General features: G+C 34.8%; 1 protein-coding gene, 1 long non-coding RNA gene, 1 other non-coding gene and 1 pseudogene across 3 annotated transcripts; 3 read left to right on the top strand and 1 right to left on the bottom strand.

Annotated features, from left to right (window-relative positions):
* The first annotated feature begins 6,061 nt into the window (after positions 1-6,061).
* Positions 6,062-6,168, top strand: LOC128289529 (small nucleolar RNA R71). Its single transcript, XR_008279174.1, has one exon. It is a non-coding gene; the product is annotated as a small nucleolar RNA R71 (small nucleolar RNA).
* A 28,696-nt stretch (positions 6,169-34,864) lies between these two features.
* LOC108466748 (probable mannitol dehydrogenase) lies at positions 34,865-42,206 on the top strand (annotated as a pseudogene).
* Positions 42,207-62,533: 20,327 nt separating this feature from the next.
* LOC128285481 (uncharacterized) lies at positions 62,534-65,314 on the top strand. Its single transcript, XR_008275939.1, has 2 exons — positions 62,534-62,648; positions 64,787-65,314. It is a non-coding gene; the product is annotated as an uncharacterized LOC128285481 (long non-coding RNA).
* A 284-nt stretch (positions 65,315-65,598) lies between these two features.
* On the bottom strand, positions 65,599-70,723 carry LOC108466792 (probable rhamnogalacturonate lyase B). Its single transcript, XM_017767158.2, has 16 exons — positions 70,575-70,723; positions 70,349-70,476; positions 69,736-69,799; positions 69,526-69,647; positions 69,411-69,449; positions 68,961-69,200; positions 68,739-68,880; positions 68,487-68,657; positions 68,235-68,396; positions 67,848-67,954; positions 67,666-67,756; positions 67,306-67,447; positions 67,068-67,224; positions 66,830-66,946; positions 66,125-66,251; positions 65,599-66,025 (listed from the first exon to the last, which is right to left on the bottom strand). The coding sequence occupies exons 2-16, from the start codon at positions 70,459-70,461 to the stop codon at positions 65,783-65,785; spliced, it is 2,037 nt and encodes a 678-aa protein (XP_017622647.2). The 5' UTR covers positions 70,462-70,476; positions 70,575-70,723; the 3' UTR covers positions 65,599-65,782.
* Between the last annotated feature and the right edge of the window lie 1,366 nt (positions 70,724-72,089).

Here is a 72,089-nt window from a genome sequence, read left to right as displayed (position 1 = left end):
CTAGACAAAAAATGGGGATCAAATTAATTTAGGGGATTTCAACAATAATGGGTTAAGGGTTAAATTAAGGGTAATACAAGAAATGGGTTGTTAGGCTCAAAGGGGTTTATTAGGGTTTAATCGTGGAGGTAGGCTTTTCATGGCATGAGTGGGTTAATCTTAAGTGCCTTAATCATTTTAACATATCAAATGAAATGGTGTGGTCTCGACATGCATAATCAAGCAAGTTCTAGAATAATAGTTCAATACTGACGCACTCAAAGAAGTTAAAAAAGTGAGCATGAAAGAATTAATAGATACTCAAAAGGCTCAAAAATCTCACAAAAATTATGGCTTTTTGATGTTTAAAACTTGTGAATTCCAACTCAAAGTAATACCTAAACTTTGGGAAACAACCTAAGATTTTAAATTCTTAAAAATCAACTTATCATGCTTGATTCTCTAATGTCTTGAGGTTTAAACAATAAATGCATAAATGCCTATGTTTTAATTAATGATATATCAAAAAAAATCATAAATCAATCAAAATTTATCTTAAATATGATATGAGAGCTTTTCGAGAGAACAAGGTAGTCATTTAGGGATTTTTCTGATAATGAAATAAATACCCCCCACACTTAACGTGTACATTGCCCTCAATGTACAAAGGTAGATATTAGAATATAAAAATAAGATAGGGAGAGAAGTGAAACTTCCTGAATTAAGAATGGATGATATTCTTGGATTGGCGAGACCGAGTATTGGAAATAAAGCTGGAGGGTAAGCGTTATTCTAAATGATAAAATGAGAGTTAAGGGAATAATTTGATAGTAGTGATAAAGATAAGCCGTGTTTAAAAAAAAACAAATGAATCTTAAAAACTTAATAAAAGAAAAATAAAATAAAATAAGATAAATAATTGAATTTTTCAAGTGGCACGGCCAGTGCACACGCCCGTGTGATTGTGTCCTGTCCGTGTTCGTCTCGAATTGTGATGTCATCACATGGCGTTCTGGCACACCCGTGTGTTTAGGCCGTGTGGCTACATAATCGTGTCGCACAGCCGTGTCTGGCACGGTTCGCTTCTTCCATGGTCCTGTACCTCTGTGCACTCTCGTGTTATTTTGATCGTGTCGTCCACGGGTGCTAGATACGGGAGTGTCGAACGCCCGTGCTGTTTTAACAGGTTCACCCATGGTTCTTCCACACGGGCGTGTCACACCCCCGTGTTGTTTTGGCAGGTTCGACCGCAACCATGTCACACGGCCGTGGCATTTTATCGTAGCCCGTGTTTAGGAAAAATTGTTGTCCTATTTTCACACGGCCCTAAGCACGCCCGTACTCTTAGCGGTAGGGCCATGTCCCTGCGGAAAACCTGTATTCAATTACTTTGTTAGTAAGTTAGATGTTGAAGACGAAATTTTAAAGAAGTTAATACAGTTAGTACTCGGGTTGCCTCCCGAGAAGTGCTTGTTTATAGTCTAAGCTCGACTGTTACCTTGTTGATTTATTTAGGGCAGTTTGTAGAGTCGTAGCTCCTCTTCATCGTCTTTAAAATTCTCCCCATTATAAAGTTTGAGACAATGTCCATTTACTTTGAAAGTACCGTGTGATGGGTGACTTACCTCTATTGTGCCATATGGAAGAACATATTGAATTACGAAAAGTCCTGACCATCGCAGTTTAAGTTTTTTGGGAAACAATTTGAGTCTTGAGTTGTATAGGAGGACAAGATCTCTGACTTCAAATTGTTTTTGTTGCTTTAGACGAGTGTCATAGCGCCGCTTTGTTGCTTTCTTGTATAGGCATGAGTTTTCGTATGCATTGGCTTGCCACTCAACAAGCTCGTTCAGTTGCATCAACCTATTTTTTCTTACAAGTTCGAGATCAAGGTTTAGAAATTTAATTTCCCAAAAGGCTTTATGCTCTAGTTCGAATGAAAAATGACAACTTTTTCCATAAACAAGTCTGTAAGGGGATGTTCCTATGGGGGTCTTAAAAGTAGTTCTGTAAGCCCATAAAGCATCATCTACTTTCATTGCCCGATCTTTTCTGTTTGATTCTACTGTTTTTTCAAGGATCTTTTTGATTTCTCGATTTGCCACTTCAACTTGTCCATTAGTTTGATGATGGTATGGGGTGGCTATTCTATGATGAACTCCGTATTTTTTTTAGAGTTCTTTCAAATTAGGTATTACAAAAATGAGTGCCCCTGTCACTGATAATTGCTCTAGTGTTCCGAATCTCGAAAAGAGTCTCTTAAGGAAACGTACTACCACTCTAGCATCATTAGTAGGCAGAGCTTGGGCTTCCACCCATTTAGACATATAATCAACTGCTATTAAGATGTATTTATTCCCATATGAACTGGGGAATGGGCCCATGAAATCGATACCCCAAATGTCAAATATTTCACATGAAAGCATATAGTTTTGAGGCATTTCATCACGTTTGGATATGTTAGCTGTCGTTGGCATTTGTCACATGAAGTAATGTACCTGTTAGCGTCTTTGAATAACAAGGGCCAGTAAAAACCTGATTCAAGTATTTTATGGGCGGTTTTAGTTCCACTATAGTGTCCTCCAGTTGGCCTTGAGTGGCAATGTTCCAGAATTTTTGATGTTTCAGATCTTGTAACGCATCTTCTAATGACTTGATCTGCACATCTGCGAAAAAGAAAGGGGTCGTCCCAAAAGTAGTTTTTCACATCATTAAAGAATAGCTTCTTTTGCTAGTGTGTTAACCCTTTTGGGATAATGTTAGCGGCTAAAAAGTTTGCGATATCTGCAAACCAAGATACCTCGGAGTCAGATATAGCAAAAAAATTATTCTTTAGGAAACAAATCATTTATTTCAACTTCATCTAGTTCCTTGGTATTGGAGTTCTCAAGCCCGGATAGGTGATCAGCTGCGAGATTTTTAGCTCCTTTCTTATCCTGAATTTCCAAGTTGAATTCCTGCAATAGGAGAATCCATCGGATGAGTCGAGGTTTTGCATCAGTTTTAGTTAAAAGGTAGCGAAGGGCGGAATGGTTAGTGTACACAATAACTTTAGATAATATGAGATATGATCGAAATTTATCAAATGCAAAAACCACAGCTAGCAACTCTTTTTCTGTAGTAGTATAATTCTCTTGTGCGGCTGTTAGAGTTTTGCTAGCATAATAGATAGGTTGAAAATGCCTGTCTCTCAACTGTCCCAGTACTGCACCTACTGCAAAGTCACTCGCATCACACATTAATTCAAATGGTAAATTCCAATCAGGTGCAATTATAATTGGAGCATTAATTAATTTATCCTTTAAAGTATTAAATACTTCTAAGCACTCTTGATTGAAATTAAAAGGTATATCTTTTTCTAGCAATTTAGTCAAAGGCTTAGCTATTTTAGAAAAATCCTTAATAAATCTACTATAAAAACCAGCATGTACTAAAAAACTTCTAATTGCCTTAACCGAGCTAGGAGGGGGTAATTTTTCGATTGTTTATATTTTAGATTTGTCCACCTCAATCCCTTTACTAGAAATTTTATGCTCTAATACAATACCCTCTTAAACCATGAAGTGACATTTCTCCCAGTTAAGCACAAGGTTCGTTTCTCACATCTTATTAAAAATCACTTTAAATTTTTAAGGCAGAGATGGAAAGAGTTACCGAATACCGAGAAATCATCCATAAATACTTCCATGAATCTTCCACGAGTTTTTTCGAAGATAGCCATCATACAACGCTGAAAAGTGGCAGGAGCATTACATAATCCAAAAGGCATTTTACGATAAGCGAACGTACCATATGGGCATGTGAATGCCGTCTTTTCTTGATCTTAAGGAGTTATTGGGATTTGGAAGTAACCAAAGAGTCCGTCTAGAAAGCAGTAGTACATGTGCCCGGATAATCTTTCCAACATTTGGTCAATGAATGGCAAGGGGAAGTGATCTTTTCTTGTGGCATCATTCAGTTTCCTGTAGTCAATGCAAACTCTCTATCCATGACTGTCATTGTTGGGATTAATTTATTCTTCTCGTTGGTCACAATCGTTATGCCTCATTTCTTGGGGACAACCTACACTGGACTTACCCAAGAACTGTCAGAAATAGGGTAAATAATTCCAGCATCTAGAAGTTTAATTACCTCGGCTTTTACAACTTTCTTCATGTTGAGGTTCAGTCGTCTTTGAGCTTGCACATACGGTTTGTATTCATCTTCCATCAAAATTTTGTGGGTGCAAAAAGAAGGGTTGATTCCTTTAGTGTCAAAAATTTTCCAAGCTATGGCCTTTTTATGTTCTTTTAATACTTGGATTAATTCCTCTTTCTCCTTGGGTTGCAAGTTAGAAACAATGATAACTGACAATGTAGAATTATTTCCAAGGAATGCATATTCCAAGTGGTTTGGTAATTGTTTAAGTTCCAGTTTAGGAGGCTCTTCAATAGAGGGTTTTTGCTTAAGTTCATCATTTATCTTAATGCCCCTGTATTCTACTCGTCTTGAAGAATGCTCATTAGGTTCATCATCTGTCTCATCTTCTTGAGCTAGATGCAGTTCCGTCGTGTCCTTTTGTACAATTTCCTGAAAAGAGTCTTAAGTAGTATGATCAATAGAATCAATAAAATAACAAGAGTCATCCTGTTCCCTAGAAAACTTCATAGCATCATAAATTTTAAAGATAATCTCTTCGTCACAACTCTAAGTACCAATTTACTGTCACCCACATCGATTTCAGCCCTAGCAGTGGCTAAAAATTGATGCCATAAAATTAAGGGCACTTTCACATCTTCATCCATGTCAAGCACAACAAAGTCAACAGGAAATATGAATTTATCTACTTTCACCAGTACGTCTTCTATAATGCCCCTAGGATATTTAACAGATCTATCGGCTAATTGAATACTCATCCTAGTAGGTTTAGGTTCCCCAAGACCAAGTTGTTTGTACATTTTATATGGCATGAAATTAATGCAAGTGCCTAAATCAGCTAGTGCTTTCTCAACATTCAGACTACCAATTAAGCAAGGGATAGTAAAACTTCTTGAATCTTTCAGTTTGGTTGGCAGCTTGTTTTAGAGTATGGTTGAGCACTCCTCGTTAAGTTCTACTGTAGTTAAGTCCTCGAATTTCCTTTTATTTGTTAGAAGCTCCTTCAAATATTTTGCGTATGTAGGCATCTGCGAGATGGCTTCAACAAAAGGTAAGTTGATATGTATTACTTAAAAAGTTCAAGAAACTTACCGAATTGTGCATCAATGTGGTCTTTTTTCAATTTTGCTGGGTATAGAACTAGAGGTTTATATTCATTCGGTACTAGTTTGTCACTATTTTCGGGTTTTTCTTCCCCCCTTCTGCTTACCACGGCTTTTTGTGTTAGCTTTTTTCAGATTCCGCTAACACTTTCCCACTCCTCAGTGTAACTGCTTTCACATGTTCTTTTGATTTGGTGTTACTAGGTAAACTTCCTAGTGGTCTTTCTGAAATCAGTTTGGATAGCCAGCCTATCTGAGTTTCGAGCCTTTGGATCGGCGCTTGTTGATTTTTAAGTGCTGTCTCTTCAAGGTTCAGTTTCTTTTCCTGTTGATAGGGTGGCTGTTGGTAGCTCGGAGGTGGTCGCTGATTTCCTTGGCCTCCCCATGAGAAATTTGGGTGGTTCCTCCAACCTGCATTATAAGTGTTACTATATGGATTATTTTGAGGTCGAGGATTATTACCCATGTAATTTAATTGCTCGTTATCCATGTTGTGGCCATAAGGTTGGTATTCCGAATGGCTTGTTCCACCTCCACTTGCTTCACACTGCATTACTGGGTGAACCTATGAAGAACTAAGAAAACCATCGATTTTCTTATTCAAGAGTTCTACCTGATTAGAGAGCATGGTGATCGAATCGACGTTATAAACACCGGCTGTTTTTGTTGGCTTTGTCCTTATGACTTGCCACTGATAGTTATTCAATGACATCTCCTCTATGAACTCATAAGCATCTTCAGGTGTTTTATTATTAATGGTTCCGCCAGCAACTGCGTCAACCATTTGCCGAGTTAAATGATTCAGACTATTATGGAATGTTTGAACCTGAAGCCAAAGTGGTAACCCATGGTGAGGACACCTTCTCAAAAGGTCCTTGTATCTCTCCTATGCATCATAGAGTGTTTCTAAGTCCATCTGCACAAACGAAAAGATATCATTACGTAATTTGGCCATTTTAACCGGCGGGAAATATTTTAATAGAAATTTTTCGGTCATTTGTTCCCAAGTAGTGATTGACCCTCATGGCAATGAGTTCAACCACTGTTTAGCTTTGTTCCTCAACGAAAAAGGGAATAACCGAAGACGAATAGCATCATCAGAAACACCATTAATTTTAAATGTATCGCATAGTTCTAAGAAGTTGGCTAAATGAGCGTTAGGATCCTCATCCTGCAAACCATCAAACTGAACAAATTACTGTATCATTTGAATAGTGTTAGGTTTTAGTTCAAAAGTATTTGCAGCTACAACAGGTCTAACTATGCTCGATTTAGTTCCTGTTAAAGAAGGTTTAGCATAATCATACATAGTGCGTGGAGTAGGATTTTGATTAGCTGCAATTGTAGGAGGTAGCTGATTGTCTTGGTTTTCAGCCATCTCTTTGGTTGGGGGTTGAGTATCATCTTCTTTCTCGTTCTCTGTGTATCTTAGGCTTCGTCTTATTTCTCTTTGGTTTTTGCGAACTGTGTGATCGATTTCTTCGTCAAAAAGTAGTGGTCCTAACGGGTTACTTCTAGTCATGAACTATAAAAACCTGCCAGAAGAAAGAAAAGAAAATTAGTAAATTAGACTAAAATTAAAAATAAAATTAGATTGCAAGAAAAATAAATGGCTAAAGTAATAAAAATTGAATGTTCCTAATATTTTAGTTTCCCGGCAATGGCGCCAAAAACTTAATCGCGTGATTTCGTGATAGGTTTTAAATATTTATAATTAATCGTTCTTAAAACTAACTATTATCGTGATGTAGGCAAGTATACCTATCGAACAGTAGTATAGTTTTAGCAAGACCGGATTGTCGAACTCAATGGAACTAAAAGTACTAGTAATGAATGTCTTTTTATTATCTAGCCTAAGAATAAAGAGGTTTTTGTTTTAACTAACTAATTATCTAAACTAAGAATTCACAGAGAATGGAATTGGGGAATTGCTTTTGGGAAAATCGATTTAATTAAGACAATACCTAAGGAAAAATCCACCTAGACTGTACTTGTTATTATGGCTTCGAATCGGACGATTTATTCATTTAACTTGTTCGGTAGAGATCCCTAAATTATGTTATTATCCCTATTCAAGACTAATAACGTCTAATCCCTAGATTGAATAATTGAGACTTTTCTCTAATTAACACCCTAGGGTTGCATTAACTCGATCTGTGGATCCCCTTATTAGGTTTCACCTAATCCAAGAAAATCTTGTCACCCTATGTCTAGGCGCAAAACAACTCCGCTTAATTATGACAAATGTACTCTTAGACAGGTCTATTCCTCCTCCGAATAAGAGCTTATCTTGAATCAATATCCTGGATATCAAAACAAGAATTAAGAACACATAATTAAGAACAAGTTAAATATTTATCATACAATTCAGAAAATAATAACAAGATTCGTCTTAGGTTTCATTCCCCTTAGATATTTAGGGAATTTAGTTCATAACTAAAAAGGAAAACATCTCAGAAGAATAAAGAATACAAAACATAAAGAAAACCCAAAACTCCTGAAGGGAAATTGAGGAGAGATCTTCAGTCTTGATGGTGACTCCGGCTTCTAAGATGGATCAATCGGCTTCCTTGGAGTAATTCCTTACTCCCTATTCTGTGTCTACCTTTTCTTCCTCCTTTAGGGTGTATTTATAGGCTTTGGAATGCCTAAGAGCCCTCAAAATTAGCCTTTTCCGAATTGGACTCAACTTGGGCTCGGTAGGGACACGCCCGTGTGCGATTACTTCAGGCCGTGCTCGAGCCTGCCAAATTGACACGACCGTATGGTCTGCCCGTGTGAGGAGGTCCAGGCCGTGTTGGTTTCGTACTTTGACCCATTTTCTTTGGTTTTGGCCCGTTTCTTGTTCCTTTTGCTCTCCTATGCTCTTCTAAGTATAAAACATGAAATTAAAGCATTAGGAGCATCGAATTCACCAATTCTAATAGGAAATCATCCATAAAATGCGTTAAACATGGGGTAAAAATATGTTTATGTAGCGACGTAAAAATTTTAGGCTTGGTCGCTAATTGTGGCGATTTATTAAACATTTGAAAACCGACTTTCGATTTTATCATTAAAAAAAGTAGTCGCCACCGATCCTTTTTTCTAGGTGTGATTGGACACCTAATAAATTTATTATTATTTTTAAAACAAAAATAAGGCCTGGTTTAGGTCTATGTCAAAAGCCAGAGAAAAATTAGGGTTTGGGAGTCGGTTACGCGCGAGGAAGGTATTAGCACCCTCGCGACGCCCAAAATTGGTATCTTGTAAAACACTTGTTGTCTTGATTTTCAAAGATATGAGTTCAATGTAAGATTTAATCGTGATCTGGTTGAAACACGAGAATTTTTAATTCTTTTGATTTTTGAGAAGGACATACCGTTTTAACACAAGTCGATTGATATTCACCCAACATAGCGATGAAATCAATGACTAAACGTTAAATCGGTACGTTGCCTTATTTATCGAAATTAACTTAAAGACATGAGCGAAAATATTTCTAGATAGAACAAATAAAAGTAAAAGAGAACTAACATTGATATTGCACTATGGTATGAAATACTATGCTAGATTCGGGATAGACAAATAATAAAAGGTTAAGAATATATGAAATGATAATATATAAAACATTAACAATATACGTGTGATAGTAATAGTATAGAACAATAATAATGCATATGGTATTAAACATGATATTAATAGCGTTAAACACGAAATAAAATCATGAATATATATAAACAATAAATGAAGTGACGTAAACATAATATTAAAAATACTAATATTGCTATATATATATATATATACTAAAACATATAAGTGATAATAGGAATGAAAAATATACGCATAATAATACTAAATATATACACACTAAATATATATACATAGTATAAATGAACATATACAATATATATTAGGAATACTAATAACATAGAAAATATATTTATATACTAATAATAATAATAATAATAATAATAATAATAATAATAATAATAATAATAATAATAATAATAATAATAATAATAATAATAAAGTATGTACGCCAAATAATATAATAAGTGGCAATAGTGGAAATAAGTATAATAATGAATAATACGAAAATAATACTATATAAAAAATATATATATACGTATAATAAAATATATATGTACTAAGATTAATACTAAATATAAATAAAATAATAATATATGCATAATATATAACATTTATACGATATATACGTATATATGAAATGAATATTAAAAATGTATGTACGTAAGATGTATAAAAAATATATACATATAATATTAAAATGAAATAATAAGTGATATAGTGAAAATAATAGGTATAAATATAAGGATAATATAGAAAGTATATAAACGAAATAGTACAAAATGTGTAACTAATGATATTAAAATATATACATAGTATTACAAAGTGTACACATAGCATTAAAAATATGTACATAATATGGTTGAAAATACATGCATAATATAGTATTAAAATATTTACATAGCATTTACATATTAGAAATAATAATGTTAAAAGTACCTATTAATAATATTATATAAATATAATAAATAATAATAATAATAATAATAATAATAATAATAATAATAATAATAATAATAATAATAATAATAATAGCAAAATACAAAAGAAAGTATGACATAATAATAAGGTGAGGAAAGTAAAATATAATATATTAAAGATAATAAATATAATAGTAAATATAATAATGTTAAAAAATACCATACATAAAGAGTATATATATATATATAATAAAATATACATTAATATTTATAAATAAAAATAGTAAATATAATAATAATAATAATAATAATAATAATAATAATAATAATAATAATAATAATAATAATAATAATAATAATAATAATAATAATAATAATAATACTATTAAGTATAGTATAAATAATATGTACATAACAAGAATAATAATAAGTAACAATAATAATAATAATAATACGAAATTCAAAAAGTAAACATAATATAATAATATTAAAATAAAATAATTTTAAAAAATACTATGTAGATATAAATACATATACATATGTAAATAAAATATACACTAATATAATAATAATGATAATCAAATAATACTTAAAATGAAATAAAATAACAAAGATAATACGAAAATAAACTAAAATTTAAAAAAAAGGACTAAATTTTGAATAAAAACAAAGTTTTGGGGCAATTTTAAAGAGAAATAAAGAAAAAGGATCAAAATGCCACACGCGCATAACCTAGAAGGACTAAAATAGAAAATTTTCCTTCACATCAAAACACAACATATCAGTGGGGACTAAATTGAAAAGTGCGACAACTTCCTGGGGCAAATTTTAAAATAAAAAAAACTTGATTGCAAAAGCTTAAAAAGCAGAAGGACCGAACGCTCAAATTTCCCCTTTTCCAAAAACACACGGATCCTGAGGCGGGTCGGGTCGGGTCGAACTGGGTCGTATCAAAACGACGTCGTTTTGGAAAGCTATATAAAGGCCAAAATTAACAAAAAAAAAATCATTTGGTGAGGAGAGAGAAAAAAAAGAGAGAGAAGGAAGAAAGAAGGAGGGGAGGGGATTTCCCACATTAAGGCCGGCCACCGTATTACCTGGCCGGAAAAGGTAATTTTTTTTTATGTTTTGAAATGTTTTCTTTTATTATTATTAATATATATTATGTATTTATAGGAGTAGATTCGAAAATAAAAACGAAATGAAAATAGAAAGTTCACCTTAGGGCTATGATCTCGACTTTTGGTCTTTGGGTTCTTTGATTTCTGATATTCGGTTTGATTTGATGCTATTTTCTTTCTCTGATATTTTGGAATCGTTCTCTTTTACTCAAAAATCGAATGCTTCAGTATTTTCTAAAAAACTTGCGAACCCCTTACAAAGAATTTCAATTTGGCTTTTATAGCCATGTACATGGATTTCTTTTTTTTTTTTTATTAATTCCTGTCCTTTCCATTTCAATTTTTGCAGGTGCAACTTGCTGGTAGAAGTGACCTTGGGCGGTGGCCGGTGCAACAGTGGTGGAGCAGTTGAGTGGTGTCAGAAAAGGGGCAGTTGGTTGAAGACTTAGGGCGGTGGCTAGGGTTAGATTTAGGGTTTTTTTTTGTTTGTTTCTGATTTTGGGTTATATTATTGGGCTAGGGGATTTGGGTTTCTGTTGGGTTTATTTTGGGGTTTAATGTAAATGGGTTTTGGGGCATTTCATGGGTTAGTGGGTTAGTGGCAAATTTTGGGCTTCTACAGTATAAATTACGGTTTATCAGCTTAAGTATTAAGTATAAATATATGTATATTATACATATTCATGGAATAATATTTTCCATGCATTTGGCACTATTCCCTTTTATGGGCTATTTACTAACTTAGTCCCTTCAATTTTCTTTAGTCTATAATCATACTTTTACATTATATTCAATCTAGTCATTACACTAAATTAATCCTTAATTCAAGCTAATTCACTTAACTAAAATTTAATTAATCACTCAACTAGCTTTGTAAATTTTCTAATAAATATTTACGAATCTGATTTTCTAAAATAATAAGCCAGAAATACGAATTTTAATACCCGTAAATTTTAGGTCATTACAGTTAGTCCGTTCGAAGGCGGTCAAGTTATTAGCGTCGTTGCTGGGGACGAAACTTTACTAAATTTATTTTAATTTTCACGTTTTAATAGAATAATTAGGAAAAAATTGAATTATATATATAATTTGTATTTTTAATATTATTAATTTAATTTACTAACTTTTTCCTTTTTCTTTGTTAATTTCAAGATATATACTCAAAGGAGAGTAATACTTGTTTAGTCAGTCACTGATCCATATGGACTAATATGAGAAAACTATTCAAACATGGATGAAACTGGTTATATGTGGCTTAATGATAAGATGAACTTTGATGACGAAATATACGATGAGAGAGTATATGAAGAATTGAAGATCATGGAAAATAAAAAATTGTTCATAATGGAGATGAGCCAACATGGAAACAAAGTCTCAACATATCGAGTAATGAACAAGATACTGATATAGTCGAACATCTATATGAGTTCGCTGATTATTTATATAAGGCACTTGAAGAAGATCATGGTATGCCCAAACATTCAAACAAGCCTCCCTGTGATTTGTATGAGATGCCTTCATGTGAAACCACCAGGACGTACAACTCTAAGGTATTGTCACACATGTCAGATATGATCGCGCAAATGATTAAAATGATGCAAGAAATATCCAAAGTGCTGCCTTCCAAGGAATAGGACATGTCTGACACTCAAACTTGGATCAAGAGAACCCTTGTATTATCGATGACCATGATGAGAATTATGATGAGATTCAACTGAAGCTTATAATTGAAGATCATGGGAATGAGTTGAACATAGTTGAAATGATCTTTGATCCAATTGACATAGTAGTAGAACTAACCGTAAAGGTAGAAGTGGAAGATGAACAAACCACTAACATGGAGCTTAAACCAGCCAAAGAAGTCAATGAGTTTTATCCATTGTCATATGGTAAAAGTAACAAAGCTCAAGGGACCGAAACTTCACATGACATGGAGGGGAGGAAGCTCGAGGAAATAATACCTTGAAAAATGATTTGAGGTTGGCTCAGATTTGGTACCAAATGACTTGTAATGTGGATGTCACGTTGATAAAAAATAAGGCCTTATCGTTGGAATCGACCGAAAGGGCTAGTTCATATACATCGGCAGAGGAACAAACATCGGATCAAAGTGTCGAGAACCAGCTAGAAGTTCTTCTATGGTGGCGACACAGATTGTCTCGTTTTTAAAGAACTTTTATTTCTTGCTTTAAATTGTTTTAGTCTTATTTATTTATTTTACTATTAATTTTAGTTGTATTTAGTTTTTTTCATAGCAGGTGTAAATATCATGGAGTGACAGAACCGAGAAAAAAATAAAAAAAAAATCAAAGAAATAAGAAACTGGGCTCGATGTCGTGACATTGCACCCTAATGTCGTAACATCCTAGACATAATGCACCTTGCAACATTGAAGGCCCAAGCTCATCAGAATAGTTGTAGACGTTCTGTCATCCATTATTGACACTTCATCTTTTTCTTTTTATTTTCTTTATATTATATTTCATATTTATTTTCGTACAATTTTTTTAGGTACTCTCCGTCCACTTGAAGCATACAAACCTAGAGATTATCTTAACAACAAGGATTCGACCTACTCATGGAAGTCTTCTTGTTTGCACTTTAATTATTTTACATTAGGGGCAATGTATGTTCTTAAGTGTTGGGGGAACTGCATAGGATTAATTTTTTGTGTGTTTTCATTTGTGTGTTTACTTTGATTTAATTGATTATTTATTTACCAAAAAATATTATTATTATTGTTTTTGTTGCATGGCGTTTGGATTATATTAATACTATGAATAGTAGTTGAAAATAATGAAGCATGTAATGTTTTTTTTTCAAACATGAACTTTTTATTGATATGAGATAATTTGATTATTTTTAAGGGAAATTGATTAGGTTACCGAGTTAAATTGCATAATGGATTAGAAGTACCTAAGTAAGAATGTTTGAGGATGCCATATGAGATATAAATTTTATAAATAGTCGTAGAAACATGAATGCTTGAATTGATTATTATTCATTCGATTTAATTTGGAGCATGAAGAAAATTGTGTATAGTAGGATGCTTAGGGATGACCTAAGACATTTTTTGAATAGTCAGTTCTCAAATGACTATACGTTAATGCTATGAATCCCTAGTCTCCTTATTTGAAACCTAATAACTCCTTTTTGATGAACCTACAAAAATTGAAACTCAAAAGACCATGCACAAATTAAAAACTTGAATTGTTCCCTATCCTTGGTCCTTTAATACATTACAAAATAGATGCCAGGCCATAGATATTGAGGGTTTAGGTAGATACATTATGGTGGTTTAAAAAAAAGAGTGAAAATAGAAGAAATAATGTGATACAATGATTATAGGTCGAGCAAAAATGTGTGAAAAAGAAAAAAAATCTAGAAAAAGTCAAAAGTAAAAAGCAAGTGGAAAAAGTATCGAACAAAAACACTGTGATTGAGAAACGAGTAAAAAGTCAAAGTGACAAAACAAAAAGTCATAAAAGTGAGAAAACTCAGTCATCAGTACACCAAAACTCGTTAAGCTGACCATAGTTGCTAGTATTATATTGTACCTTCCTACAAGCAGAGATAAGGTAAGTGAGAGAGGGAGACAAAAGGCGGTGAGTTTGGATGGGACATTAAAGGGGAAAAGAGGGAACAATGTCATGTGCCTAACTATTTCTAGTTTTTGAACTGTTTTGAGCCATATTTTTCTTTGAACTCATACCGTTCAAAACCTCAGAACGTTACAAGCCTAGAAGACCAATGTGACTTAAGTGTTCTCTATGCATAATATTCTGGATTGCTAACAATTATACTCCATGAATATTTTTTTGATTCACATTATTGTGTCTACTATATATCTGTTTGATTTATGTTAATGATGATATTGTTAAATATTTGGTCATGGGAATTACTTCTAATTTGTTAGTAACGTAACTTTGTAAACTAATCCTGATTTGTTTTAAAAATTTTCAAGGCATCAAACTAGCAAGATTAAGTTACTTGTGCGTTAAAAATTATTATACCTTTAATATTTGACAATCATGTTCTTAATGGTAACAAAATCCAATGGACGTCTTCTTATTCGATGTTATTTGTCTAGACTTGGTTTGCTTGAGGACAAGCAAAAAGTTAAGTGTGGGGGAGTCTAGGGGTGAGGTTCTTATTTACATCCATCTTCACTAATACTAACTTGTTTAAAGAAAGAAAAAAAGTCCATTTTTTATTTTTTATTTTTTATTTACGTTTTGTCATTTGGTTTAATTTTATTTACAACTAATTTTTATTTTTGTTTTCATACCTTCTTTTTTTTGTTTATTTTACTTATATGTTTACATTGCTTGAGGACAAGCAATGACTTAAGTGTGGAGGAGTTTGATCTGTCATAATTTGATGTAGCAGATTAAATTAGTTTTCTTATTTGAGGAGCTTGAATAGAATCACTTTTGTTATGTTTTAGTCAAGTTTTCATTATTTCATTTAGATCCAATAAAAAGTGTAATTTGAGTCTTTTATTGACCTTAGGGGCTGAATGAGACCTAAGGGTGAGCTAATATACTTTGTGAGTATGCAAGAGACCGTTAGAAGGTGTGCTAACTCGATACTGGTCGCTGTGTTGCAACACGGAGAGTTTGATGTCGTAACATATGGAGTAGAATAGAAGAATTCCAAGACTGCCTTTACTATCGTGACACAGTCTGAGAAAGTCACAACACACCCTAAACATTCTTTGAATATGAGCATATTGCCTACGATGTCACGACACAGGCACTAGGGTGTCGTGACATTGGTCCTATACGGGAAGGACTTACGAGTCATGGGCATTTTGGTCTACACAATCAAATGTTTAACACGAGAACATCAGCTGACCTGGGGTTGACGATGGCGACAACCCCAAATCTATAAATAGGCTCATTTAACACTTTTTATGGACAACTTTTGATATTATTAGTACCCTTTGTAGAATTTAGTTTTTAGTTTAGTTTTCTTTCTGTATTTCTTAAGGTTTTAGAATTTATTTTTAGTTTTTATTTGTTTTTAAGATATCTAATTTGGAGAGATCGTTAAACTTTGTGAATTCGCAATCAATTCTTAATACAATTAGGCTCTTTTGTAAACTCTATACTGCCAATTTATTTAGCATGTTTGCTCTTTATATTGATCTTATATTGTCTATGAAAGTCATGAAGAACTAATCCCTCTATGGGGGATTAGTGAGTAGAGGTATGATCTATTAAATATTTTGTAGCGTTACTCAGTGGATCAGCTATTTGGAAAAGGAAGAACGTGAAACAAACCCTAGGCCTGACAACCCGGGAAGTTATTAAGAAGGGAATTAACTTAAAATTATGGCCCATTCATGAACACCTTCAACCCAAAATAGTTTGATTTACTTTCAAAAGCGTAAAAGTCTAAACTTTAATTGTGTTTTCACCTCCGTTGTTGTTGCTAAGCTTCTTCTAACCTTGTTTCTGTGCCTATTGTAATGAAACATTTGTGCATGTGTTTTACTATTATTTGCATGATGATGATGAGTGGTAACAAAATCTATGGTGGTTGGTTGATAAAAATGTTGCTTGGTTAGTTTTTGGTGCAAGGACTAAATAGTAAAAATTGGAATTAATCGAATAAACCTCAAAATTTAGAATTTATGACTCTAGGTGAATACTTAGGTAGGTGAAACCGAGATGAGAGCCTATAGAGAACAAATTTGGTTGTCTCGATTTAGTTTGGTAAGGTAGAGAGATAAAATGAGCTAAATTGCCTAATTTGGTAATATGGTGACTGAGAGGTAAAATTAAACCAATTAGAAGTTTAAGCCTTTTAAATCCCTAATCCAAGAATTGATTAGCAACATGGAAGTCAACCAACTGCTTTTGTTCATTGAATTGTTAATTGTGTAATTCTAATTATTTTTCAATTTAGTTCTTTTTAGTTTTAGATATTTAAATAGTGTAACTACCCATTGAATATGTTTTGTCGTAATATGATACTTATAGAGTAGCTAGCTAGACTTCCTATTTACATGTGTTTTCCTTATTAATCATCTTATCACTCGAACTCTCTTGGGTTTGATCATTGGAATGCTCGAAATGTTCCATTGTAACACTTAAAATTATTATAATTTACTTGTCACACTTGTAGTACATAGCTAGATTTTTAACTGTATTCATGTTGATTCATAGCCTTGACGTATGCACGTCAAGACGCGATCAAGCATTTGTGAGGTGTTAATGTCTAAAACTTATGCTGAAGGTTGCTAACTCATCAAGGACATGTTAATGAATTCATATTGTGGCCGAATGAGTTTAAATATAGAGCTAAACCACTTACCGTCATTGCAGTTAGTGGTAAGGTTAAGTTTCAACAAATACTCGAGAGTAATGCCCCAAATTTTTAATTTTTGACTTTTTATGATTTTCAGGCTTGGAAGTGTCTGAATTTGTGGTTCGTGTTATTTTGGCTTAAATGTATGTTGGGTTAAGTAATTATGAGCTCTGGGGTGTGTTTGGGAGGTCCTAAGTTCAGGCTGTAACTTGGGCTAAATTTGGATTTTTAATTGAATTAAGCCTAACTTGAGGCCAGTAGGCTTATAAGGAATTGTTGGTAAAAATTTAACAGAATGGGCCTGCTGGTCTAGTGGTTAAGTGATAAGGGATTACGCTCAGGGTTAAGGGTTCGATTCCCTGTAGTGGCATTAGGATTATTTTTGCTGCAAGTTTCAGTAAGCGTTGGGCTTCATTAAAATTTTGAGTTGTGGGCTTTAAGGGAAAAACCTAGGGTTATCTTTTTGTTCCTTCTTTTTGGCAAAATAGTTTTTACTTGTCATATTCTCTTTTCCCCAAAAATTCTCTTTGCTGCCGAAATTTCCTACTCTCCTTCTCCTCACCATTCGTTTTTTTTCCCTTTCGTTTGGCTCGGTGCTTTGCTAGTAGATTTCATCGATTCAGTAAGTATCGCTTTATGTAAGTTAAGTATTTTCTGTAGGAGATTGTTAAGAGAGGTTTTGGTTACTGTTTAGGGGGGATTCAAGGATCTGTGGATCATTAATCGAGGTTCTAAACAGTAAGGAAACACTGTTCTTCGTCGAAGGTAAGTAGATCTCGTGTTTTAGGTTTTATCCAATCTTAGGTAAATCGATTTAAGTAACTGACTCCAGCTCGATTTTTTCAATCTTCGGCTTTGGAGTGCTTGTGGTTGGATTTGAAGCGGAAACAAACCAGGTGTGTGCTCCAATTGCACGGAAAACAAGTTTCGATGAAAGCCGAAAAACCAGTCTGTTGACTCCACACGGGCGTGTGGTCTACCCGTGTGGTAGCTTGCCTCGCTAGACACGAGCGTGTGACAGAGGAGCCAGGCCGTGCGCGCGCTACACAGTCACGAGACACGAACGTGTGAGGCTGGCAAGGTCATGTGCGAGGCACGGGCTCGACCATTTAGGCTGTGTAGACCGCACGGGCGTGTGGGTCACACAGGTGAATCACACGGGTGTGTGGGTCTTTGGCCAGGCTGTGTAATCTATACAGGCAAGGCTAATTTGAGTCGTGTGGGCCACACAGACGTGTGGGACTACATAGGCAAGGCACACGGGCGTGTGAGCCCAATTTTCCTAAAATGTTCTGTAAGGTTGCACAGGTCACCTAAGTCGATTGTGACCTACCTGCAGGGACGGTAAGTGTTGTTTGGACCCCATACTATGAATGATTACTGTGTTGTATGTAAAGCATGTTACAATAAGCATGTATATCTGCTTGATTTCTTATATCTGTTCTTCTATGATATGATCTGATTCCTGCATATAAGCATGCCACAATATTTATGATTCATTACATTGGGTTGGGTTGTTGTGAAGAGAAGGAAGTCTGAGAGGCGATTACCTATTATTGGGCAGCTACGCTGTATATATCTGTTATGTGCTATTTTACAATATCATTTGGTGTGTGGGGCTAGATGGGTCGATTTTATCCCCATACTTGGTTTGTAGGGTTGAGTGGGTCGATTTTATCCTCACATGGTGTGTTGGGTTCGACGGAGATGGTGTACAGGGTTGGTGGGTATAATTTCTGTTATCTGATATCTGATCTGATCTACATGTGATATCTGTATGTCTAAGGTCGAATATCTGTATTCAGTTATCTGTTTGTATGCATGCTGCTTGTGGGGATATACACACTGAGTTTGCGAAAACTCACCTCTTTATTTATTTTATGTCAGGTATTCCTTAGCAGTAGATGGATCGGTGTGGCGGAGGGCTCGATGGTGACCACTGTTGGACATTTATAGATTTTTGAGTAACATTCTATTTTGTCTGCTTTATTCTAAATATTTATTTTTGGGATTAAAATGTCTTGAACTTGAACTATTTTTAAGTTTATTTCAGGATTTTAACCTATTAAGCTATTGATTAATGAATTAATGGTGTTTTAGCTTCCGCGATAATGAAATGTGTTCACCTAGTAATCGGATTAGAGATTTTACGACTTCAGTAACGATAATGAACTGAACGATTTTTAACTTGCTAAGATTTTCTAAAAACACTCTCATGTGACGCCGCCAGATTCGGCCATGAAGTCTAGGCCGGGTTTGAGGTGTTACATTTAGTGGTATCAGAGCCAGGTTTGTAATACTCGGCTGTGAATTTGGGTTTTAAAAGTTGGGTTCAAAAGTATGTGGTACATCGAGCCTCCAGCACTGATCCTGTAAGTTCTCTGAAACTTTGATATGTATTGTCTGAAAGCATGCTTAAAATAACACATTGTCTGTATTTGTCTGAAATACTATGTATGTATTGTGAAACTACTACAGGTAGAACTTTACTGAAACACTTAGGTAGTGTAAACTGAAACTGTAGTGAGCTTATTACTCGCAATAACTGACTCCGAAACTCTTATACTATTCTGCATAAAATATCTACTAATAATTATCGAAACTGTAAATTGATGTGCATAGAATTCCTTAATAATGATTAATTTGATAAGTACGATGAGCACACGTGGTACTCGTGGACGGAGTACTAGAGGCTGGGGTAGAGACCGTAGAGGGATTTGAGCTGAGTCCTTCGCATCTGCTATGATCCATAATCTGGACACTAGCGAGATGCCGGTGTCACTTGTTACTGAGACCGGTGCTGAGTCTTAGGACCGTGCAGCTGGGGACGACATACTGTCTCAGGCCATGCTATGAATTTTAGAGAGGGTCGTTGGAGCTAATGTTGGATCTGGAGGTCATGGGTCGGTTACGGAATGACTCCGGTCGAATAGGGCTGAGATATTTAGGGGCATCGCTGGAGTTGCTCCGAGTGTGGCCGAGTATTGGATAGAGGCCACAGAGTACATAATGGATGATTTAGATTTTACTGATGAGCAGAAGCTTAAGGGGGCTGTTCTCTGCTTCGCGATGAGGCATACCAGTGGTGGTTGACCGTTAAGGAGGGTACTCAGCCTGATAGGTTGACTTGGGATTTGTTTAAGATCGCCTATCAGAGTAAGTATGTGGGACCTAGCTACACTGACCCTAGGCGACATGAGTTTCTGAATCTCACTTAGGGAGACCGTTCAGTGGCCGAGTATAAGGCCGAATTTCTAAGGTTGAGTCGCTATGCGAGGGGCATGGTGACGAATGAGTATTAGCACTGTGTTCAATTTGAGGATGGTTTTCGTGATTGTCTGCGAGTTTTGATAACTCCTCAGAGGGAGCGGGATTTCTCAGTCTTGGTTGAGAAAACGAAGATAACTGAGGAGGTGAAGTGCTCAGAGCGCCAAAACCGTGAGAAAGGGAAAGTTAAGAGGGATTCTGAGTCTACTGGTTTTGGGATGAGGCCTAAAAAAAAGGCCAGGACTAACAGGTCCGTCAGAGTTGGGCCTAAGGTTGCACTTGCTGAGGTGGCGATCTGTCAGCTATGTAATAGACTCCATCCAGGCAAGTGTTGGAGATCTACTGGCGCTTGTTTGAGGTGTGGATCGACTGAGCATCGAGTTAATGATTGTCCACTAAGAGGTAATCAGGTACAAGCTCTGATTGTTGAGACTACGCAGTCGCCAAGAAGAGTGAAACAACCATCTAGGGGCAGAGGACAGGCTAGGGGTGGTAACGGTATGGGTCGAGGTCAGAGAGCACCTGACAGGGATGTTGGGCCGACTGAGGCGAGGCAGCCTGTACTTGTCTATGCTGCACATCGCCGTGAGGATGGAGATGCTCCAAATGTCATCACGGGTACATTTTTAGTTCTTAATGTACCTTATGTTGCACTAACAGACATAGGCTCTACACATTCTTATGTTGCATGTTCTGTGTCTGAGACCTTGGGGATTTTGCATGAGAGCACTTCTAGTGAGATTTTTGTGGTGAGTCCGTTGGACAGTCCATTAAGGTCAGTAAGCTGTTCAAGGACGTTCCGTTGGAAGTCCAAGGGATAATATTTTTGGTCGATCTGATGGAACTTCCGTTTGGGGAGTTCGACCTGATTTTGAGTATGGACTGGCTGGTAAAGCATCGTGTAAGTCTGGATTGTACCGAATAGAGGGTGGTTCTGAAGACCGAAGAGGATAATGAGATAGTTGTGATTGGGGAATGACGGAATTATCTGAGTGATGTGATATTTGCGATGGTAGCAGAGAAGCTGGTGAGGAAATAATGTGAGGCGTTTTTGGCCTACATCAGTGCTTCTGATTCTGTGGGCTTATCGGTCAAGGACGTCCGTGTTGTGAAGGACTTTCCAGATATTTTTCCAGAGGAACTACCAGGATTGCCTTCGTGCCGTGAGGTAGAATTCAGGATTGAGTTGATTCTTGGTACAGCTCCAGTGTCTATCGCCCCTTACCGAATAGCACTGAAGGAGCTAACAAAACTTAAGGCTTAGATTCAGGAGCTGTTGGATCGTGGGTTTATTCGTTCTAGTGTGTCTCTATGGGGAGCATCGGTTCTGTTTGTGAAGAAGAAGGACGGTACAATTAGGATGTGTATCAATTATTGTCAGTTCAATAAGTTGACAATCAAGAATAAATACCCACTTCCGAGGATGGATGATTTATTCGATCAGTTTAGAGGAGCTTTACTATTTTCTAAGATTGATCTGTGCTCAGGTTACCATCAGTTAATAGAAATGAGGCCGATGAGCATAAGAAGACATTTAGGACTCGGCATGGCCGTTACGAGTTCCTAGTTATGCCCTTTGGGTTGACTAATGCACCAGCAGCATTCATGGACTTGATGAACCATATGTTCCAGCCCTACCTAGACCAGTTCGTAGTGGTGTTAATCGACGACTTTTTGGTGTATTCTAAGTCTGAAAACGAGCATGACGAGCATTTAATAGTGGTTCTACAGATTCATAGAGAGAAACAACTATATGCGAAGTTTAGTAAGTGTGAATTCTGGCTTAGAGAAGTGACATTTTTCGGACATACAGTTTCTGCAGAGGGGATTAGAGTGGATCCTCAAAAGGTTGAGGCTGTGTTGGGTTGGCAATAGCTGAAGAGTGTGTCAGAGGTTCGCAGTTTTCTGAGTTTGGCAAATTATTACTGACGCTTCGTAGAAGGGTTCTCGTTGATCACAGTGCCGTTGACTAAGTTACTGCGTAAAGGGGTTCCCTTTGTTTGGAAGGACGCTCAATAAGAGAGCTTTGAGAAGCTTAAGACAGTCTTGACTCAGGCTCCAGTTATGACACAACTTAAGTCTGGCAAGGATTTCGTGGTTTACAGTGATGCGTCACATGCAGGTTTGGGTTGCATCTTAATGCAGGATGGTAAAGTGCTCGCGTATGCATCTCGTCAGCTCAAGACTCACGAGGCTAATTATCCGACGCAAGATTTGGAGTTGCCAGTCATGGTTTTTGCTCTTAAGATTTGGAGGCATTACTTATACGGTGAGAAGTGTATCATTTACATTGATCACAAGAGCCTCAAGTATCTTCTCACTCAGAAGGAGTTAAATCTTAGGCAGCGTCAATGGGTGGAGCTACTTAAGGATTATAACTGCAGCATTGAGTATCATCCTAGTAAAACCAATGTGGTGGCAGATGCGTTAAGTCATAGGGTGATGACCGATTTGAGAGCGATGTTCGTTCGACTGAATCTTTATGACGATGTGAGTCTTTTGGCTAAGTTGCAGGTTAAGCCGACGTGGTTGGATCAAATTACGGATAAGTAGTTAGGGGATAAGTCTCTTGAGTTGTGATTTCGTCAGGTTGAGGCTGGTTCTACCATTGATTTTAGGATTGACAATGATGGGGTGTTGCATTTCTGAGATAGGATTTGTGTACTTAATGATGGGGATTTGAGGTTGTCGATTCTGAAGGAGGCGCATAGTAGCCCTTACGTTATGCATCCTGGTGGCAACAAAATGTTAGGGGTTTTCGAGAGTTGTACTGGTGGCCAGGGTTGAAACGTGAGGTGACGAAATTTGTTGCTCGTTGTTTGACTTGCCAGCAGGCTAAGGCTGAGCATCAGTTACCTTCGGGTTTGCTTCAGCTAGTAAGGATACCAATGTGGAAATGGGAGTGAGTAACAATTTAGTGGGTTGCCCTTGACACCCACTAAGAAGGACTCTGTTTGGGTCGTTGTGGATCAGTTGACCAAGTCTGCACATTTCATCCCTGCTATGACAGACTTCTCTCCACAGAAATTGGCCAAGCTGTACATTTCTGAGATAGTGAGACTGCATGGGGCACCTAACTCGGTCATTTCTGATAGAGATCCTCGTTTCACGTCTCGATTTTGGGGAAACCTTCATAAGGCTTTGGGTTCTCGTCTTGACTTTAGTATTGCTTTTCATCCTCAGATAGATGGAGAGGACATGTTGAGGGGTTGCGTAATAGATTTCCGAGGCAGTTGGAAGGAGTTCTTGCCTTTAGCTGAGTTTGCTTACAACAACAGTTATCAGTCTAGTGTACAGATGGCATCGTATGAGGCACTTTATGGTCGTAAGTGTCGCATTCCTTTATGTTGGACTGAGTTGGGTGAGCGGCGTGTTTTGGGTGCAGAGTTGGTTTCAGAGATTGATGATAAGGTCCATTTGATTCGTGACCAACTGAAAGCGGCTTCTGATAGACAGAAGTCCTATGCAAATTTGAAAAGAAAGGACATCTAGTATTCTATGGGGACATGGTTTTTCTTAAGTTCTTGTCATGGAAGAAGGTTCTGAGATTTGGTCGTAAGGGTAAGCTGAGTCCTGGATTTATTGGGCCGTACCAGATTCTGAAGCGAGTAAGGCCAATCGTATATTAGTTGGAGCTACCTTCAGAGTTGGATTGTATTCATGACATATTCCACGTATCGATGTTGAGACAGTATCGCTCTAATCCTACTCACATTATGCCTGTAGAGGAGATTGATGTTAGACCAGATCTGACATTCGAGGAAGAGCCTGTTCAGATTTTGGATCGCGACGTTAAAGTACTGCGTAGGAAGTCTTTTCCCTTAGTGAAGGTGTTGTGGCAGAATCATAGCACTGAGGAGGCTACTTGGGAGCCAGAGGATTCAATGCGTCAGCAATATCCTCACCTTTTCTGATCAGGTAAAATTCGAGGACGAATTTTCTTTAAGGGGGTAGAGTTGTAACGCCCCAAATTTTTTATTTTTGGCCTTTTGCGATTTTCAGGCTTGGAAGTGTCTGAATTTGTGGTTTGTGTTATTTTGGCTTAAATTTATGTTGGGTTAAGTAATTATGAGCTCTGGGGTGTGTTTGGGATGTCCTAAGTTCAGGCTGTAACTTGGGCTAAATTTTGGTTTTTAATTGAATTAAGCCTGAATTGAGGTCAGTGGGCTTATAAGGATTTGTTGGTAAAAAATTAACAGAATGGGCCTGCTGGTCTAGTGGTTAAGTGATAAGGGATTACGCTCAGGGTTAGGGGTTAGATTCCCTGCAGTCGCGTTAGGATTATTTTTGCTGCAAGTTTCAGTAAGCGTTGGGCTTCATTAAAGTTCTGAGTTGTGGGCTTTAAGGGATTCCTTCTTTTTGTCAAAATAGTTTTTACTTTTCGTATTCTCTTTTCCCCAAAAATTCCCTTTGCTGCCTAAATTTCCTACTCTCCTTCTCCTCACCATTCGTTTTTTTCCCTTTCGTTTGGCTTGGTGCTTTGCTAGTAGATTTCGTCGATTCTGTGAGTATCGCTTTATGTAAGTTAAGTATTTTTTGTTAGAGATTGTTAAGAGAGGTTTTGGTTGTTGTTTAGGAGGGATTCAAGGATCTGTGGATTATTAATCGGGGTACTAAACAGCAAGGAAACACCGTTCTTCGTCAAGGTAAGTAGATCTCGTGTTTCAGGTTTTATCCAATCTTAGGTAAATCAATTTAAGTGACAAACTTGGGCTCGATTTTGTCAATCTTAGGCTTTGGAGTGCTCGTGGTTGGATTTGCAGTGGAAACAAACCAAGTGTGTACTTTGATTGCACAGAAAATGAGTTTCAACGAAAGCCGAAAAACCAGTCTATCGACGCCACACGGGCGTGTGGTCTGCCTGTGTGGTAGCTTGCGTTGCGAGACACGGGCCTGTGACAAAAGAGTCAGGCCGTGCGCGCGCCACACAGTCGTGAGACACAGGCGTGTGAGGCTGGTAAGGCCGTGTGATCCACACGGGCAAGGCTAATTTGAGCCGTGTGGGCCACACAAGTGTGTGGGCCCACACGGGCAGGGCACACAGGCATGTGAGCCCAATTTTCCTAAAATGTTCTGTAAGGTTGAACGGGTCGCCTAAGTCGACTGTGACCTGTCTGTAAGGACGGTAAGCATTATCTAGACCCCATACTATGAATGAATACTGTGTTGTATGTAAAGCATGTTACAATAAGCATGTATATCTGCCTGATTTTTTATATCTGTTCTGCTATGATATGATCTGATTCCTGCATATAAGCATGCCATGATATTTATTATGCATTGTATTAGGTTAGGTTGTTGTGAAGAGAAAGAAGTCTGAGAGGCGATTAGCCTATTATCGGGCAGTTACGCTGCATATATTTGTTATGTACTATTTTACAGTATCATTTGGTGTGTAGGGCTGGATGGGTTGATTTTATCCCCATACTTGGTGTATAGGGCTGGGTGGGTCGATTTTATCCCCACATGGTGTGTTGGTTGGACGGAGATGGTGTGCAGGGTTGGTTGGCATGATTTCTGTTATCTAATATTTGATCTGATCTGCATGTGATATCTGTATGGTTAAGGCCGAATATCTGTATTCTGTTATCTGTTTGTATGCATGCCGTTTGTGGGGATGTACACACTGAGTTTGCGAAAACTCACCCCTTTATTTATTTTATGTCAGGTAATCCTCAGCAGTAGATGAATCGGTGTGGTGGAGGGCTCAATGGTAACCACTATTGGACATTTATGGATTTTTGAGTAACATTCTATTTTGTCTGCTTTATTCTAAATATTTATTTTTGGGACTAAAATGTCTTGAACTTGAACTATTTTTAAGTTTATTTCGGGATTTTAACCTATTAAGCTATTGATTAATGAATTAATGGTGTTTTAGCTTCCGCGATAATAAAATGTGTTTACCTAATAATTGGATTGGAGATTTTATGACTTCAGTAATGATAATGAACTGAACGATTTTTAACTTGCTAAAATTTTCTAAAAACACTCTCATGTGATGCCACTAGATTCAGCCATAATGTCTAGGCCTAGTTTGGGGTGTTACACTTAATAACCTCAAACTTAACTCTAATCGACCTCATATTCCCACCCAACCTCATCTCACAGGAGTTCATATAGGTAATGAGAATGAAGGTGCTAGTTGGGGCAACCATCAAGAAATGAGCTATGTCGAGGTTAATTATATGGAGAATAGGGAGGTGTAACACCTCATACTCAACCCGATCGATGGGTCTAAGCTACAGGATGCCATATCGGTTGCCAGAGAAACTATGATTCAATTTACCCTTTATATAAGCTATTAGCCATATTAATCAATATCAATATGATATTCTATCATTTCCAGATCTTTTATGAGCTTACGAAAGCTCTTTCACTAATATGAGGTCAAATCAGGACCAAATTGTAAAGTTGACTGCCTCCAGACGTACTAACGTCCAGAGAGTGAATACTGCAATAAAATATAGAAAGACAAGGTGGTTTTTGCAAGTATACGGGTTGAGTTGTAAAATAGATTTACAATGAAGTAGGTGAGTACTGCAAGGATCGTACCTAAGGGAGGCAAGTGCCAGATCAATTCTAACCTAATCACTAAAAGATCTAATTGGTACTTTTAAATTAGTTATAGTATGAAACTATAAAATAAAGGATTTTTAGGGTTTTTATAATAAAGACAAAGTAACATAAAAGAAATAGACTTCAAGAGATAGAAAAGGGAGAATAAATCAAATCTTGATTATGGGTGATTATCTCGCTTCAATAATCTCTATCAATTGTTGTTTCTAGTTCCTCGTCAATAAACTAGTCACTACCTTATCAAGATCTTCTGATCTTCCACTAACATAACGAGTCAGCAAGAACTACTCATCGTTTAACCTCACAGTCCAGATTGGCTTGGGGTGAAGGTGCTCATGAATGGGCCATACCAATTATGGGTTAATTCTCACCTTGATGACTTCCTGGGGTTGTCAAGCCCAGGGTTTGTTTCGTCTTCATCCTTTCCCAAACAGTCGACCCATGAGTAACCCTACAAAACAGTTAACAAATCATAACTCCACTCACTAATCCCCCATAGAGGGATTAGTTCCTCATGGCTTTTATAGACAATATAGAATCGATTTAAATAGAAAGCATGCTAATTAAATCGAAAAGATAGAGTAAATTAAATAGCCTAATTGTATTGGGATTAATCGTGAATTCACACAGTTTGAATGCTTCCACAATTCAGATATCTTGAAATCAACAAGAACAGCAGAAATAAATTTAAAACCTAAGAATGAAAGAAAATACTAAACAAAATTTTACACAGAGAATCTAGGCCAAAGGAATAATGCCCATAGCATGTGCCAAAGGAGCTTATTTATAGATTTTAGGTGCCCGTCGTCCTTAACCCTAAGTTAGCTTACTTCCTCGAGCTTTAAGTTTGATTGTGCAGACTAAAATGCCCCTTAGAGCGTATTTTATCTAATCCGGAGTCAATGTCATGACACACTAGGACATGTGTCGTGACATAGAAATCATTGTACTCCTCTTGGGATATCTCCAGGGGTGTGTTGCGACACCCTTAGGCTGTGCCACGACACCAAAAGTAGTTTTGAGCTTTCTCTATTCTGCTCCCTATGTTGCGACATCGAACATTTTGTGTTGTGACATAGCGAACATTATCAATTTAGTACGCCTTCTAAAGGTCTCTTGCACACTCACAAAGTGTGCTAGCTCTCCTTTAGGCCTCATTCGGCACCTAAGGTCAATAAAAAGGACTCAATTTGCATATTTTATTAAATATTAAAAAAACTAAGACAACTTAACTCAAACATAACGAAAATGCTTGTATTTAAGCTCCTTAAATGTGAAAGTTAGTTTAATTTGCTACACCAAATTACGGCAGATCTAAAGCCTTCAAAATATTGGGTTGACGTTGCAACTTTGGGGGATCCTCATTGCGATGCAACATATTGACTAGGCTCGTCGTGATGTTAAAGGTCCGACATTGTGATGTGACCATTGTTTCCAACAAGGTCCAATTTGGTACCTAATCAAACCATACCAACACCTAACCAATTTTTCAATTCAACCACCGAATTTGCAACAAATTTTAGATCTCATAATAAGATGTAAAATCCCTGATCAAATGCTCGTAAAACCCTAGTGGCATGCCATATATATCCTAACATTTTACTAGGTTCACACTAACATCATATTCGTATATATGTCATTACCAATCCCTGTACATGATATTTCATTTACGAGTCTTGTAATCAATCAATATTCATATTTGTACCCTGTACTATTTCAATATAGCAAATATTCACAAGACTTTTCAATTCAATCCATTTTAAGTCATATGTGCCAAATTCACTAAATTATACTTAATTCATATGACCTTACCCTTTCAATTCAGTCCATTTTCAAACATAATTCATACATAAATTAAAATAGGGTGGTAAAGTTTCATATGACCTTACCCTTTCAAAATATGTAAAGTGAATACTTTAGGGGCTAATCCACAATTTTAACTTTTCCCTGATCAACTACACTTTGATCTAATCCTTATTTTAAACAATCATTTTGTATCATCAATCAATACCAAAAATCTCTATACTATGCTATGAAATGCATGAAACTTTATAAACTTGATTTTTTGTTGTCCTTAAAATTTTTTATTTTATTCATTTTAGTCCCTAAACTCGGGTTAGTCATAACTTTAAATTCCTATCTTCATATTAAAATCTAATTTCATATATTCTCATTAGGGACTTTAAAATTTCTATTTTCAACATAATTTCATGCAAAATTTTACATTTATTCAATTTGGTCCCTAATGTAACAAAGTTAACAAACAATTTAAATTGACTTTACAATCTAGTCCTTTTTCTATTCAAAGCTTAAAATATATCAATTTCAAACTTAATTCTTCAAGAAATCAACAATGGAAACTTTCTAAAACTTTAATATTTTTTCAAATTGGTACATGAGCTATCTAAATCAAGCCTTCATGACCCCAAATTCATAAAAATGACAAGAAAATGACTTGATTTCAATACCTAATTAATGGCTGAAAGTTTGAAACCCTTGAAGATATCTTATTTTCGTTTCTTATGGTGGATGATCACTACCTTAAAGAAAAATAGAAAATTTTCTTTTTTCCACCATACTTGTATTTATACTTTAATTAATGTTTAATTTATCTTAACTAATTATATATAATTAATATTAATCATGCTTAATAATTATAGCATCACCGTACACTACAAATTATTTGGAAATGGTTTATTTTACCAATTTATACATTTTTTGAATTGCCATGTAGGTCCTTAAGCTTTTGGTCAATTAAAAACTTATAGTGATTGGACCCTATGATTTAGTCCCTAAACCTTAATTAACTACTAATTTGATGAAATTTCTTGACCAAAATTTGATGTAAAAATATTAGACACGTAAATATTAATATTTAATATTTAATATTTATAAACTTGGTTTACGGAAATGGAGTTTTAAAATCGTAATTTTTGATACCACTGAAAATCAAGTACCAAAAAAATGAGTCGCTACAGGATTATACCCTATAATTATTCATATTTATATATCCATACCCTGTAATCATTTACATTTACTTGTCGTACCTCGTAATTAGTCACGCTTACATTTTCATATCCTATGCAATCGTATTATCACATAACTATCATTTATCACATTTTAATTCTATCCAATTCATATATATAATATCACATTGAATTTCAAAATTCATTCCAATGCATCATCAACACAAAATTAACTCATATCAAATAACTTATTCAATTCATTATCATATTATATATCATATTCCCAACAAATCATAATACTTTCCATTTCATTCAATTCAATCCACTATCTCAACAATCAATATCAATCATAGCAAATCAATTCATACGATCATTTATAACTCATTTTGATATTCAATAATACAATATGACATGAATATGTAAAGAAAATGGAATTAAATTAATTGGCATGTGAATTCATTGAATGTAGAAAATTAAATATATTTTCTCATAAATTCTTTTACGATAAAGTTGTCATGATTTTAACGGAATCGAAATTAAGTTGAAAAAAATATTCAATTGGGAAATTAATTAATTAATTAATTATGTTTATTTTGGAAAATACAAAAAACATGTATTGGGTTGGATCGAATTATAAAGTGTTGGGTTAAAAGTCTAGGAAGCACTTCTAATTGGATACAATACGAGAGTGGCCCAAAAGCCTTTCATGTTGGATACATGGGACGAAAAACCTAGTATATTTAACTAGGGTTGCCACCTCTCTTTTAACAGCCCGTTTTCAATGATATTGGAACAGTGGTTTCAGGACCATAATTCTAACGAGTAAATTATTATTTTATTATTATGTTAATGTTTAAGGGATTATATTTTAGGTCGTATTAGAATTTCGTTAAGAAATGTTGATGTTTAAGTAGTTAATTACGTAAAATGGACTAAATTGTGTAAAAGCTTAGTTCTATTAGTCAAAAGGGTCAAATAGCTATGAAACCTTAGACTAAAGGACTTGAATGGTAAATAGACCAATTGAGGTGATAGTGGATGTTTATGGACATGGTTTTGATGAAATTATTATAGTTTTTAAAGGTTAAAATGGTAATTAGGTAAACTAAGCTTAAACTAAATAAGAAAAATTGTTTCATCTTTCCTAGTCAACACCTTAAATTGATTTTAGCCATTAAAGGAGGAGGAGAATTAGTCCAAGCTTATTTCCTTTGCATGGTATGGTTTTGAGCCCCGTTTTTAATGATTTTTATGTTTTTGAGTTCGTTTTAGCATAATCTAGCTAGCCTAGAGGTTAATTTGTGAAACTGCTAAAGGTTGAAGGTTATGCCATGGATGTTTTTGAATACGTTGTGATGTTAAATGATAGAATATGAACTCTTTGTTGAAAAATAAATAAGTTTTGTGAAGTGATTTTTGCTGAATTTTGAAATAAGGGACTAAGTGGTTAAAGGTATAAATTATAGGGTTTTATTCTGAAATGATAGTAAATATGAGTTGTTTCAAGATCCCTTGCATTTTTGGTTAACATGGAATTAGATTAAAATTGTTAGATTTTAAGTTATAAGCTTAAGGACTAAATTATGAAAAAGTTAAAATGTCAAGGAAAATTGGTGATTTTGCATAAATATGAAATGTGGATTGAGTTGAATGTTTGAGGTTAATTGAAGTGTTTAATTGAATATAATTATCTATTTAGATTAAGATAAACCATGAATGGACCTAGGTAGAGGAAAAGCAAAAGCTTCGGATTAGTTTGATCAAACTACTATGCGCCTAGTCATCGAGGTAAGTTCTATGAACGTTTATTGTGTTATTGTTACTTAAATTGAATAATTTGCTATGTTACTCTTAATGTAATGGATCGATATATATATAAACATATCAATGTTATGATGAATTGACGGTTATTGAGTCCCTGTTGAACCTTAGGAATTCTTAGGATATGGATGACACGTCATTAGGGATTTCATGTTTCGAGTACTGGTCTTGAATGTCCCACCGATGGCTAAAGTCCTACATTTTTTGTGGATACTCCACAGCTCGTGTGAGCAACATTGTGTAGCTTACATTCTGACCCATAACTCGTGTGAGTAGGCCCATTTCACAACTTGTATGAGCAATGATGTAAAAGAAAAGTTATGGTTATATGTATAGGCACACTTTGTGTGAATATTTCCACGTATCCGATGTAATTCTAGATGGTTCAACAGACAAGAAAAAAGAAAGGAAAGGTAAGTATGCAATTGGATTGAATCACAACATTATGGAACATTAAGGGTTTAAAATGTTATGTTTATACATGATGAATCACATATCCTATGGATGATTTCATATATATATGAATAAGGGTACTATCTTGTGAACTTGATGTTGTTGTTAGGCTTATGTCAAGCTTATGGTTATGGTTGATTTTATGCTTATGCTTATATTATGCAATTGATATGGTAAGCTAAGTTTGGTGTATATGAGCTTATTAAGCATCCTTTGCTTACGTAGTTGTTTTTCCTTTGTTTTATAGATTATCGAAAGCTCGACCGATTTGGAAGCTCATCGGAGATCTATCACACTATCTAGAAATGTTTTCGATAGTTTTTGAACATTTTGGCCAATAGTTTATAATGGCATGTATAACGTGGTTTGTAATGATATTTTGATGAGGGAGATGTTAGTGTTTTGGCATGTTAAACCTTTGGAAGTTATGTTGATTTGGTACCACTTGATGCCTTGTCATTTTTTGTCATTTTGGTTACCTTATTATGTATGTTTATGCGGCTTTTATGGTATATTTGATATGGTATAATAATGGTCAAGTTTCTGGCATGTTTTGGTAAGTTTTGAACTAAGATGTGATGCTTGAAATGTGGTAGCATTGGCATGTTTAGGTTGGTATTGTCTGTATGAAATTGGGGTGAATTTGAATAGCACATTGGTTAGTTGATTTAGGATCTTGAAATGGTACTTGTCATGCAGGTTTGAATGATGCTTATGGTACTTGTCATGCAGGTTTGAATGATGCTTAGGTACCTTGAATGTAGGCTTAAATAGGTTGAATGTTATGCATGAAATGGTAATGCAATGGCTTGATTTTAGGTATATTTTGAGTCCACACGGTTTGAGACACGGGCGTATGACTCACCCGTGTGAGACACATAGCCTAGTGACATGGTCATGTGTTATCTGAGGATTCCTTTGTATGCAAATCAGTGAGTTACACGACCTAACACATGGCCTGACACACGGGCATGTGGGGCAACTTAGAGAGTTACACGGCTTGGCACACGGGCGTGTGACACGGTCGTGTGACCCTACTCAGAGAGTTACATGGGTGAAGACATAAAGCTGAGACACGGCCGTGTGTCCCTAGTTCAAAGGTTACACGGCCTGAGGCACGGGCATCTGCCTCATCCGTGTGAGGAACGCGGCCTGGAAACACGGCAGTGTGACTTCTATTTTGCAAATTTTGCATCTTTTTCCTAAACTTTTCAAATTGCTTCCAACTGGTCCCAATTTGTTTCTATGATATTTTTAGGGCCTCGAGGACTCGATTTAGGAATGATATGTACGTTTTTGAATGGTTGATAATATATTTACGTTATTGATTGATATGATGGTTCGCATATGTGAACTCCTTATAACATAATACAAAAATTTATCACAAAATATGGAAGACAAAGTAAGAAACTTACACTCAGGACTTAGATTGGGTGTTTTAGACCAATCTAAGCTCTCGTTTAACACAATGGTTCACACATACCAATAGCGACCCCCAAAACTCACCAGTTCGAAAAAAAGCTTAAGTAAGGTTTGCCTTGTTGGTTGAAGGTTCAGTTAAATCTGTAGCTTCACAAATACATCACACAACAAATAGAAGTTACCAACAATCAAAACACACAAAAATTCATATGTAAACATAACAAATCCTAAGTTCACACAGACCAACATCCTTATTGGACTTTAATGAGCTTGCTGCAAACTTACCTCTAAACTTCACGGTACTATGGAGAAATAGAGTCTTACCTTAAATCTTAAGAGACAGGATCTGGACTCTTGATTTCTTAAAAACTTGACAAGAAGATAAATAAGTAATCGATGAAGAAATTTGAGAGGGTTTTGTCGCTCAAAAGAATATGAAATTTCAATGAAAAGAGCTTAATTTATAGGCACTAAGTGTTTTGATGTTCTTAGGATGCCTTAGTCGCAAAAGAAGTAGAAAAGAATCACGTGCATGAGTGGTGTTCTGAAGAGGGAAATAAGTTGACTTCCTAACTTTGGTATAATTGCCCTTTGACTACTCCTAATTTTAACTTTTTTTTCATAGTCGAGACCCTACTTTCACTCTCAACCCAAACCATCAATCGCAGCTCGCCATGCCCACTAGTGATCTAAGTTCGTTAAGCCTAAACTCCTAAACCCTATTGCGGAGTGTTATAATTCTGCTAAAAAAAATTCATCTTTGAAATTCACCTTAGTCAAACAAATGAGGATACTGAGGCTTCATTGCTTCCTCAGTTTCTCAAGTTGCATCGCTGCTTTTATGGTTTTGCAATTTTCACTAGAGGAATTCTCTTGTTACCTCAATTTCTTCCACTGTCACAATTTGTAAAAATTTTTATTAAACTGTTGTAATTACCATTAAAACATTCTTTGTAACAGCTTATGGTATTGGGAGAGAATCTACAATTAATTTATTGAGCATTAAATTGAAAGGTATAAATGATAACCTCAAATAGGAATTAGTTTAATAAGCATTAAATTCAAAGGTATAAATGTAGAATAAAAGTATTAACCACAAATAACACTAAACAATTAAGTATTCAGATTATAAATCCTATAAAATTCATAAATGATTAAACTTCATGAAAAGCTAAATATAAAGCCTGTTTTTAAGCTATAAAGTTGAAGCTTTTGAGAAAGAAAGAACAAAAACAGATTCAAATTTTGAAGAATTTAATTCCAAAAATTAGAGATTCAAACAATGACAAGATTGCCAGAAGAAGTGCACTCCAACAAGGCTTTTGAATGGGCAGCCAAAGATAGCTCTGGTGTTCTTTCTCCCTTCAATTTTTTCACAAGGTGTTTGTTATTTACTATATTTTATCATTAAATCTGGGTTTATTCTTCTAAAAGGTGTTTTTTCTAATGGTTAAATTCTATAAAATGATTTAGGTGTGGTGTATTTTTAGTGGATTTAGTCCGTTTATCCTAATTTAATAATTTTTAGAAAAAAGGTGTGATGATGTGACATATATATTTATTTGGATATTTTTTACACTCTTAAAATATATAAAATTTTTTTTATCATATCCGTCAAATGTCAATATGTTTATGTAATATTAAAGTAGTTTTTATAAAATAAATCATTTCAAATTATTTGATTGAATTAATGGAAATGAATTTCTCTAATCTTGCAAAAAATTCATTTCATTATCATCAGGTTGGCTCCTTTGGTATCACCATCGTGCATGTAGCCAATAACCAGACCGACCTAGCGTACTCTAATACTAGTTCTCACCATTGGTGGCCATCACCAGCTTGACTGGTATGGCATTCTTTGTTTTCTCGATGACATTTGTGGCGGATGTGGGCATTGATGGCCCGCTGGTCCATTGTTTGGTGGTTGGGATTTGGTTGTTCTGGTGTGGCTCTATCCATGATGGTGGGCTTCAATTTTCTGGATTTTTTTATTTTGTTCCTCATTGTGACCTTTATTTGGGTGTTGGCATGTTATTGGATTTGACCCAGTATGCATATTCATGGTTGCATGTGCCGGTGCTCTTTAATATTGGGTCTTCATCTAAATTTCATATTAACCAGTTGAAATGGAGGATCTTCGTGTAGAAGGGATCGTGCACATTTGCTCGACTTCTTTGAATAAATGATTAAAACCTCATTGTATGATAATGATCCCTCCAACATTTCAATTGTTTAAAAGGGGTGATGACACAGACACTTACTTTTTTCTTTAGGGTGTTCTCTTAGTGTTGATGTTACTTTTTTGGTTTTAGGATCTTTTTGTATTTCTTTTGATGAAATGAGTCTCGACTTTCAATGTGTCCAAAAAAACATTATCAAATAATAGTAGAAGGACTAAATATACTAAAACTACATAATACAAGGACCTTCGTTACAATTTTACCTTTTTGTATTTGTTTGCTAAACAAAAATGATATGAGATTTGCAGTGAAACAGGGGAAAAAGATGTGACTTTCAAGCTGCATTATTGTGGGATATGCCATTCAGATCTTCATATGGTTAAGAATGAATGGGGGAATTCCATTTATCCTCTTGTCCCCGGGTAACTCCAATTGTCTCCATTCATATCTTTCGTGTTTATTCTACTGTCTATAAAAATTAATTTAAAATCGTAGTTGCTATTCTTAACAATATGTCTTCAAAGTTTGGAGCTGTGTTCTCTCCCTGAAAATACAATGTCCCTTACTATTGTACCAGCACTTGTACCAACACTTGGTGTTGTTAACTCTTTTTTATCTTCGTACATTTTGTTGCTAAGTTGCATTAGATTTTATGCAGGCATGAGATTGTGTTAAAGGTTAATGTAGAAATTATTTGTTACTATTTACTGATTGAATAAGTTAGTTGTTGAGTCAGTCAAAGTCTGTTTCAAACAGACTTAGTCTTTGTTTAGTGCCAGTAGTGTTCCTTTTATTTAGGAGATTTAGTTGTTAGCTGTTTTAGTATTTATAGTACTCTTCATGGAATAAGGAGGGTACTTCACCATTTCTAATTTTCTGAATTCCTTTTGCTTAAATTTAAGTCCTTCGTTCTGTTTTTACTTTTATATTCAATAGCTTTTTCTTGACATCTGGTATCAGAGCTACTCGAGGCCTGTGTTCAAGCTTATGATGGTAAGCAATCAGAATGGAGTGAACCTTTCACAGCCGTTGGTTCTAATTTTTCAAGGCAGCAACTATGGAGTTTGGAGCACTAAGATGAAGACTTTTTTTTTGTCTCAAGACCTATGAGACTTGGTGGAAAATGGATAAGTTGAAGAGGAGGTTGCAGTTGAGACTCTCAAAGATATCAGAAAAAGAGATGTTAAAGCTTTGTTTTTCATCCAACAAGCTGTGCATGAATCAATTTTTCCTCGCATTGAAGCGGTGACGCGTTCAAAAGAAGTATTGGACACGCTGCGAATAGTATATCAAGGTACTGCAAAGGTGATGACTGTCAAACTTCAAACTCTGCGTAAGAAGTTTGATAATTTTATTATGGAAGATGATGATGTTCTGGATGATTATGTGTCAAAAGTAATTGATGTTGTGAATTAAATTCGAAAATATGGTGAGGATTTAAGTGAGCAAAGGGTAGTTGAGAAAATTCTTGGAAGTTTACCTAGGAAATATGATCATGTAGTTGCAGCTATACAAAAGTCAAAAGATTTGAGTGTGTTAACTGTTGATGAGTTGTAAGGCTCTCTTTATTCTCATGATGATAGGATGAAAAGGTATGGTAATGTGTCTGTTGAGAATGCCTTTTATAGTAGGGCGCAATACTCTCGTGGTGGAAAGGGCACCAGCGAAACAAACTTCAATGACTGGTGTGGAGGAAATTCATCTCGTGGGAGAAGAAGAGGTAGGGCTGGTGGCCGATTCAATGGACAGAACCAATGTTATAGAGATGGCGATAAAGGAGAAAATAGTGATCCAAAACAATGCTACTATTGCAAAAGGTACGGGCATATTGATAGGTTTTGCAAGCTTAAAGAGAAGCAGGCTAACTTGGCTCATGAAGATAGTGAAGAAGATGAGACAGAGAGCCTGTTTGTTGCATGCTTCAGTGCTAAGGAGTGTTCTCCTGATGTTTGGTACATAGATAGTGGCTATAGCAATCATATGACAAGCGAATTAAGTCTTTTTAGCAACTTAGATAAGTCAGTAACTAGTCGAATTACGCTTGGTGATGAAACTGTTCGTATAGCAAAGGGAAAAGGTACTGTGCAGTTGAATTCCCTATGTCTTAATTGCATTTATAATGTTTTGTATGTTCCAAATTTAAATTCTAATTTGCTAAGTGTTGGGAAATTTATGGTGGATGGGTATTCACTTGTCTTTGTAGAATTTAATTGCTGCATTTTTAAGGATAAGTCAAAAAAGCACCTGTTAGCTAGTGTTCCAATGGCAAAAAATAAGATTTTTCCTTATAATTTCGCAACTGATGATAGGCTTGCATTGAAGGCAGAATCATTTGATGAAAATTGGTTGTGGCATCACAGATATGGGCACCTAAATTTTTGTAGTTTAAAACTCATGTCTGAAAAGAATCTAGTTGATGGTTTACCTCTAATAAAAAATGTTGATGATGTGTGTGAGAGCTGTATATTTGGGAAACAACATCGAGATTCATTTCCAAAGGGCAAGGCAAGGAGAGCTTCCCAACTTGCTGAACTTATTCATGCTGATCTTTGCGGACCAATGAGAACACTTTCTCTCAATAACAACAAGTACTTTTTAGTCTTTGTTGATGACTACAGTAGAATGACGTGGGTGTATTTTGTCAAAGAAAGTCAGAGGCTCTTTCAGTTTTCAAGAAGTTTAAAGCAAGTATTGAGAAACAAAGTGGCCAGCCTATAAAGACCTTATAGATAGATCGTGGTGGAGAATTTCTCTCTACTAAATTCAACAAATTCTATAAAGAATCTAGCATTCAACGCCAGCTAACAGCAAGCTACACTCCTCAATAAAACAGAGTTGCTGAGAGGAAGAATCGGAGTCTTGTTGAAATGGGAAAATGCTTACTGAAAGCTAAAGATCTTCCAAAAAGTTTCTGGGCAAAAGCAATTCACACAACAGTGTACATTCTCAACCGATCTCCAATAGCAACTCTAGAACAAAAAACACCATTTGAAGCATGGCATGGGTGGAAACCTGAGGTAACTCATATGAGAGTTTTTGGTTGCATTGCATTTGTGCATATTCCATCTCAAAAGAGAGGAAAGTTAGATGATAATAGCACTAAATGTATCTTTGTTGGGTATAGCTCTGAAACTAAAGGATATCTATTTTATAATCATTTATCTAAGAAGCTATTAATTAGTCATGATGTTGTTTTTGATGAGAAAAACTCTTGGAATTGGAAGGAATTACAAGCAGGTTTAGAAGCATTACTAGAAGATGGTAAATGTCTCGACACTCATCCTAGTCAAGAAAATGGAGATGGAAGTTCTTGCTCATCTGCACCAAGTAGTCTTTCAGTAGTTCCAAATACCACATCATCAAGCTCTTCTACATCAAAATCACCACCTAGAAAATGGAAATCATTGTCAGAAATTTATGAAAGCACTGAACAATGTCAATTCGCTCAAATTGAAGATCCAATCGTCTTTGAAGAAGCAATCAAATCCAAGTAATGGTAAGATGCAATGGATGATGAAATGGAAGCCTTGGAAAGGAAAAAGACATGGGAATTAGTAGACCTTCTAAATGGAAAAGAAGTTTTTGGGTTAAAATGGATTTTCAAAACTAAATTCTAGGCTGATGGTTCTATTCAAAAGCATAAAACAAGACTGGTTGCACGAGGGCACATGCAGCGTGAAGGGTTAGATTTCCAAGAAACTTTCTCTTTGGTAGCAAGAGTTGACACCATACGTGTTATTCTGTCAATTGCAGCTCAATTAAGTTGGGAGGTTTATTAGTTCGATGTCAAGTCGGCTTTTTTAAATGGGATCCTAGAAGAAGAAGTATATGTGCAGCAACCAAAAGGTTACGAGATTGCAAATCAAGAAAAGAAAGTGTATAGGTTGAAAAAGGCTCTATATGGATTAAAGCAAGCACCGGGAGCCTGGTATGGAAGAATTGATGGGCATTTCAGTAATAATAGTTTTCAAAGAAGTCCCAGTGAGCCAAATTTATATGTGAAAAATAGAGGTACTTCTGATATTCTCATTATTTTCCTTTATGTTGATGATTTGATTTATACTAGCAATAGTAGTGCTTTGTTGAATGAGTTTAAAAAGCTGATTACAGACAAATTTGAAATGACTGATTTGGGGTTGATGAGTTTCTTTCTGGGACTAGAAATTAAACAATGTGCAGAGGGTATTTTTATGTCTCAAGAAAAATATGTGAATAATCTTCTTGAAAAGTTCGACTTGAAGGATTGCAATCTCGTGAGTACTCCAATGTGCACCAATCAAAAATTTTGTTTAGATGATGAATGAGAGAAAATTGACTGCAAATTGTTTCGAAGTTTGATCGAGAGTCTGTTGTATCTAACAAATAGTAGACCTGATATTTTGCAAGCAACAAGTCTCTTGTTTAGATATATGCAGAGTCCAAGCAAGCATCACTTTGGAGCTGCCAAGCGAATTTTGCGCTATTTGAAGGGGACAAGCTCATTTGGAATATGGTATAAGTTCTCTAAACAATCTAAGGCTGTATGGTTTTTCAGATAGTGATTTGGGTGGCTGCATTGAAGATCGTAAGAGTACAACTGGTTACGTTTTTACTATGGGTAGTGGAGCTATTTCATGGAGCTCAAAGAAGCAACCTTCAACTTCTTTATCATCTTCGGAGGCTGAATATATGGCTGTTACTGCTGCTGCTTGTCAAGCTGTCTGGATACGAAGAATTCTTGATGATTTAAAGCAAACACAAGTGGAGGCAACTACCATCTATTGTGATAATCTGTCAACAATTGCAATGACAAAAAACCCTGTTTATCACAGTAGAACAAGACATATTGAAACACGTCATCATTTCATAAGAGAGCTGGTTGCAAAGGGAGATATCAAGATGGAGTATTGTTGCATTGAAGAACAAGTTGCTGATTTGTTCACAAAGCCATTCCACCGAAGAAATTCGTGTATTTGAGAGAATTGTTGGGTGTTGGAGAGTGTTAAAGGTTAATGTAGAAATTATTTGTTACTATTTACTGATTGAATAAGTTAGTTGTTGAGTCAGTCAAAGTCTGTTTCAAACAGACCTAGTCTTTGTTTAGTGCCAATAGTGTTCCTTTTATTTAGGAGATTTAGTTGTTAGCTATTTTAGTATTTATAGTACTCTTCATGGAATAAAGAGGGTACTTTACAGTTTCTAATTTTCTGAATTCCTTTTGCTTAAATTTAAGTCATTCGTTCTATTTTTACTTTTATATTCAGCAGCTTTTTCTTGACAGATTGTTGGTGAAGTGACTGAAATTGGATGTAAGGTTCAACAGTTCAAAGTGAGAGATAGAGTTGGAGTTGGCTGCATGGTTGGTTCATGCCATTCTTGCGACAATTGCATCAACAATCTTGAGAATAAATATCCCAAAATGATATTCACCTACGAGACAAAGTACTATGATGGAGCTATCACACATGGAGGTTACTCCAACACTATGATTGTCGATGAACACTTTGTCATCAGCATTCCCGAGAACCTGCCTCTTGATGCTACTGCCCCTCTTCTTTGTGCCAGAATCACGGTGTATAGTTATTTGAGATTCTATGGACTCGATAAGCCTGGTTTGCGCGTTGGTGTTGTTGGACTAGGAGGACTAAGCACTTAGCTGTGAAATTTGCCAAGGCAATGGGAACCAATGTTACGATGATCAGCACATCTCCTATTAAGCAAAAGGAAGCATTGGAAAATCTAGGTGCCGATTTGTTTTTAGTCAGCCGAGACCAAGATCAGCTTCAGGTATGTAAGGATTATAAAAGTCGAGTCACTCTACGAATTTCACTTGAGACAATTTTATTAAATTCTTCATCAATACAATCGTGGGACAGAGATGGATGAGGACATCTCAACCTCTGTCCTGTTTCTTTGTCATTCGTAGCCTACCTTCTTTTTGCATGTTTAGGCTGCCATTGGCACATTGGATGGAATCATCGATACGGTATCTACCCAACATCCATTGTTGCCATTGCTAGGGCTGTTGAAATCTCATGAGAAGCTTATGATTCTTGGTATTCCAGGGAAACCTTTTGAGTTACAAGTATTTCCTTTGATTCAAGGTAATTTATATATCTTTAAATTTGAGTCGTGAAATGGTTAATTTTGATGTTAACGGTATAATTTCTGCATCACTAAATGGACAAGGAGGAAATTAATAGGAGGAAGCATGATTGGAGGAATGAAAGAAACTCAAGAAATGATTAATTTTACAGCTGAACACAACATAAAAATATACATCGAAGTTATAGCTATGGACTATTTGAATACCTCCATGGATCGCCTTCTTAAAGATGATGTTAAATACAGATTTGTCATTGACACTGGTAACACATTGAGGCCCTCCTCTTAGAGGTGTTTTGTAATGACCCGAATTTTAAGGTTATCAGAAAAATGTATTGTCGGATCTCCGTTTCTGAAAAAAATGGATTAGTAAATAATTATTAAAAATATTTATGAAGTTAGTCGAGTGGTTAATTAGAGTTTAATGAAGTAAATTTAGCTTAATTAAGGATAAATGGATAAAATGATTAAATTGAATGAAGTGTGAAAGTTTAATTATAGAATAAAGAAAATTGAGGGATTAAATAAGCAAATAAGCCAAAGTGAGTGCCAAGTGTGTGATAAAAATAAAATATATGTGTGATAAATAATGTACATACATTTGTAATACATGTACGTATTTACTTATTATTTAAGTAAGTATTAATGTATTTATTATTATTAAATTGATATTATATGATAAATAAATAAAAGAAAGACAAGTGTATGAAAATGATTTGACATAAGTGTATAAATAAAAATATACACATTTGTAATACAAGTATTTGATAATAAATAGATATTTATTTAAATATTAAATTATTGCTATAATTATTAATTAATATTAATATTATATTATATTATGAAATAAATTAAAATAGTGACAAATGTGTGGTAATTATAAAATACATGTGTACTAAATTGAATACATACATTTGTAATATGTATATTTAATTATTAGTAGATATTTATTATTTATAAAAGATATTTATTAATTAAATATTTATATTATAAGATTTTTATGTAATAAATATATTAAATTATGACAAGTGTGTGGATAATAAATAGATAAAATGTAAAATAAATATTTGATATTAATTAGATATTTATTAAGTTAACATATTATATATATATATATATATATATAAAGTAAAACAAAAGAAAAAGAAATGAAAAAAAAAAGAAAGATAGAAAAGAAACAGAATGAAATGAAACAGAGAGCAAGGAAGGAAAGAAAAGAAAGAAAGGGAGAAAAGGGAAATTTTGAGATTTCAAGGTTTGAAAGTTTAATTGGTAAGTCAATTTAGCCCTTTTTACTTAATTTTGATGTTTTAGAAGCTTTGGAACAAGATTTTGATGAAATTAAGTTGATATTTTGAAAGTTATTAGATTTCTAGATAATGTTCATGTTGAGTAAAATGATGAATTAAGGGCTAAATTGATAGAAATTCAAGTTAGAAATGAAATAAGGATTGAATTGTAAAGTGATTCATAAGTTTTATGCTTTAAGGACTAAATTGAAAGAATTTTGAAATTATGGTTTTATGATGAAAAATAGATAATTATGTCTAAGTTTGGTTAAAAATTGAGTAGAAATAAAGTATGAATTAAGATAGAAAAGTAAGTGAATTTAGTTAGGATTAAATTGAAATTAAAAATAAAAATCAACATTTTGCACTAAGACTATTTTGGACAGCATCAGTAGTCTAATTTTGAAAAATCACCAAAAATTGTATAAATTGAATTAGAGGATGAATAAAATATGTAATTAAAGCTTATTAAGTCTAGTTTCTTATAGAGGAAACAGTATAAGTAATTGAATTGTAAATTATGAGATATAATGAATTTTGTGAGACAAGGTCAGAATAAATTCGAGTTCCTCTGTTCTGACTTTGGAAAATCACTAAAAATTGGAGAAAAATAATTAGAGGCTTAAAGTTATATTTTTAGAATCCCTAATGAATATATTTTCAGGAGAAATCAACGAGAATATTATCCGAGTTCTGTACTGTGAGATAATTAATTTTTAGTGAAGAAGGGTCGAAACTGTCAGACAGCAGAATAGGGGTGAATTTAAAGAATAAACTGTACTTAATGACTAAACCAAAAATTTTAAAAATTTTATGGTAAGAAGATTTGTGAGTCTAGTTTCAGGAAAAATTAGCGGATCTTAATTTAGAATTATGTAAGTCAAGATATAAATTAGTAATGTATTAATGATTATGAATTGTATTAATTTTGTAGTCAATGTGGTATCGAAAATCTCGGCTAAGAAAGGACAAGACAAAGTCAACGGGAGTTAGCTCGAAAATTACGATTTGTATTTCTATAACTCGAACTTAATATTTAATTATTGAATTTATTATTTATTATGTATGGTAGGTGCATTGATTAAATTATTTGAAATAAAATGAATATTGATTGAAATTGAAGGGTGACTTTAATTAATAATTGTTGTATTTTAATTGAATGTTATGGTAAATAATTAAAGTATGAATTATTGGTATTGTGTTTTTATTGAAATGATTTGATTTGAAAATATGGTGAAATAATTATGAACATGTGTTTATTGTGAAATTGAATATTTATTAGTGAAAAGTGAATGGAATTATATTGAATTGAAAAAAAAAATATAATTAATTAATTAAAATATGAATTAATTGAAAACCGAAAAGTGATTTAGATACCCTATTGACTAGTCGGGCTAGTCAGATATAGTTGGCATGCCATAGGATATGAAAGAGTACGGGTTTTTGCCGACTTACTGATCAGACACTTATGTGCCGACTACTGTTACTGTTACCATTACTGTTACCGATTTGGCACTTTGTGTGTCGAATATTGTTTCATATCATATCATATCGCTTTGGATTTGTTTCGATGAGGTACTTTGTGTACCGTCTTCATTCATCGTTCGGATTTGTTCGATGAGGTACTCTGTGTACCGTATTACTCTTTATTGTTATTCTTTGTTTGCCGGCCGATGAGCCACTATGTGCCGTCTTGGTGTCTTTGGTTGGATCCGTATCCGCCTCGAGTCCGAGTCATGTTAATAGGGTAAATAAAGGAACTGGAAAGATCGATCATTATGAATAACTTAATTGTTAATGAATAACGATTATTATTGAATAATTGATTGTTACCGAATAACTTATCATTCTTGAATAAATAATCGCTTCGATTGATCGTTGTTAATGAATATTACTTGATTGATTAATTGTTATTGAAAATAATAAATGATTTTGAATTTAAAGTAGACCAAAACATTGGTTGGAAAGTGAATGTTTGAATACTCATTGAGTTTGAATAGTTCAATATATAAAAATTAATATGTTTTATAATTGTTTAAGTGTTCGGATTATAGAAATACCACTGAGTGTATACTCACAGACGGTTTGTTTCGCATGCAGTTAAGGTTAGACCATTGAATCAGCATCCCAGGCCGATCCCGAATTCAATGAGGTAAAGTATGTTGAGTATTGGTAATGGCATGTACCTAGGATGTCTTATGAGAGTCATTTAGGTTGTGAAAGTATTGATAAAATAAGTAAATTATGGTTGGCAATGGTATATAGTATGAATTTGAAATTTGAAAGAAAAATTCGTAGTAATTCAAAATTAGTTCCGAATTGATTTTACTGTTCATATTAGACCTCGAGGGCCCATTAAAGGGACGACATCTTAAGATTATGATGAGTCTGAACGTTTATATTTAATTAATGTCTGTATTGTACTGTACTGACTGGTAATGTCTCGTAACCCTGTTCTAGCGACGGTATGAGGTTAGAGGACGTTACAGTAATGGTATCAGAGCTATCAGGTTTAGCCGATTCTCGGAATAAATCGAGCTTGAAATTGAGTCTAGAGGTACATGCCATAATTGAGTTAAAATTGAATCAGGATCGGATGCTGATATATTTGTTTGTCTCTGTTTTGTAGTGAAAATGTTAGACGAAAATATTGATAGTATTGATCTTGAAATGTATACTGAAAATGAAAAACCTCGTGAATTAGATAAAAACTGAATTGACAACTCTGAGTAATAACTTAATGAGTAATTAACCACTGAGTGTCCACTGAGTGTTGAATAATATAATAATAGAGAAAGAGATAATATGTAACTGTCTAGAATTATAACCGATGCTCTTCAATGAATAGAAGAAACTGTATCTGTTATGATATTTGCCCCTCCTGTTTCTCAATCGGTTCCTGAAGTGCTTCAAGGTACAGAATTTGTCTGAACGGGTAAGATATCTGCTATTAATAATCTGTACATATAGTGTGGAAGAATTGAAAATTATAGCTGAAAATGATTTTGAAAGAAATGAAATCTGGTTAGAGAATATTATCAGGGCTATAAATGAATTGTTTTGTTCGCAGAATAAATGTTAGGAAGGTACGATATTTCTACTAAAAGATTTAATTTATTAGTGGTGGAAAATATTGATTTATGCTATGACTATGAAAGTGTTATTTGAAACTTTCTGAAATGAGTCCTGAAAGAAATATACATATATCAGTTAGAGATTTCTTGATCAGGGATGCAAAGGGATTCTTGAAGCTTGAACAGGGTCATATGATTGTAACTGAGTATGAAGGGAATTTGTTTAATTAAATAAGTATATCAGAGGGTATATTCCGATAGAAACTATAATGTACAAGTGGTTTGAAGATGCACTACAGGAAAATAGGGCTTTAGCGGCGTTTTTAGTGGCGTTTTATTAAAAAACGCCGCCAAAATTTTAAAATTCAGAGCAATAGCGGCGTTCCAAGAAAAACGCCGATAAAAACAGAACAACAGCAGCATTTTTACTAAAACGCCGCTAAAAACTAGGGCATTAGCGGCGCTTTAGGGAAAACGCCGCTAAAAACCAGGGCATTAGCGGCGCTTTAGGGAAAACGCCGCAAAAAACCAGGGCATTAGTGGCGCTTTAGGTAAAACGCCGCTAAAAACCAGGGCATTAACGGCGCTTTAGGTAAAACGCCGCTAAAAACCCTATAACCCCTAAACCTCAAAAAGAATCATAAACACTAATCTCTAACATCTAAAACAAAAATTATTAAAATTTATGATTATACAATATATTAAATATTTTCTTATATAATCATAAAAGAGATAGTATTGAATTTAAAATATTGAATTAATTATCATTATAGTTTAAGGTTTATGGTTTAAGATATATGGTTTAAGCTGGTTTAATTATGATCGTTAACTATGGTTTAAGGTTTAGGAGTTAACTAGTATTTGAAGGTTTATGATGAATTCGGGGTTTATGGATTATGATTTAGGGTTTAAAGGTTAGGGTTGAAGTTTAGATTAATGGGACAATTATTAACTTCTTAAGAGATAATTTACTTTCCAGATTCTTACTTGGAATGCTATTAAGAAAGGGTGATTTTGAATGTGGAATTAGCATTTGTTGAACTATGTATAAATTCCAAGCTTATATAACATAGAAATATCTTACAGAGTGGACATTATAACTAGAGTGTTCCAATAGATCTAGAGAATTAATTGTTTTATTATAACTAGAGTGTTCCAATAGATCTAGAGAATTTTTGTCATTTGTGAGTGAAATTACGAAATAGGACCTATGTGAAAATGTTTGAAAATGCTATAGGCTAAATTGAAGTGACCAAATAAATAGGAGTGCAAAATAGGAGGATTTGCATGACAAACCTCCCATTTTACATGAAGTGGCCAGCCATCATGTTGTTGTAGACAAAATGTACACTTGATATCCATAATTTATGGTACAAATTGATACAAATTGATAATAGGTTAGGTAAATGTTCCATGATAATAGGTTAGGTAAATGTTTCATGATAATGGGTTAGGTAAATGTTTCATGATAAGAATTTCATGTCTTTTGTATTAAAGAATTAAATGGATGAAATATGAAGTTTTATTAAAAGAAAAGGGTGAAAAAACAAAGTTTTGTCCATCTTTGTTCATCATAGCTGAAAGTTAGAGAAGAGAAAGGAGAGGAGAAAGCTCTTGAGTGTTCGGTCACTTGGGAAGAAAATTGAAGGTAAGTTCATGGTAGTTTGCTTCTATCTTGATGTTCATGAGTTCTTCTTGATTCTACCTTAACTCTTGAAGCATATTTTGGTTTTTGGTTGTGTTGTGAGCATTTGGTCATGAATTAAAATGAAGGAAATGGTTGTTGTTTCATGTTCTTTTGATGAAAAATGGAAGATAGGTGAAGTTGAGCCAAACAAATGAACATGCATGTGCCTTAGATGCTAAAGGAAAAATCGGCTAACATGTTGTGCTTTAAAATGATGAAATGGAGATTATACTTAAGTAAAATCATAGATATGTGATGATTTATTGGTGATACACATGTTTAAATAACATACATGCAAGTTATGTGTGAAAGAGTGAATTTGGTAATAAATCTGCTTGGGTCAGCAGCAGTAATGTGACTTTGGAAAATCACCATAAATTGTGGGAGATGAATTAGAAGCTGAATAAATTATGTAATTAAATATTAATGAGTCTAGTTTCAAATGGAATAAACGAGAACATATTTTGAATTCTATACAATGAGAAATTTGATTTGTAATGAAGAGTGGTCAGATTAGTCAAATAGTGAAACATGGGAAACTTTGAGAAAAATCTGGTATTGATTGGCTAAACCAAAAATAATGAAAATTTTATGGATAGAAGATATATGAGTCTATTTTCAGGGAAAATTAACGGAACTTGATTTGGAGTTTTGTAGCTCCAGTTATAAATGAATTAGTGACTGTTGCTCAGGAAGACAGCTTGCAGTGAAATTTTGATTATGTGGTAAACATTGACAAAAAAATTGTTAATGAGTTGCTTATTGATTTCTTATAAGCTTACTATGATCTGTAGGTGTGGTTGGCCGAATATTGTAAGGGGTTATACGTAGTTCGTATTTGAATAGTTAGATTAATGTGTTAGTAATCCAATTGTAGGCAGTTCATGTGTGGATCTCGTCAGCATATCGTCGCAAACAGGTGTGTAACTAACACCCTCTTTCTTAGTCTAGATCGACAAAAGTCGAAAAGTCGAAATGCCGAAAACTGGTATTTTGTAGATTTGCGAGTGTGCGAATGCTCGTGAGGTAAATCGATTAATGTTTTTGGTAAGCTACAATGTTTGGACTACAAAGTGCATGATTTCTGTGCCCTCGATATTTTTGGGCTTAATGGGCCAAAATTAGAATGATGGGCCAACGGGCCCAATTCGGTAAGAACCCTCGGTGGTGATTCTGTTAATACGTGAAAGGTAGGAATATGCATGAAAAACCCTAAAATAAATAAATTACTGAAATACCTTTAAAAGTGAAAAATTTACAGTTTTACCCCTAGGAGATAAATTACTGAAATACCCATAGGGTTAAATTGACCTAAATGCATGTTTGATTGTTGTTATTTACTGCATGCCATGTTGTTATTATCTGATGCATGGGACTGGGATATTGACGGAGGAAGTACTGAAAGTGGCTTGTCCACGTACTAGAGGCTTTGCCTCAATTTACTGTTAACTGAGCAGCAAGGTTGCAACTGTGGAGTGTTGGGCTGGGTGGGTTGAGCTATTCCCCACATGGAGTGTATGGCTGGTACGGGTGGAGTGTAGTGGTTGGTGGGTTGAGTAGTCTCCCCAAATGGGCTTGTATATGTTTATTGATGTTGCATGTATTTTGAAATGGGCCTATGGGCCATCTCATTATCTGAATAAGGGGCTAAGGCCCGGTTTATTGTAATCTGAAAAGGGCTCGTCCAAGACCATCATTACTGAATGGGCTTAGGCCCAATAGGCTTGAGCTGACTTGGGCTTTGAATGGGTTTTCCTTACACATCGAGTTTCCCTAAACTCACCCTTTTATTTTCATCCACGCAGAAATCCCCAACCATAGTGGGCTTGGAGTCGTGAGGGAATTCGGAGGGGCACCCGCTCAAAGTTTGATTTTCTTCCGTGAACTGGACATCCTTTTATTTACGTTTGAAGTTTTTGGGCTTTTAAATGTAATAAGGCCGCTTAATTATTTTTGATGGTTTTAATATGTATTACTAAGATAGGTAATACTTATTTTAACTGTTGAAATTGGATAGCTTTAGGACGCGCTTTTAAAAAACAACAGTTGATTTCAAAATAACACGACAACAAGCAAAGCTTTAAAATAAAAGTATTTTCCAAAATTAATCACTTTTCCTAAAATGACTTAATCAAATCGGTTTCCTAGAAATATCCATGACGTTAAGGTGTGGCAATGGCGGTATGCATGTCTAGGATTGGATCCAAAGGGAGCTTGGTACTTAAGCAGTCCGATGGACTCACCACCTCTTTTCCGGTTTCCTACCTGGTGCACAGCTTCCTTTCAGTTTAACCTATAATGGAATTATCTTTTAAAACACTAAGTAAGTTTTTTCTGGATCAACAATATAAAATGTTTTGAACGCTTCAATGTGGCATGTCGGATCCGGTCATAACGTCTGGGCCGGGTTCGGGGTGTTACAGAGATTATAGTGAAAAATATATTTGAAATCAGAGGTATTCTAAAACTAGTCAGTTATTACAGAAAGATGTGGAATTAGAATGATCTGATAGACGTTAGCAAGGTTCTGATTAGTTGAAAGCTTAGTTAACTGAAGCACTAGTTCTGGTTTAGTCTGAAATCCGATAAAGAAACTTGTGATTTACAGGGATAGCAGTGTTTTGATGCAAAAAAAAAAGTGAACTAATGGTTTATGTTACGAAATGTTAGAATCACATGGGAAGAATTATTTGATACCTGATTCGGAAGTGGTAGTTATTGTTCTTGAATTAAAAGATCAAGATATGATAATTAATTATCATCCGAGAAAGACAAATGAATGTATGTATATTCAGAATTGAAAGCTTTGTTTTGTGTTATGAGCTATGAACATCTGACTGTTATCATCTGAAGATGGATCAATTTTGGTAGAGATAAAGGTTAAACCAATTTCTTTATAGCAGATCTGCGAAGCTCAGAAATGTGGTAATAAGTTATCGATTAAATGGGTATAGTGTACAGATGATTTCTGACTAAACATTTCGGATTGGATATGATGGTTGTTTGCAATTTAGAAATAAAAGTTGAACAGAGGGATTCAAAACTTATACAGGAGAATTTGCGTGAAATTATAGTAGTACTATGTCTATGCATTCTGGAAGAATAAGATGTACAGTGATTTGAGACAGATGTGTTGAAGACTGGGAAAAGAAAAGCAATACTTTGAAATTGTATGTAAATATTTATATCAGATACAGATACCTTCAGAACTGTTACAACTAGAAAGGATATCAAAATGGAAATGGGATATAATTTCTATGGGTTTTGTAACACCCCAAACCCGGCCCAGACGTTATGGCCGAATCTGACGTGCCACATTGGAGTTGAAAACCCACGTTTCGTTTTAATGTTTTAAACACCATATATTTTATTGAGTTAACAAAGTGTATGGAAGTCGGGCACCGGTAGGTATCCGAGATGAGGAGGTAAGCCATGAAGGTCGCTAAGTACCAAGCTCTTTGATTGGAACCAATCCTAGACATGCCCACAACCATAGCCACACTTTGTTATATCGAGTTTAAATTTGTTTAAGTGGACGTCTTTGATAAATTGATTAATCGTGATGTTGAGATATTTTAAAAACAAATACCGTTTTGAAAACACGTCCTAAGTCTAGCCCATTTGAATAATTATTAACCAATTTTTTTAAAGTTATTAAAATTAAAATAATCCCGAAAAAAAATGAAAGGAAAGTTAAAATTGGCCTTATTAAACAATAATTAAAGTAATTAAAATGAAAACCAATACTTGTTTAAAAGCCCAAAGATGATCACCGTGGCCACTCAATCCTCTCCGCCCAAGTCCTCACATCAAGGCTCACCGCAAGGTTAAGGAAGGGGTGAGTTTGGAAACTCAGTGCAACAAGCCCTTTCAGAGCCCAAAACAATAACGACCTATGGGTCTAAGCCCAAATCCAATCTCAATCATGCATCGGGTCAGTAGCCCTTTTCAGATTTCATATTTCATAATCTCGGGCAAGCCTTTTCATGTTTCATATTTCATAATCTCGGGCAAGCCTTTATCAGAAATCAGTATGGCCCTTAGGCCCATTTCAATGTCACATATAATTTCAATGAAAGAATGCAACCCATTTGGGAGACTACTCAACCCACCATCCGCTACTCTCCACCGTACCAACCAACACACCATGTGGGATTAACTCGACCCACCTCGCCAAACTCTCCATTGGCAAAGATAGTCGCTTTATCATATAACCGGAGGCCTAGCCTCTTTTAATAATCGGGCCAAAGCCCTTTCAATAATCGGGCATAAGCCCTTTTATAACTGGGGCATAAGCCCTTTTCACTTCCTCCATCCATATAACAACCCAACCCAATGCATTTATGATTACCTCATGTGCATATCATACATATCATATGCGATCATACATTTCATGTGCATATCATACATACCATATTTATCAAAATCCCATGTATTAAAATCATACATAAACCCTAGGGGTATAATGGTTATTTTACCTAGGGCAAAACGGTCATTTTCATATTATAAGGGTAATCTTGTAATTTTACCAAAATTAGGGTTTCCATGTTTATTAATGATTACTTAACAATTCATGGGTGCAACCAAGTGATTCTCGCCCATTTTTAGCTTAAAACGAGTTATTGGGCCTAAAACCCTTAATGGGCCCTACTTAGCCAATTTCGTCATCTAGGCCCATTTAGCCTATATGCCATAATGGTTTTATCAGTCTCGATCGCGAATTTAACTAGTTTTCATATTCTACCAATTTTACCCAAATGGACCCGAAAGCCCAATGGGCCCCACTTCGACCCTCGAGGCCCAACTTACCAAGAACGCCAAAAATCACACTCTTACCGCTTCCATCGTTCTCGATCATCGCCTCATTGATTCTAACTAACTAGTGAGCGTTATTGCTCATAAGTCCTCGAAATGCCGTAATTTGGCATTTCGCTTTTCGGCATTTATCGCTTTAAGCTATGAAAAGGGTTCGTTACACACCGATTTGCGATTTTCCTTGACGAGATCTCCTATGCGATTCCTCCTATAATCAATTGTTTAACTAGATCAGCTCGCAATAATTGAACCAAAATAAGAACTTTCCAATATTAACACTTACACATTCTACCACCATCCATAATGGCCTTAGGCACCTTACCTTTGTCGCGATTGATGACTAGGCCTAGCTACTCCGTGATCCAAGCTACTCCAAATCGACACTACACCTTGCTGCTCCTTCAATAAATAAACCAAAAATATTAAAAGAATACCCCATAGAGTCTATGCCCATATTCGCCCATCTCCCTAAACTTGGAGTTTGGCTTTTGGCCAAAGCTACACTAGGAATTGTTTAGAGTTTGAACACTTACCACGTCTTTCTCCTCTTGAATCCGGATGTCTAAAAGGTAAAGGAACCGAACGCCAACTATTGAAAAGGAAGAAAAAGGTTGCTGGTCACAAAGAATCGGCACCCCTATCTTCATCGATTTGACTTTTTATGCACTTCAAAAAATAGAGATAAGGAAAGAAACAATGATGAATTGAGGGAAATAGTGGGCTGATTTGAAAGAAGAAAAGGAAGAAAATGAATAGGAGGGAGGTAGATTCGGCTGAAAAGAAAAGAGAGAAAAGGCTACACACCAAAGAAGAAATCGGCACAACTAAGACCCTAATGCCGAAATTACTAACCTAATGCCCCTTGCCGAAAATCCCTCTCCAATCTCCCTTATTCGCCAACTCTATCTCCCTATCACATCCCTAAAATCTCTCCCTTATCCCTCCTTAATTTATGCATTTGACTTGATCCAACTCTCCTCTTACGTAATCCACTTAAGTTCCAACACTTACCCTTCCCGCACACAAAAATAAATACTCTTATTTGCCAACACAGGAATCGAACCTGTGTCTTCCTCTATGCCCACACGCCACCTTTTTAGGAGCTTAGTGGCGTCACCCTTGCCACTTTACCAAAGCTCTTTTGTGATACACTTTACCCAAAACTTAATATAAGGGCACCTAGCCGTAACCCCTAACTCCTAAGTCCAAAATTTAAAAATTCTACCTAAGTTTTGGCCAACTCATGGGCCTTCCATAAGCCCATTTACATACCCAAATTATGAATTCCATCATCACATACCAAATTTTAGAAATTTACTTAAAATATCGTGAATCGCGAAAAACCCAAAAATCGGATGTTACAACTCTACCTCCTTAAAGAAATTTCTACTCGAAATTTACAGTCCAAACAGTTGAGGGTATCACGACGATTGCCTCTTCGGTCTCCCAAGTAGCTTCTTCCTTGCCATGGTTCCTCCAAAGTACCTTCACCAACGGGACTGACCTCTTTCTCAACACCTTGACATCACGATCAAGTATTTGCACAGGTTCCTCTTCAAAGGTCAAATCTGACTGTACCTCAATCGAACAGTCATAGTCCTTTAACAACTCTATCCACCTTCACTGCCTAAGATTCAGCTCCTTTTGAGTCAGCAAGTACTTAAGACTCTTGTGACCCGTATAGATGATACATTTCTCTCCATACAGGTAATGTCTCCATATCTTAAGTGCAAAGATTACCGCTGCCAATTCCAAGTCATGCGTAGGGTAGTTCACCTCATGTGGCTTAAGCTGTCGTGAAGCATAAGCGACCACTTTACCCTCTTGCATCAACACGCAGCCCAAACCTACATGTGACGCATCGCTGTACATAGTGAAATCCTTACCAGCCTCTGGCTGAATCAATACTGGCGCTTCCGTCAAAACCTTCTTCAACTTCTCAAAAGCCTCTTGCTACTTATCTGTCCAAACAAAAGGTGCTCCCTTCCTTATAAGTTTCGTTAATAAAGGTCGCCATCACGTAAAATCCTTCTACGAATCTCCGATAATAACTCGCCAACCCCGTAAAACTTGAATCTCATATCGACTTGGTGGCTTCCATTCCAAGATTGCTTCAATCTTTCGAGGTCCACCTTGATCCCTTCAGCAGACACAACATGCCCCAAGAAGGTAACTTCCTTCACCAAAACTCGCACTTACTAAACTTTGTATAAAGTTGCTTCTCCTTAACACTTGCAGATATTACGAAGATGCTCATCATGCTTCTCTTCCGCTTCCGAATACACCAAGATATCATCAATAAAACGACTACGAACCGATCCAAGTATGGCCGAATACCCGATTCGTCAAATCCATGAATGCCGCGGTGCATTAGTCAACCCAAATGGCATTACCGAAACTCGTAATGTCCGTGACGAGTCCCGAACGCCGCCTTATAAATATCCCCTCTTTAACTCTTAATTGATGATATCCACCAAAGGTCGATCTTAGAAAACACCGAGGCTCCTTTTAATTGGTCGAACAGATCATCGATTCTTGGTAACGGATACTTGTTCTTGATAGTCACTTATTCAACCGCCGATAGTCAATACACATTCGCATAGTCCCATCTTTCTTCTTTACTGAACAAAGACCGTGCACCCCACGGAGAAACACTTGGTCTTACAAACCTCTATCCAAAGCAGCTCTTGAATCGAAGCTTTCAATTCTACCAACTCCTTTGGTGCCATCCGATAAGGTGCAATGGACACAGAGTCGTTCCGGTAGTAAGTCGATTCCAAACTCGACTTCTCTATTCGGGGTAATCCAGAAGTTCATCCGGGAATACATCCCGAAATTCCCTAATAGTCCTAACCGACTCCACCGTTATCTCCTCAAGTCCCGCTTGACTTACAAAGGCCAAGCACGCCTCACAACCTTTCCGGATCAACTTCTCGGCTCTTAACGCAAAACAACATTGGATAAATAATCCTTCGTTCCCTATGACCATTATCTCCTCATCTTCGACGCTTCTTAGTACCATCCTCTTGCAAAGACAATCCAACGTCGCCTTGTGCTTAATTAACCAATCCATTCCCAAAATAAGATCAAAATCCCGAAATGGCAGCTCCATCAAATCTCCTTCAAAGATTTTATCTTGTGTCCCTAACTTGATCGCCTAAAAATTTTATCTACCTTAACCGAATGTCCTAATGGACTTATTATCGATACCCCACTCACGCCTTCTCGTGAAGCACATCCAAAGCCCCGATACATCACAAGCAATGTATGAGTGGGTGGAACCCACATCAATCAAAGCAAGGTAAGGCATGCTATGAATGAAGAACGTACAGTTATAACATCGAGCGCCACCTTCCTCACGACGTCGTGCAAAGATAAACTAACGCCGGTTGTCGAGCTTCAAAGATGACCAGCACCTCTGCCAGGGCCCCACGTCCTCGCCCATTACCATTGCCACCTCTACCTTGCCCATGACCCTCTCGTGGTGGTGGTCCTCCTTGCCGTGGTTGGACATCCCTTTGCTCGCTGCCACTCCCGAGCTGCCCTCCGAGGACACTCTCTCGAACTTATGCTCTTTTGACCCACATCGAAAACATGCTCCATTCGCTTCCAAGACTTCCCATATGCACCCTACCACAGTCCTCGCAAGCTCGATGTCTATAAGTATTTATCGAACCGCTCGAACCGGTTCCTCTATCCTTGCTCTTTAACACTTCGATTCGTGGCACTTGAGGTCTCAAATCCTCTTGAATCTGGGTCGATCCTTCTCACGATTCTCACGCTCACTCCGCTTCACCTCCTCGGCTATCTTAGCCTTTTCTACCAACGCAGAAAAACCACGCCCTCCGTGGAGCTATCAATATCCTAAGCTTATCGCGAGACCATCCTCAAAGCGGACATCTGCGCTCATATTCGGTTGCCACTATACCACTAGCATATCGACTCACCTCAAAATTCGCCTCATACTGCTACAGCCTTATCACCTTGAGTCGATTCAAGAATTCCTTTCGACGAGCATCCACATAGCTTGCTTCAACATACCTCCCTTTAAAGGCGCTTTGAACAATTCCTGTGTTACTTGCTCAATTGGGGTACTCTCCTTACGGTGATCCACCATCGATATGCCTCGTCACGTAGCAAATGGCACAGCTCCCTCACTTTTGCTCCACCGAGCGCCTAGGTCGTCCATGATCCGCTCTGTTGCCTCCACCAATATTCGCCACATTCGGGCCACTCCAGATACACCCTAAATACCTCCGCTCCGTTGGCTTGAGTCGCTCCGATATAGACCCTTATTCACCATCCCAAGACTAGCTCTAGCCACTCTTTCTAAAACCCTTAACATGGCTTGGGATAAAGCGTCATCCCCATGCACCCGATCATAAGACCCGGTCTCGTTGCTTGCGGCACGGTGGCTCCTCACCGGCCTATGCCCCGAGGATGAAGATTCACTTGCACCCTTCGCGACCACATCCGCGGCCTCGCCCACGAGCTCCTCTAGTACTCATATCGAATTATCTCGATTTATGAATTTTATGAAATTAGTATAACGCTCCACCGCTTATTAAGAAAATGTCTTATGTAGATATAGCAGTTCAAGGATTTTTCAGATCATCGTAGCCTAGCTACAGCCTCATTCCTACTGCTTACTCTACCCTAGCTAAAGTCTCATAGTAGGGTCTCAAAGACTATTCATAATATCAATATCATATATTGTAAGGAAAATATACTTACAGACTTGGTGCCGGGATTCAAGGCGCCACTTCTTTCTCCAATCCATTTAAAAACATGTTTTGATTATCGAAAATAGTAATTCAAAACTTTGATTTGAAAACTCCCTTTATTTTGAACTCTTGATTTAAAATAGAAAAATTGGTACCCTTTTTACCTATATTTCTCCGCAACCATATTTAAAATGAACTTTTCAAAAACTATTTTCAAAAAAATACCCTTCTTAGGCCTAAGTTTTCGAAAACATTTTTGGACCCGATCCACAGCCGAGTTGTTGCAACCTAGGCTCTGATACCACTAAATGTAACACCCCAAACCCAAATTTCAGACGTTATTGCCGAATCGACGTGCCACATTGGAGTTGAAAACCCACGTTTCGTTTTAATGTTTTAAACACCATATATTTTATTGAGTTAACAAAGTGTATGGAAGTCGGGCACCGTAGGTATCCGAGACAGAGGAGGTGAGCCATGAAGGTCGCTAAGTACCAAGCTCTTTGATTGGAACCAATCCTAGACATGCCCACAACCATAGCCACACTTTGTTATATCGAGTTTAAATTTGTTTAAGTGGACGTCTTTGATAAATCGATTAATCGTGATGTTGAGATATTTTAAAACAAATATCGCTTTTGAAAAGACGCCCTAAGTCTAGCCCATTTGAATAATTATTAACCAATTTTTTAAAGTTATTAAAATTAAAATAATCCCAAAAAAATGAAAGGAAAGTTAAAATTGGCCTTATTACAACCCAAAAGTAAACAATAATTAAAGTAATTAAAATGAAAACCAATACTTGTTTAAAAGCCCAAAGATGATCACCGTAGCCACTCAATCCTCTCCTACCAAGTCCTCACATCAAGGCTCACCGCAAGATTAAGGAAGGGGTGAGTTTGGAAACTCACAGCAACAAGCCCTTTCGAGCCCAAAACAATAACGACCTATGGGTCGAAGCCCAAATCCAATCTCAATCATGCATCGGGCAGTAGCCCTTTTCAGATTTCATATTTCATAATATGGGTCAAGCCTTTTCATGTTTCATATTTCATAATATCGGGCGAAGCCTTTATCAGAAATGGTATGGCCCTTAGGCCCATTTCAATGTCACATATAATTTCAATGAAAGAATGCAACCCATTTGGGAGACTACTCAACCCACCATCCGCTACTCTCCACCGTACCAACCAACACACCATGTGGGATTAACTCGACCCACCCCGCCAAACTCTCCATTTGGCAAGATAGTCTTTATCATATAACCGAGGCCTAGCCTCTTTTAATAACGAGGCCAAAGCCCTTTCAATAATCGGGCATAAGCCCTTTTATAATCGGGCATAAGCCCTTTTCACTTCCTCCATCCATATAACAACCCAACCCAATGCATTTATGATTACCTCATGTGCATATCATACATATCATGTGCGTATCATACATTTCATGTGCATATCATACATACCATATTTATCAAAATCCCATGTATTAAAATCATACATAAACCCTAGGGGTATAATGGTTATTTTTACCTAGGGGCAAAACGGTCATTTTCATATTATAAGGGTAATCTTGTAATTTTACCAAAAATTAGGGTTTCCATGTTTATTAATGATTACTTAACAATTCATGGGTGCAACCAGTGATTCTGGCCCATTTTTAGCGAAAACGAGTTATTGGGCCTAAAACCCTTAATGGGCCCTACTTAGCCAATTTCGTCATCTAGGCCCATTTAGCCTATATGCCATAATGGTTTTATCAGTCTCGATGTGCAATTTAACTAGTTTTCATATTCTACCAATTTTACCCAAATGGACCCGAAAGCCCAATGGGCCCCACTTTGACCCCTCGAGGCCCAACTTACCAAGAACGCCAAAAATCACACTCTTACCGCTTCCATCGTTCTCGATCATCGTCTCATCGATTCTAACTAACTAGTGAGCGTCATTGCTCATAAGTCCTCGAAATGCCGAATTTTCAGATTTGCTTTTCGGCATTTATCGCTTTAAGCTATGAAAAGGGTTCGTTACACACCGATTTGCGATTTTCCTTGACGAGATCTCCTATGCGATTTCTCCTATAATCAATTGTTTAACTAGATCAGCTCGCAATAATTGAACCAAAATAAGAACTTTCCAATATTAACACTTACACATTCTACCACCATCCATAATGGCCTTAGGCACCTTACCTTTGTCGCGATTGATGACTAGGCCTAGCTACTCCGTGATCCAAGCTACTCCAAATCGACACTACACCTTGCTGCTCCTTTAATAAATAAACCAAAAATATTAAAAGAATACCCCATAGAGTCTATGCCCATATTCGGCCATCTCCCTAAACTTGGAGTTTCGGCTTTTGGCCAAAGCTACACTAGGAATTGTTTAGAGTTTGAACACTTACCACGCCTTTCTCCTCTTGAATCCGGATGTCTAAAAGGTAAAGGAACCGAACGCCAACTATTGAAAAGGAAGAAAAAGGTTGCTGGTCACAAAGAATCGACACCCCTATCTTCATCGATTTGACTTTTTGCGACTTCGCAAAAATAGAGATAAGGAAAGAAACAATGATGAATTGAGGAAATAGTGGGCTGATTTGAAAGAAGAAAAGGAAGAAAAATGAATAGGAGGGAGGTAGATTCGGCTGGAAAAGAAAAGAGAGAAAAGGCTACACACCAAAGAAGAAATCGGCACAACTAAGACCCTAATGCCAAATTACTAACCTAATGCCCCTTGTCGAAAATCCCTCTCCAATCTCCCTTATTCTACCAACTCTATCTCCCTATCACATCCCTAAATCTCTCCCTTATCCCTCCTTAATTTATGCATTTGACTTGATCCAACTCTCCTCTTACAGAATCCACTTAAGTTCCAACACTTACCCTTCCTGCACACAAAAATAAATACTCTTATTTGCCAACATAGGGAATCGAACCCAGGTCTTCCTCTATGCCCACACGCCACCTTTTTAGGAGCTTAGTGGCGTCACCCTTGCCACTTTACCAAAGCTCTTTTTGTGATACACTTTACCCAAAACTTAATATAAGGGCACCTAGCCAGAACCCCTAACTCCTAAGTCCAAAATTTAAAAAATTCTACCGGGTTTTGGCCAACTCATGGGCCTTCCATAAGCCCATTTACATACCCAAATTATGAATTCCATCATCACATACCAAATTTTAGAAATTTACTTAAAATATCAGGAATCGCGAAAAACCCAGAAATCAGGATGTTACAGGTTTGAATTGGAATTATCTCGATCTTCAAAAAAAGAAAGACGGTATATGAATAATCGTCGAAGGTATGGCAAACTCTGCATATTCTATTCAGGTATGAATACATTTCTTACTTAATAATTATCTAAAATATAGGTTTCTGAGATTATCAGATTACATGATATGGTGGTTTCTATTATTTCTGATTGAGATACGTAGTTTATACTCTGATTATAGAACAAGAACAAGAAGTTCTGGGTACGTGATAACAGTTTTCAGCAGTGTATGAAGTTCTGAATGATTATGAATATAAAACTGCATGGGATCTGATTGAATACCATGAGAAAAGAATATACGGAGCTGGTTGATTCGTGAAACTAAAGAAAAATGAACATAATTCGAGATACTTTAAAAACAGTATTTGATTGTTGGAAATTCTATATGGAAATTGAACGAAAGTGATTCGAGATAGACTGAAAGCAGTTTTGTCAGTCAGAAATTATATATAGACTTGAAACGTTGGGATATTAAGTATTTTGTTAGTGATATGGTATTTCTTAGAGATTCACCTTGAAAGAAAATTTTAAAGATCAGGTTGAAAGAGAAATTAAGTTCTTATTCTGTTGGGCTATGTGAAGTTGTAGAAAAGTCAGACCGGTAAAATATTGTTTGGTTTTGCTTCTGAAGTTACAGAAAGTTTATGATAATTTTTCATGATTTGAAGCTCAGAAGATGATATAGATCAGATCTCTTGCATGTTATATCGACAAAGGATATTGAGATTTGATGTAATCTATAGTATGAAAAAGAGTCGGTTGAGATACTAGCCTGAGCGGTAATGTCATAATATTGAGGAAGCAATACGGGAACTGAGAGAAACAGCGAGATCTTTGTATTTATACCCCCACCTCTCTCAGGTAAATTTTGAGGACGAAATTTATAAAAGGGGGGGGAGAAATGTAACGACCTGAATTTTAAGGTTATCAGAAAAATGTATTTTCAGATCTCCGTTTCTGAAAAAAATGGATTAGTAAATAATTATTAAAAATATTTATGAAGTTAGTCGAGTGGTTAATTAGAGTTTAATGAAGTAAATTTAGCTTAATTAAGGATAAATGGATAAAATGATTAAATTGAATGAAGTGTGAAAGTTTAATTATAGAATAAAGAAAATTGAGGGGATTAAATAAGCAAATAAGCCAAAGTGAGTGCCAAGTGTGTGATAAAATAAAATACATGTGTGATAAATAATTTACATACATTTGTAATACATGTATGTATTTACTTATTATTTAAGTAAGTATTAATGTATTTATTATTATTAAATTGATATTATATGATAAATAAATAAAAGAAAGACAAGTGTATGAAAATGATTTGATATAAGTGTATAAATAAAATATACACATTTGTAATACAAGTATTTGATAATAAATAGATATTTATTTAAATATTAAATTATTGCTATAATTATTAATTAATATTAATATTATATTATATTATAAAATAAATTAAAATGGTGACAAATGTGTGGTAATTATAAAATACATGTGTAATAAATTGAAAACATACATTTGTAATATGTATATTTAATTATTAGTAGATATTTATTATTTATAAAAGATATTTATTAATTAAATATTTATATTATAAGATTTTTATGTAATAAATATATTAAATTATGACAAGTGTGTGGATAATAAATGGATAAAATGTAAAATAAATATTTGATATTAATTAAATATTTATTAAGTTAATATATTATATATATATATATATATATATATATATAAAGTAAAACAAAAGAAAAGAAATGAAAAAAAAGATAGAAAAGAAACAGAATGAAATGAAACAGAGAGCAAGGAAGGAAAGAAAAGAAAGAAAGGGAGAAAAGGGAAATTTTGAGATTTCAAGGTTTGAAAGTTTAATTGGTAAGTCAATTTAGCCCTTTTTACTTAATTTTGATGTTTTAGAAGCTTTAGAACAAGATTTTGATGAAATTAAGTTGATATTTTGAAAGTTATTAGATTTCTAGATAATGTTCATGTTGAGTAAAATGATGAATTAATGGCTAAATTGATAGAAATTCAAGTTAGAAATGAAATAAGGGTTGAATTGTAAAGTGATCCATAAGTTTTATGCTTTAAGGACTAAATTGAAAGAATTTCGAAATTATGGTTTTATGATGAAAAATAGATAATTATGTCTAAGTTTGGTTAAAAATTGAGTAGAAATAAAGTATGAATTAAGATAGAAAAGTAAGTGAATTTAGTTAGGATTAAATTGAAATTAAAAGTAGAAAATCAACATTTTGCACTAAGACTATTTTGGACAGCAGCAGTAGTCTAAGTTTGAAAAATCACCAAAAATTGTATAAATTAAATTAGAGGATTAATAAAATATGGAATTAAAGCTTATTGAGTCTAGTTTCTTATAAAAGAAACAATATAAGCAATTGAATTGTAAATTATGAGATATAATGAATTTTGTGAGACAAGATCAGAATGAATTCGGGTTCCTCTGTTCCGACTTTGGAAAATCACCAAAAATTATAGAAAAATAATTAGAGGCTTAAAGTTATATGTTTAGAATCCATAATGAATCTATTTTCAGGAGAAATCAACGAGAATATTATCCGAGTTCTGTAATGTGAGATAATTAATTTTTAGTGAAGAAGGGTCGAAACTGTTAGACAGCAGAATAGGGGTGAATTTAAAGAATAAACTGTACTTAATGACTAAACCAAAAATTTTGAAAATTTTATGGTAAGAATACTTGTGAGTCTAGTTTCAGGGAAAATTAGCAAATCTTAATTTAGAATTCTGTAAGTCAAGATATAAATTAGTAATGTATTAATGATTATGAATTGTATTAATTTCGTAGTCAATGTGGTATCGAAAATCTCGGCTAAGAAAGGACAAGACAAAGTCAACGGGAGTTAGCTTGAAAATTACGATTCGTATTTCTATAACCCGAACTTAATATTTAATTATTAAATTTATTATTTATTATGTATGGTAGGTGCATTGATTAAATTATTTGAAATAAAATGAATATTGATTGAAATTGAAGGGTGAATTTAATTAATAATTGTTGTATTTTAATTGAATGTTATGATAAATAATCAAAGTATAAATTATTGGTATTGTGTTTTATTGAAATGATTTGATTTGAAAATGTGGTGAAATAATTATGAACATGTGTTTATTGTGAAATTGAATATTTATTAGTGAAAAGTGAATGGAATTATATTGAATTGAAAAAAAAAATATAATTAATTAATTAAAATATGAATTAATTGAAAACTGAAAAGTGAATTAAATACCCTATTGACTAGTCGGGCTAGTCGGATATAGTTGGCATGCCATAGGATATGAAAGAGTACGGGTTTTAGCCGACTTACTGATCAGACACTTATGTGCCGACTACTGTTACTGTTACCGTTACTGTTACCGATTCGACACATTGTGTGTCGGATATTGTTACTGTTACAGTTACTGTTATTGTTTCGGATTTGTTCCGATGAGGTACTCTGTGTACCGCATCTTATTCTTTATTCGGATTTGTTCGGATGAGGTACTCGTGTACCGTATTACTCTCATATTCTTTATTTACTTGCCATGAGCCACTATGTGCCGTCTTGGTGTCTGGTTGGATCCGTATCCGCCTCGAGTCCGAGTCATGTTAATAGGGGTAAATAAAGGAACTGGAAAGATCGACTGTTATTGAATAATTTAATTGTTACTGAATAACTGATTATTATTGAATAATTGATTGTTACCGAATAATTGATTGTTACCGAATAACTTACTGTTACTGAAAAAATAATCGTTCTGATTGATTGGTTGTTAATGAATATTACTGATTGATTAATTGCTATTGAAAAATAATAAATGATTTTGAATTTAAAGTAGAACAAAACATTGGTTGGAAAGTGAATGTTTGAATACTCATTGAGTTTGAATAGTTCAATATATAAAAATTAATATGTTTTATAATTGTTTAAGTGTTCGGATTATAGAAATACCACTGAGTGTATACTCAGCGTACGGTTTGTTTCTGTGCGCAGGTTAAGGTTAAACCGTTGAATCAGCATCCCAGGCTGATCCCGAATTCAATGAGGTAAAGTATGTTGAGTATTGGTAATGGCATGTACCTAGGATGTCTTATGAGAGTCATTTAGGTTGTGAAAGTATTGATAAAATAAGTAAATTATGGTTGGCAATGGTATATAGTATGAATTTGAAATTTGAAAGAAAAATTCGTAGTAATTCAAAATTAGTTCCGAATTGATTTTACTATTCATATTAGACCGCGAGGGCCCATTAAAGGGACGGCATCTTAAAATTATGATGAGTCTGAATGTTTATATTTAATTAATGTCTGTATTGTACTGTACTGACTGGTAATGTCTCTTAACCCTGTTCCGGCAACGGTATGAGGTTAGGGGACGTTACATGTTTCCCTTCCATTTAGATATAAAAACCATCGAGACCAGTCCCCGTAGTCTTAAATTAATTCCAGTAGTTTTCATCTCCTTTACTATGTAATAAAATTTGTTGGAGTACTTGAATTGTTTTAAAATTTTCATGTTCAATTATGCATTGTGATAGCCTCTCTTTTTCAAGACATTTATGTGCATGAAAAAAATTCTTATGATATAATTATTTCCTAAGGTTAACTGTGATTAGAGATGAACAAAAGTTGGTTCAAACTGATTTAATCGATTTAATCAATGGCCTGCTTCAACCATCTCAATTATGATGGATAAGGTGGTTTTTGCAATGGTTAAAATAGGTTACATCGGCATATTATCTCAATTGGAGAGTTTAATTACTCAATCTTCTATTTTTGTTCAAATAAATTAAAAAAAGTTCAAAATTCTGTTTACCAAACGCCTTATAATTTAATTCATAAAATTTATTATATTCAATATACAATTGAATGGTTGCTAAAATCATAGAAATCAAGGCTGGAATTACAATCATACTAAAATTAAATAAAATAAAAATAAAAAGAACAAAAGAACCATCCTAATGCACATTTGATAACATTAACTAATCGTTTAAACTAAACTATTAGGCCCTTCTAATCGAATGTAATCATACATTACAGCTTCAAAAGGGTTGTCACTTCTTGTCTGAGTTAGATATATTGTGTTGTTCCCTTTACGAAATCTATATTCAGGTACTTCAATGCTGTACAATCTGTACAATCCGTGAATCCCGTGCCTTGGTACGGCGTTGTCGTAACCGATTCTTCTGGTTGTAAAATGAGGTCGATCGGAATTTGGATCGTTGAATCGAACCTGTAGACGCCAATTCGTGAATAAGTGGTTGAAATAGTGAAATTAAGTGAAAAAGATATCTCCGATAAATGACGGAAATGTGAGATGAGATTTATGTACCTCTACTTCTGCAAAAGAAGCTGCTGCTATTGCCATTTGGAGAGTGTAGGTTCCTCTATTGTTTACATCTTGGAGATTGTATTTGATTTGCCACGTTGTTGGTCGGTACCTATCGTCCCCGGTTTTCCTGTAATTGACAAGGATCAAAAATGGATTAGACAGTGGCGTAATATAGCATTAAGTTTTGGGGTTAAGAAAAAAGTTTAAAATAATTTAAGGAGTTTAATTAATTTTCTTTTAAAATTTTGAGAAAACTAATTGGAATTTTCAAGAATTTTAAAAGCTTCAATTAAAATTTTTAAAAAGACAAATTAAAATTTTCAAAATTTGAGGGGCTCTTAAGTTACATCCCTAGGATTAGACTTGTAAATTTTAATATGAACTTAAAAAGTTTAGTCAAGTAACTTGGATCCAAACTTAATCTAACTCGATTTTATTATAAAAGTCCGCACTCTTGATTCGTTTAAACTTAAAAATAATCCAAATTAAAAATGATTAGAACTAATAACTTAAAATGATCCAAATTCTAAATGATTCAGCTTAAATACTAGATTGAAATTCAAACTTAAATTAATTCGTAAATTCTAAAACTTAAATTACTTTGATACAAACTGATCCAATCCAAAATTAAACCCAATATATCTAAATCAACTATGAAAAACATTCGAAGATGTTGATGAATTAGTGAGTTAAAAAAAAGGGCACCTTGGAACATGAGCAAAGAACCAATCCTTTGAATAGTTGCTTGCACCCACAGTGTAGACAAGGTCACTATCACGATAAATATTCGAGTATCGGTCCCACAATCCATATTGCCTGAATCTGTTCATTGTAATGATAACATTAAATAGTAAGTTAATGAAAAATTAAAAATTCATGTTGAAATCTTAGGCAAAAAAGGGATTCGAATCTCGACCATGGTGTTAAGACATAAAGAGCTTACTTGTCTGCGCCATCATTGGTAATTGAATTGACATATTGTGGGTATGGTTCAGGTATGAAGAACTCGGCCGCTGTCCTGTCTGGAATTCCAATTTCCCACAATGTTGGTCCATTTCTTGGTGGATCATATATAAGTGTACCCAATTCGATCTTATTTTCTGGTATTCAAACATTTATTTAAGGAACCAATCTCTAATGAAAGTTATAATTGAAAGAGACCAATAATATATGAAATTAACCTGGTTGGATAGTGATATTGAGATCTAATTTGTAGCTTCCAATGAAACCATGGATCCAAGCATACAAATTATACACCCCTGGTCGGACATTTTTTATGTTGAAACGACCAATCTTGTCGGTTTGAGTCCAAAATTGGTAGCCCTGTAGACAAAACAATAACATTATAAAATCAGTTGAATCTTCATATTAAAGTAACGTTTCAATCAAGTCTTTTTGTGAGTCTAGTTATCAGTTTATATTCGACATAAGCTGGTAGGCTAACTGAAGGACCTGATTAGAATAATACTTAAGTTTGAGGGTGTACTTGGAAACTTTTTAAATTTAGGGATTAATATGCAGAATTTGTTCATAATATTAACCTTTCCTTCTTTTTGCCATGAATCAACCTCTCCAGGGGCGGCCAACCCCACAAAGGCAGATTTTGCCTGCATTAATTGCTTATCCATGTACCTAAACACAAAGAAAATTAAAGTAAAGATAAGATTTATGCAATACTAAATTGAATTAGATGAAGAAATAGAAGGGCTAACTAAACAAATACCGGTCTTGCACTAGCAGTTGTCCATTAACTTGTCCTCGTTGTTGAGAGTGAGGAAAATCTTCTGATCGAGTAAAATTGTAAGGCCAACTTTCAATTTCTTCACTCAACTAAAAATAAAAATAAAAATTAGAGTTTAAATTGTTATTATAATTAAATATGAGAAAATTTTGGTATTGGTCCCTCTACTATGCTCATATTTAGGGTTTACTTGTGATTTAATTTGACATAATTTGGTCTCTTTTAAGGTATTAACTATTTTGACTAACTACGAATTGTATAATAATAGAAAAACAAAAAACAGAAGAACCAAAACTAAAATTTAACTATTTAATATATTAATAAATAAAAGGAAAACAGGGACTGAAATTAAAATAGCAATAAAAAAACCTGTCTTTTAGCATCATCCCGCAGGATCTTGCGGTAATCATCGTCCTTTGAAGAAGCAGAATTAAGATAGATCAAAACCGGACCAAAAACTTTTTTCCAAGCCTCTCCTTCCTTATAGAATGTGTCAATTTCGGTTCCGGTATAATGCGTACTAACAAACATCTAAATCATGAAAATTAAATCGAATCAAATCGATTTTATGACAAACATTATAAAAAAAAAGGTTTGTATTAGGCTTATAAATAGAATTACCGAAAGAGCAGTCGGACCGACATGAGAAGTAAGGTCCTGTTTATGCGGACCACCGGTTCGAAACTCATTACTAGGGGTCATTATCCAAAAACCGACAGCATCGTAGTCCGATATCCAACCGTTAAGCTTGTTATCTTTATTCTCAGTAGAATATTGATACTTATCATCAACCTGTCCTTTTTAAGGCACTTAGTTAAAACATTATTTTACATGTGATTTAATTGTTTTAAAAGATTATAAGAAAATTATTACCTCCCCTTTAAGATTTGGATTTGACGGATTTGTCAATAAAACAGCTTCTTTGAAGTCAAGAGGCTTACTATGACCTTTGATCCGATCTTCACTTTGAGGCATGACCCGTTGTATTGTGTCCGATATCGCCATGAACCGAAACCTAATTCGAAAAATAAATAGTGTGACATACACATGGACCATATATATATATAGTTGTTATCAAGGGTTCATGTATTTTACTTGTCTTCCTTGAGCTTGAAAGCAATCCTTATTTGGTACATATGAGCTTCCGGAAAATCTTCCTGGCGCTCGAAAATACCGTACATGTAGACCCCCGAGATGCCGCGCCGGACTATGTACCTTTTTTGTATGTTCAGGGGAAGTGTCTTTCCATGGTTTTTAGAATTCCATGTTTTGGTAAAGGAAAGCTCTACAATGTCATTAGTTTGTGTAATGACCTCGACGTGTTTAGTTTCCAGTCTGTTATGGAACATTAAACAGTTAAAATGTGAGTTAATTCCACTTCACAACCTCAAATTATAGTTAAAATTTTAAATTAGTTCCTAAAACAGGACATCCTCAAATTATCATTAAAATTTTAAATTAGTTCCTAAAACAAATGTTTTAATTTCTAAATGAAGATAGAGTATGTCAAAAAAATTTATTATTATTTGGGGTTTAAAAACTTACTTGTCATAGGCATCATCATCCCACACAATGTCCCAGTACCTAAAACATAAAATGTAAGTAATGGAAACAAAAAAAAAAAAGGATAATTATTTAAAACTCAAGAAAATTTAAATACCCTCTATTGGAATTATGGTTTCTCCTTTCAAGTACATTTTCCATCTCTTTATATTTAATTCCTATCAAGTAACCAGATGGATTCTCAATAGTGACTTCAACAAGTCCATTATCAATAATCACCTGAAATATAAATAAAAAAAAGTTAATCATAATAATGAAAAAAAACAAGAAACAAATTATAAGAACATTGTAAGAATATGAATCTTACTTGGCGATCACTTATGTGTAACCGGACATCATTAGTGTTAATGTCGTTGTCCTTTAGGAGTTTTCTGCAATTAATCCAACATAATAATAATTTTGAAGTATATGAACAATTCTAAAAAGGGCAAAAAAGAATGGAAAAGTTTTAACTTTAATTTTTTGTTGGAAAAGTATGACTAACGTATGCTATAATTCTCCAGCTCTTTTATTTTACTTAAACTGTTTTGACGTTTCAAATGTCTTTATTCATATCTACACTTGAACTTGATTTCATCGGTTAGAGACATCATAAATAATACTAGAAAAATAATTTGTATTAAAACAAATTGTCAAAGGGAGGATGTGGAACTGTTGAGATACCAACTCTATTACCAAGTTATGGTGGTAACCGGTAAGAATTTAATCTTGCCTTTGTGGTTTAGATTAAGTGTGAAAAAGGCTATGATGCCCCTAAACCTAAAGCTCGAAAACTCAATACTTTGTGAAACAGATGAGGAAACAACGATTTGGATTAAACCCAAAGTCAAGCAGGAGGCAAAACTCAAACTCGAACCCGAAGCTGAAAGTAAAAATGTGTGGGTGGGTGGGGGGGGGGGGAGAAGAGATTAAGGAAGAACCTGGCATGGATTTCAGTAGAGGAAACAGAGAGAAACAGTGATAATTGAACCACCATTATCATCCACAAAACAAGCTTTCTTCTCCAATGGCTCATGTTTACCACCTTCTCCATAATGGACTAATCCAACTGTACAACCACAAAATAAAAACATGCTAAACATGAAAACGAAGATTTAATTATATATCATTTATAAAGGAGAAACTGTTAAGGAAATAACGCCTTACCAGAGTCAGCATAAAACGAAAAACAAATCAATGAATTCTAATATCTGTGTATGTATATTTATAGTTTTTTAATGGCGAAAGAACGACCCCTTGTTGGTGTAGTATTAGAATTATGACAGGTTTGTAATTTCTTTTTTGTTAGGTTGTTTGACCCTGGACTCATAACTACGTTCTTAACCAGAATATTGGTCTATTTTATATTACTTTTCTTATAAATAAAATATATACGAAATTAAATAATAATAAATATGAATGTAAAAACATCTTTATTCTCCTTTATGGTTTTAATTAAAAAGGAATTTATGAGTCATCAATGTAGAATAAGTCATAAGAGGAACCTTATGTTAAAGGAAATTTAAGCATCGCATGGACTATATATAATATTCAATGTTATTTGTTCTTCGGCTTTGACTATAAGTGTTTTTCGTTCACCAAAATTTAGGTCTAGAAACAACATTTTGATCCAAGGGCGAAATTTAATGGAATGTGAAAATAGGAAAAAGAAAAAGAAGTCAATTATCAAACTATAAATGTGAAAATAGGGTTTTTATTTTTTTATTTTTTGCCTATTGGGAGTCTAATATTAGACCACAAATTATGGAAATAAAGTTATTGGTCCATAGATTTGATATTGAATTGAACTATACTTTCAAATTTTGATGTTAATTCTTCTAATCAAGTTATTTTTTTCTTCACCACTGCCTAAATTTAAGGAATTAATTTGTAGATTAATAATTACTTAAAACAACTTGTTTGTTTTTCCTCTTCCTTGCCTTTTTAGTTATTTTGATTTCGATTAGCCATAATTGGATATGGAATTACTTGCTAATGGACTTCGAATTGCAGTCAAGACCGTGAAGAGATTGTTTTCCCAAAATTAATGCTCTTCTAAGGAATGATGTATTTGGAAAATTTTCAGGTTTTGGATTTAACTTAATTCTTTTTTTTTTAATAAGTTTTTACTATTATAATTAGAGTATAAATTACAAGGGCGAAATCAAAACTTTTTATTTGAAGGCTCGAATTTGAATTTTATAATTTTAAAAGAGAGCATACCATAATTTTAGCACTTTTAAGCTCGCAGCCTTCTTTAACACTTTATTTATATTTAATTTAATAATTATTGATTCTATCATTAAAAATTATAATGATATTAAATTTAATTTTCATATTTACCTTTTATGTTAATTTGGTCTCTATTTTTTTAGCTAAATTTCTCTATTAATCTTTCATAATCAGTCAAATTATTTTTTAACGAAAATATTGACTAAAACATTATTCTTTTAATAATGTTGGCATGGGAACTCGAATGACAAATCCACGATACTTTATATTAACATAACACTACTTATATTATTTGTCACGCCTAATAAATAATTTAAATTTTATAAAAATATAAAAATCAAAAAATTAATATGAAGTACAAGTAGATTGTCATAAGGGTTACTATATTTAAAATTTTATCATTTTAGTTAATTTTTATTTAAAAACATAAATTTAACTCTTTTAAAAATT

The sequence above is a fragment of the Gossypium arboreum genome, chromosome 2, assembly GCF_025698485.1.
Source record: "Gossypium arboreum isolate Shixiya-1 chromosome 2, ASM2569848v2, whole genome shotgun sequence".
Taxonomy (NCBI): Eukaryota; Viridiplantae; Streptophyta; class Magnoliopsida; order Malvales; family Malvaceae; genus Gossypium; species Gossypium arboreum.
This window is presented reverse-complemented; position numbering and strand designations above follow the sequence as displayed.

Bases quoted from the DNA above. Each gene is read 5' to 3' on its own strand.
- LOC108466792 (XM_017767158.2), bottom strand. From the start codon at position 70,461: ATGGAGAAGGTGGTAAACATGAGCCATTGGAGAAGAAAGCTTGTTTTG. The intron at 67,757-67,847 runs GTATTTGTTTAG...CTTTGTGTTTAG, and splicing joins CAACTGCTAGTGCAAGACCG to GTACATGGATAAGCAATTAA. The intron at 67,225-67,305 runs GTTAATTTCATA...TTTGAATACCAG, and splicing joins CAATATCACTATCCAACCAG to AAAATAAGATCGAATTGGGT.